Below are 72,089 nucleotides of genomic sequence, written 5' to 3'. Positions count from 1 at the left end.
GATTTTGCCAATGAGTGGATGTTCCTCTATGTAATCAAGCTAAAGTTGTGATTCCGGGTCTTGTGAAAAGATTGAGAACCATGGAAGATGAGCATTTGGTTCAGTTGCAAGAAGTTCAGGAAAAGGAAAAAAAGAAATGGATGTTTAGATTTGTGTTTCTATCTGTCATTTTGTGCATCTTTTATTTGTTGAATGGCAATAAAGGTGCATGTGTAGGTACAGATCTAAAGTAGGTGGAGTTGTAATGAATTATGGGTGGGGGAATTGAGATGTAATGAATTATGTTTCCTGCATTTTCTTTGTAATGAATTATGTATGGATTTGATGGTAAAATGCTAGGACTTGGTTGCTACATGTCTTTATTACACTATTTTTTTATGTACATAAGATAAAAGATTATAAAAAGCAACCATGACATTATAAAAGAATCTCTGAATCAAAAGATCATCCATTACAAAAGGCTGTTTAAATTGTATCTCAGAAGATGTTATACTAATAAAAAGAACATACGACCAACAGTTAGAACTAGTTCTCAATTGGTTCAAAAAACAACAGCTAAATCGTGAAATAGTAGTTATGTCTTAAACTAAAGAGGATCAATCTTGATATCTCTTGTTAGCCTTCTTCTCTCTAACACTCCTTGCCCTGAGGACCTCAGCTCATGTTGTCACAATCGTTTGCTTCTTATGCCATGTTTTTGGTGCAACACCACATGCACCAGTTGGTTGTCTAGCAGAAGTTTGTCCAAAAATTCCTCCATGGCTATCATTAACTTCATTTGTTGGCTAAGATTCACCAGGTGTAAACTCAGTTGCATTGTTAACCTCTTCAGCCCCTTGCTCAAAAAATACTCTTTCCTCTTGGACATTGTCTTCAGCATGTCCAACTCCTTCCTGCTCCAGCTGTGTTTGATAATCTCCTTCTTCAGTTGCAATGTTAACATGTCCATCCCCTTGCTCAGTTGTCTACATTTAACATGATAACATTTATTGTTCAAACATGGATTGTATTAGCATAAGCATATGGGAAGTGAATTTTTATACCTTATTCTTGCAGGTCCTTCGATTGTGTCCCCATTGCTGACAATTTCCACATTGCAAGTTTGTTTTCATTCCTTTCAAGGAGGTTGCACCAGGTGGAGCAGGTGTGTCATTTTTCTTGTTTCTTTTCATTTAAACCTACTTGTGTGGGTTGTGTGTATGCAGTTTTTGCCCAAGCTTCTTTACCCATTCATTGGTTCAATATGGTGAGAGTAGACCTAAATGTATGTTACATAATTAGACAATACTAGGATAATAATTGACATGAATCTAATGTATGAGCAATAATATCTACCTTTTTAAACATGTCAATGGTATAACACTTGTGCAACCCAGTCTCTAGACTAATTCCCCTAGAATTCATACATGCTACTGCATGAAAACATGACACTCCAATAAGCTGGTACTTCCTACAATGACATGTTTTTGCTTCCACGTCAACTACAAGTTCATAACCTCCTGAAGAGGTTTGAACTAGAAACCTTGGGCCTCCTGACCAAGTGACATGACAACCAGCAGGCTTCTTATTTGCCCTACCACAAGCATAAAATGTTAAAACAATTTACATGCTCTAAATTTAATGTGAAAATTGAACAATTAAAACACTTACTCATTTAGCTTGTCCAATGAGTTGGGAGTAAATGTCCCATCCCAAGTTTCAAACTCTAACATTCTTCTCCGAACCCTATGCATAACAGCTGAGTGTATACTTTTAAACATTGTGATGATTGCAGATTTATGATTTTGTTAATGCTTGAATTGAATACTCCGCAATGATTATTAACAAATAAATCACTTTTGGGTTCATCATATCAACATGCTCAATAAATTCTGTACAAACAGCATCAACCTCATCTTCACTACTCACAGCCATCTTTTCATCTTCACTACCACCATTTGTCTCATCATTAAACTCAATCTTATTCACATCCCACTCTTCACTTATGTAATCAGTCTCATTCACATCATCTTCTACATCAAATTTAATACCATCTTGTGTGGAGTTCCCATCATTAGAGTTGTCAGGATGTTAATCTGTGTCTCCTTCACTATGTTCATTCTCTACTCTTTACCACCCCCTTCATTCACTTCTCTTTCCCTATCTGCATTCTCTTCATTTTCCTCATCATTCACTTTATTTTCTCCATCTTGACCATTCTCCCTCTCATCATCTACAACTTCATTTTGATCATCTTCAAAGATTGATCATTTACATCTCTTCTTTTTAGGAGTAGGTTTTATCCCAACATTTTTCACCCTTTTTTCTTAAGCTCGGGAGTTTTTTCTCTGTAAATACTCCCTTCCCAACTAAAACTATCAGTACTTTCCTTTTCACAAATCACATTGTCTTCAATGTCTATAACTGGTGGACTTTAGAGTGGTGCAGCTGGTGTGGCTCTAACTGGCAAACCTTCAATACTAACAAGTTCTATAATGACAGCAAATACTTCTACATACTGAACTTCCTCATATACAAGACCAGTCATGACCAATATATCACTATCAGTTTCTAACTTTCCTAACTTATCCATGCCCTCATTCGGGGCTTTAAAATACAACTCAGCTCCTGCAGAAATACGACCAGTAGACTAGAACACCAGTGCACCAATTTCAAACATTGACATCAAATCGACATTACAAAAATCAAAGTAACCTATCTTATAATCCACAAACTTGGAGTTCAGATTCTCAAAATGACCAGCATAATATATTTTTATAGGAAAAAATGAGGGGTAATATGCAACAGACAAGAAACATGCAAACAATGATCTTTTATACAATTATAGCCAAAAGGGAGACACAATAGACCATTCTAAACATTATCATATGAAAAGCCACATTTTTGGGACCACTCGATGAGTATAAAACTATAAATCGAATCTCACTTGAAAAAATAAGGGTTCGAACATGTTACCTTTGTAGTTAGGGCACTCAACAGCTCCATATTTGTGCATTTCCTTCCTGGGTCGCATGAACCACTCCATCTCCACTCCACAATTAGGGTTTCTTTCCCAACCCATTTCGTCTTCTCTTTATAATTAGGGTACAGTTTTTGAAAAATAATTTTACTTTACTCTTTATAACTCTTCGACATCCCGTATGTATAAAATAATAGTGTTAATTGTCTATAATGCCCTTAGAAATATTATAAAAAGTTGATTTAACAGCTCCTACTTAACGGGAGTTAACGACATACACTATTATAAAAGGTGGAAATGAAGTCGGACATCGTTTTTGAAAATTTGTAACTATGGAAACTTTTTTGAAAATGAGTGTAAAGTACGGTCAAACCTATGCAATTTACTCACTATTATATAATATGCATTCTATGTCCTACCCAATTTTTTATGTATTATAAATGATACAAGCCGTACTAAAAAATTTAGTAATTTATCCGAAAAGAACTCTGGTAAACCTCTTCAAACACGTTTAGAGTCTCACATGAGAACAAAAATATAGATTACTCGTCAAAAGATCATCTCAACAAATAATTACAATTAACATTTTCAACAATAATGACAGAGTAGTAACTATTAAGTATAACAACATGTTCATTATTTGTCCTACCCGATTTATTCAATGTCATAAATATAATACATGTAATTCGAACTAAAAATTTAGCAGTAATTTATTCGGAAAAAATTCTGACAAGGCTCTTCAAACACGTTCACAATCTCACATAAGAACAAAAATAAAGATTATTCGTCAAAAGATCATCTCAGCAAATAATTACAATTAACGCTTTCAACAATAATGACAGAGTAGTAATTATTAAGTATAATAACATATTCATCATTTTTCTTACCCGATTTATTCAATGTCACAAATATAATACATGTAATTCGAACAAAAAATTTAGTAATTTATTCGAAAAGAACTCTGACAAGCCTCTTCAAACACGTTCACAGTCTCACATGAGAATAAAAAGTATTGATTGTTCATTAAAAGGTCATGTCAGCAAATAATTACAATTAATATTTTTAACAATAGTGACAGAGTAGTAACTATTAAGTAGAATAACATATTCATTATTTGTCCTACCGGATTTATTCAGTGTCACAAATATAATACATATAATTCGAACTAAAAACTTTGTAATTTATTCGAAAAGAACTCTGATAAGCCTCTTCAAACACGTTTACACTCTCACATGAGAACAAAAAGTATTGATTATTCGTCAAAAGATCATGTAAGCAAATAATTACAATAAACATTTTTAACGAGAGTGACAAAGTAGTAACTATTAAGTATAATAACATATTCATTATTTGTCCTGCTTGATTTATTCAGTGTCAAAAATATAATACATGTAATTCTAACTAAGAATTTAATAATTTATTCGAAAAGAACTCTGACAACCCTCTTCAAACTCGTTTATAGTCTCACATGAGAACAAAAAGTATAGGTTATTCGTCAAAAGATCATCTAAGCAAATAATTACAATTAATATTTTCAACAATAATGAAAAAATAGTTATTGTTAAGTATAATAACGTATTCATTATTTGTCCTACCCGATTTATTCAGTGTTACAAATATAATAAATGTAATTCGAACTAAAAATTTAGTAATTTTTTAGAAAAGAACTATGAAAAGCCTCTTCAAACACGTTCACAGTCTCACATGAGAATAGAAAGTATTGATTATTCGTCAAAAGATCATGTCAGCAAATAATTACAATTAACAGTTTTAACAATAGTGACAGAGTAGTAACTATTAAGTATAATAACATATTCATTATTTGTCCTACCCGATTTATTCAGTGTCACAAATATTATACATGTAATTCGCTAAAAAATTAGTAATTTATTTGAAAAGAACTCTGACAAGCCTCTTCAAACACGTTTACAGTCTCACATGAGAATAAAAAGTATTGATTATTCGTCAAAAGATCATATCAGGAAATAATTATAATTAACATTTTTAACAATACTGACAGAGTAGTAATTATTAAGTATAATAACATATTCATTATTTGTCCTACCTGATTTATTCAGTGTCACAAATATAATACATGTAATTCAAACTAAAAATTTAGTAATTTATTCGAAAAGAACTCTGACAAGCCTCTTCAAACACGTTTACACTCTCACATGAGAACAAAAAGTATTGATTATTGGTCAAAAGAACATGTCAGCAAATAATTATAATTAATATTTTTAACAAGAGTGAGAGAGTAGTAACTATTAAGTACAATAACATATTCATTATTTATCCTACCTGATTTATTTAGTGTCAAAAATATAATACATGTTTGTCATACTAAAAATATTAATTATTCATGAAAAGATTATATCAGCAAATAATAATAGTGATAGAATAGGAATTATTAAGTATAATAAAATATTCATTATTTGTCCTACCCGAATTATTATATTGCATTATTTGTCCTACCTGATTTATTCTGTTAAAAATACAAATTTAGCTATTTATTCGAAAGGGACTCTGACAAGCCTATTCAAATACTTTAAAGTCTCACAATTTATGACACTGTTGAGAACAAATAATTATAATTAACATTTTTAACAATAGTGACAAAGGAGTAGTTATTTTTTATAATAATACATGTAAGTCATACTAAAATATGCATTTTATTATAAAAATAAAAAAATATAATATTTTAAAACAATGATAATTTTTTATTTTTATAATGAATAACTTTAGGGTAATAACTTAAAATTCAAAAGTTATTCATTTTTTATGAAATTTGAGTTTTTACAATTTATTAGCTTAATTTTGTCAATACAACTAATTAATCAAATGATTCATTACTTTTTACCCTAGCGGCTTCTTCATCACTTATCAAGTGAAACGTTCAACAAAAAAATATTCAATGGTCAATATTCAATGTTGTACCGAAAATTGAAAAGCCATTTTCATTCTTCTCCAAAAGTAACTCCTATATATACAAGCTATAACAGAAACACACGGCATCTCATATATTAACAAAAAACTTTAATCAGTCTCATGACTTCCCAAAATAATTCACAAAGGCCAGGAAATCAAAAATCTTCAAATTTTGATGAAAGGCCTTTGTGGAATCATGTCACTGTACTTCAAAAAGCACCTGTAGGCGGAGGCAACCGAACCTGGACTAGCAATTATTGTCAAAGAAAAATTATTGGAAGCTATTCAAAGGTCAAAGATCATCCATTGAAACTCCCAAATTGTAGAGTTAGAGCTTGTCCTGACATAACTACAGAGATGCATGCTGCAATCAAACGGGGAGATGAAGCTGCGGAAATTAGAAGACAACGGGAGGTACTCCAAATGAAGCAAAAAAATGCATATGTATCTCTTCCTCGAGGATCAGATTTAGCAAACCAGAAAAAATGTAAAAATAATCCTATTGCTGAAGCTTTTAATGTTGTTGAAAGGGATGCACTCAACAAGGCCTTTGCTCGAGCTTTTTATGCAAGTGATTTATCATTTAATTTGAGTAGATGTCCCTACTTTAGAACGACTTTGCTGATGCTTTTTTATAGTAATATCCCTGGATATGTCCTTCCAAGATATGATCGATTGAGCACAATATTATTGGTGCAAGAAAAAAATCACATCTCTCAATTATTACAACCTATTAAAGACACATGGAGGAAAAAAGTTGTTTCTGTTTGCTCGGATGGTTAGACTGACCTTTAGAAAAAGCCTCTAATAAATGTCATGGTTGCTTCTTTCGGAGACGCTATATTTTTGAAATCAATAGATACAAATGGTATCCGAAAAGATGCAGAATTTATTACATCAGTTTTCTTGGATGTATTGGAGGTAATCGAGCCGCAACATGTTAAATTTTTTCTCAATTGAGTCCTGATTGAAACATGTGCTCCGATCTGATTTCAATCCTTTATACATATAATCATGGCAGGGAAAAGTCTAAGCCACGTCTTTTACGCCTGAGAGGATGCTTCCATCGACTTAAATACTTAATACAGATATAAAGCTCTAAAACACCACCACACCTAGATCACAACGAGAACCATCGATTTCTGTTAATGTATACTAACCAACAGCTCTATCCTGATGTCGTGGGAATATCTTGGATTCGTTCTCCCCTCGTTTCTCGGGGAATGAGGATTATTATCCAGTTTAGGTCATACCTTTGCATTGAGCACCTTGAAGATCTTATGTTGTCTACAGCTTTATATTATAAATGAAATATTCTATATGTACATTCTTTTATTATTATCTAATCATATAATTTTATCACAAATTTTCATTATATATTCAGTCATTTTTTTTTTGTTTTGCCATCATTGAACATGGTGGTACTAAACTGTCTTTGAGTTGGTTTGAATGAGATTTTTGGTGCTACTGGTACCAAAATAATCACTATTTTGTGGCGATTTTTGCAGTGGTCATGACGATTTCTCTAAATGACATTCATCCACCTACATGCACTTAAATCAACACCCATTGAGCTTCTTCCTTCAAATCACACAATGGCATCTTCTAGCGTCTCACCACTTTTGATCCCCGCCGATTCAACCCTGCTACCGCACAATGCTAACTCGAACAACTAATCCAAGAAATGGTTCGGATTTTTTTATAGTCTTGATTTGTTTCTCTTTTTTCCATATTTATAAAATTTACACGAGGTGCAACCCTCATTTACCCAAAAAAAATTCATTTAAATTTTTTGTGATATTTTTTCCCGAAGATTTATACAAATGTTAAAATAGTTATTATTTTACATGAAATGATAACAAGTGTAATAAATAGCATATTTATATGTGAATGCTACGATACTGTTAAAATATTTTTATTTAACAGTTTTAAAATAAATATAATATATTTTAAAAATAAATGTGGCCATTACAGTGACACACATATTGCACTCGGCCATATTCCTCATCCCTCTTTTTGCAATGCCGACCATCCCTGCCAACACCGACACCCATTTAGCCTCTTCTAATTACAGACTTTACCCAAACCGAGATACTTTTTTATTACAACTTCGACTCAAGCCACTATCGCCCAACCCTTTATCAATACAGTACGCTATTCAGTAGCCCTACTAAGCATCATCATGATTTTGAATTATCTATTAGAGCAACAACAATATAGTCCCGCTTTAATCATTAAGACACGCGAAGTGGGATTATATCAAATTGTAGAACTACAATTGCATTATAGAGCATGATTGAAAAGTGGGCAGTCCCACCGTCCCGGGACCGTCCCACTTCCCTTAATTTTATTATTTTAATGCAAATAAGAGGAACATGCATGCTTCCTGGGTGTTCTATTTTTTTTGTTTTCCACTTTATAGCTTTTAACGTTATTATAACGCTAATGTAACATATATATATTTATAATGTTAACTTAAAAGAGAGTAATAGTTTTTTCCTCTATAAATACTCAATTCTACGACCTTATTCATAATCTTTACATCCTTAAAATTATTTTAATTTTTTCTTTAGGAAAAGATCAATCCAAACAATTCCAACAATCCTCCACCTTCAAATTCTCAAAATTCAAACCCACAATTTCCATACCCATGTCCAAATTCCTATTTCTCAAACCCAAAAAATTATAATTTTACTTCTCAAAATCCGAATTCTCAATACCAATTTCCATTTTCTCAGAATTCTTAATTTCCATTTTCATGTCCTCAAAATTCCCCGTAACAATTGCCATTTCCTCCGTTTTCAAATTCACAATCTGAAACCCAACAAATAACCCCTCGATAGTCAAAATTCTCCATGTTCGCAAGTTTCGGCCTTTAATATCCTGAATTTTATTGATTAAATGATGATTGTGAAGAAAGTGAAGATATTCGAGCATATAGTGGTCAGTGGAAGTGGGTTGAAGATCAACTCTTAATAAGTGAATGGTTAAATATGTCTATTGATCTATTGGTCGGTACGGATCAAAAAGCTGAAGCATTTTGGGAGCGAATTAATCAATATTGTGAAGAAGATAATCCCGGTGTTATCAAGAGAGGAGTTGTGGCTTTGAAAAACAGTGCAGCTGGATAAACGAAGGTGCTTAAAAATTTGGAGTGTGTTATGAAAAGGCAGTCAAGCTAGTCGGGAGCGGTTCAAACTTGGTTACTATATCTGACCAAGCTCATGCATATCATTTAACTATATACAAAGAGAAGTCTAACTTTGACAAACACTCCATAGACATCCTAAGTGGAGAACTGTTAGATAATGAATCACACACAGAAGGGGGGGGGGTGAATGTGTTTCTGTGTTTTTCTACTTTTCTTAAAATGTTTTTGATGGTGAACAAAGTAAATTAAAATCTTGTAGTAAAATGTGTTGGTACTGAATTTAGACAAATAAAACAGTGAACACAAATCTTTCAAAACTCACTTAATTTTATATTAAAATTAAGAATGTTTTGCTACAAAATTTCTAGGCTTTGATAAAGAGCTTAGCTTCTTCCTTGAGAGAATACAAGATTTTTCTGATATAAATTGTTACATCTGACAAAATATCCAGTGTTTACTTTATAGCACAGTAAACACTGGTTATTACACAGCATGCAACAACATGTACTAAACCCTATTTTTGGATAATCAAATCTTTCTATTTCTGGCTTAGTGTATCTTTGCTAATCTTGCACGCCTGCGACTTTATTTTGCCAGTTAATCTTGGCCTTTGATCTTGTACTCTTCAAGCTACTTTTGTAGACTTGTCAATCCAACTTATTAGATTGTTTGTTGATTGATAATCTTGGATATTGAACTGGTCTGCACTTTGTACTTTGAGTTTTACCTCGAGATCTCTAGTTTGGTATAGAGAGAACTTGACATCTCGATAAGTATATTGGCTTATCGAGATCTCTAATCACTCTACAGTTGTTTTGACTTATCGAAGTCTCTGAGTTCTCTATAAAAGAATTTTGCTTGTCGAGATCTCTCATCTTCATGTCTTCACTTTGGCTTATCGATAACTCTGAGTTCTCTAATGACAAGTTGGCTTCTCGATAACTCAGAGTTCTCTAGTGAAGAAATGATTTGTCGATATCTCCATTCTTTACATCCTCAAATTGGCTTGTCGATATCTTTGAGTTCTCTAGTAGCTTTTCCAGACTTGTCGATAAGTCATTCTGGAGTTCTCAAATGACTTCTCTATAATACTTAATCTTTAACATGTAGAGATCTTGACTTAGAATATTTTTCCCAAAACAGATTTATTCAACTCCAAGCTTCTTCATAATTCTTCTGAGGCATGATCTTCTTCCAGATAGAATTCTTAGGCTTGATACTGTTTACAGAAAAAGACTCCAGTCTGCTGTTGTACATTTTTACAGACTTAAATGTTACAATACAAAATGCAAAACATAGATTACAATACAACTTACTTAGGGTTGTCAATTTGACTTAGTATTGTTATTGTACATGCATATCTTGCACAAAAATCTCCCCCAATTTGTGAGAAGATTGCTTATCACAAATTCATTCCTGTTAACAAGACTAACGCCAAGCTTCAATGGAAAATAAGACTAATACATAAAAATTGACACAATTACAACATTTATACATTAGGTTATTTTTTGAGTTTAAATAGTTACATGCATCAGATAAAGACGGTTTATGCTTTTGCTTCTTCTCTAATGAGGTCCTTTAGATATACAAGAATTTCAAGTTCCTCTATGATTGGTGTCCCTCTTAGAGCTTCTACAAGTTTGAGTCTGTCTTGCTTTGGGTAACCATCTAGCAAATCAGTCCTAAACTTTGAGAATGTTCCAGCTTTGACATTTAGAAATCTTCCATCCTTGAAAATTCTGCTCATTCCTTTTTCCTTGAGTTCTTCTGATCTTTTAATGTACATTTCAATCTCTTCATCATACTTCCTTATCTTCTCCTCATATTCAGCCTTATTCCTTACTCTCCTTTCCTCCCTTACTATCAACCATTCAGTAAACTTATCACTCTCTTGATTTATGTGGGTGAAAAGTTATCCATTAAGTTACAGTCAAGAAATGTGAAGGACCCATATTCATAGTAGATTTTTACTTTCCTTAATATTACAATCCAAACTCTGACTATTTCCTCAGCTAGTTGTTGAAAGTAGCCTTCATCTGAGAAGCACCAATTTAGAGGTAGAAAATCACTTTGTTTGTAACAGTTTCAGATGGCCCTTTCAGTAACTTGCACTTTTTCAGTATGCTTAGCTTTCTTAAATTTCCTCCTAAAAGACTTGTAGTTAACTTTGAGTGATGGCTTGACAGAAGGTAGGTTTGTGATTTTCGTGAGAAATGTTTGGCTTGTGGTGATTGGTATTTTCAGAAAGGTGTTAGCAGTTTGTTTGTATAGGAATTTAGAATTTGAGATAGGAGGTGGTTCAGTGTATGAGTTGGTTGCCTTTGAAGTTTGAGCTTGATTTGTTTGAATTTTTAGGGTTTGTTGTGGTTCTGAGCCATCTTGCTTTTTCTTCCTTCTTCTCTCATTCCCTTTCTTCTTTTCACCATCCTTCTTCTATTCTTGCTTCTTATCCTTGCTGCCAGTTGCTCTTAATGATTGACTTGGATTTGAGCCAGAAGGTTTATGTTCATCATGCTTCTGTTCATCATCATCCTTGCCATCTTTTAGATTATAGTCTGTTGTAGGCAACATGGTGTTTACATTTGAAGATATCTCCCCAAGATTCTGATCATTTCCTCATCTTCAGGCTTCTTGTGAATTTTAAACTTTAGATCAGTTTCAAGGGTCATAATTAGTCTCAGATTATTTCTTACACAATTCTTAGGAACTGTGAAGTGTCTGCATTTTCTGGTTTTTGGACAGATGTAAGTAATCCCCCTGCTTGGATGAAGATAGGCTTCAGGAAAAACAGTTATCTGAGCAGTTTTAAGTTCCTTTAGCAATTGAGTGTCCTATGGAATTACTCTATGCACTTTGTCAAACATCACATCCAGCTCAAATGCTCTCATTTTCTGAATATTGGTGAGAGACACTTGGAGACATCTGTCCAGACCACAGTCATTCACATTAGCTATGATTCTCTTTTCCAGGAAAATGATTAATCTCCACAACTACCACTCTTATGAAGTTGATGTTGTTGGCTAAGGCTTTCTTGTATGTGGCATAGTTGTTGTGAAGAGACATCCTTAAAACTGGCAGAAGTTCATTAAATTCCTGATCTTGAGAGGGTCCTTCTGCAGCTTTTTGGAGTCTATCTTGTCCAACATCTTTTGAGAGTTGAGCCTTAGCAGAGCCTGTGGTTGATGTACTAGTCTCCTTTGACTTACCAGCATCCTGGGATTTTTTAATCCTAGCATCTATTTCCCCCTTAGTCTTGGTGACATGCATGATTATGGGAGTTGGTAATTCTGGTCTCACTGACTCAGGAAGTGCAGGAAGTGGGATATTGAGCTTACCCATAATGGTTCCCAAAGCAATATAATTTTGCATTTGTAAGTGCTTGTGGGAGTCCACTAAGGCTTGAATGTCTGCCTGTTGACTCTGCACCAGTGTACTGAGAGCATGAACTTGAGTTGTGAGTTGGTCATTGGAGGTTTGCAGAGTTGAGACTTAACCTTGGAGAGCTTGAATCTGTAGATTTGTTGATGTAGAGACATATAGAGATGTGGAAGTAGATGTTGAAGAGCCAAAAGTTGCTTCCATAGCCTGTTTGATACCATCCATAAGTAAAGCAAAAGGCTCATATCTGGTTTGGTGAAGCTGGTCCAGCTTGATCTTTGTGTCATTTGAATTGGTGATTTGTTGTTGGACCACTTCATGAAGAGCAATGAAAGATTGTCTCAGATTTTGACATCTTTTACCACAGAAGTCAGATCAAGCCTTGTCATTTGATCAGCAAAATGTTTAAAGTTGGAGGTGATCTTGACTTGAGATGGTATGATCTCATCCATTTTCTCCTTCACCAGCTTCCTTATCTTTTCTTCATGACCAGTCATCTTTACTTCTAGAGATTTACCAAAGAGGTGAAAAGCCTTGAGCTGAGCTTTGTAAACTTCAGTGACTGCATCATAAACATCCTGTGGAGTCAAGGCCTTGGCATTGCTTCCAAGAATAGTGACATATTCATCCCTAAATCTAGCCAAGACTTGATCCATCTCCAAAACAAAATCTTTGGATAACCATGCATCTACATTCCCATATTGTTCTACATCATTTACAATTTTCTCCTTCAGTTTTTCAACTTCTTCATTGTAAGTTAGCATAATGGCTTGATAGTCCCGATTGCTCATATCTGAAGTAAGTAGATGCTGTAAGATGTTTGCTAATCCAGAAATTTGCTCAATAAGAAGATCATCCACAGATGGAGGTTGAGAGTTAGTTGTTTGCAGCCATTATGAGAGAAGGTGTGGTTATTGAGGTTGTGAGGTTGATGGTTGGTGTGAGGGATCAGAACCACCTGTGACAGAAGTCACAGTTTGACTCACAGATTTTTCTGTGTTTATGAAAGGGTGTTGTTCCTCACCAGTTATGGGAACCTCCATTTGAATTGGAGGGGATTTGACTGTGCTACTGTCATTTGCAACAGTCTTAAACCCTTGTGTGTCTTGCACCACACTGTCACTTGAATGTGATATTTTTGCCTCATCTATGACAGGATCATTGGAAATTGTACTCCCAGCTTCAGTTGTCAAAGCAATTTTAGCCAGGGTTTTGAGGGGAGTTATTCCTGGAACAGGAACCTCCAATTGAATTGGAGAGGATTTAGATAGCTCCTCCTCAGGAGTACTACCCTCAAACCTAACAGTCTATGAAGACTGATTTACACATGAAGGTGCATTTGTGATCTCCATGGGGTCTTCAGTAAAAACTGATGAATCTCTCATGTTTGTGTTGGGTCATCAAGGTCTACCCCAGCATTTAGCCTCTCACCAACTAATTGTGGTTTCTGGGTTGTGAACAAGGTTTCTTGAACCAAGTCACTTGAATGGGGCAACACTTGAGGATTTGATTCAACTGTTTCAGTATAGGAAGAAGAAATATTAGATATAAGAATTTGAAGTTTAGGACTAAGTGTTGACAACTCCCCCTGAATGGATGAGGGAGCTTCAAGGGATGTGCTCTCCTTATGCGTGCCATCCTTAATTCTTCTACCATACACTTTGATTTGTTCAAGTGCTGGCTGTGCAGACTCCTTACAAGATGCATTGGGGAGAATGCTCTTTTCAATAGAAACATCTGGTTGAGAGGATGTCTCTAGAATCTGTTTTGTCCTTATTTGTACAACTGCATCCTTTTGGGAGGATACATAGGTGGCTTGAATGGTCAACTCAGTTTTCCTAGCCTTCTTTGGTTTTCTGACCAAGGATGACTCAGTTAGTGTTTGTTCCTCACCACTCTCAGTTATGATTGGTAAAGGTGCTTGCTTTCTCTTCTTTATACTCACTTCACCCTTTTGGGAGGATGAAGTGGTTGGTTTCCTAGCTGCTACAGGTATAGAAGAAAGGGTCTCAGCATAGGAAGGTCCCTTTTGGTGTTCCTGTGTTTGTATTTCCACAAGTTCAGGAACCATTGTTGTATTAGATTGAGCATTAGTCCTCATATCAGGCATGGGGTAAGGGTAAGTCCTAAACCTCTCCATCATGAATGGAGTGATTTTGAGACTTACAGTTACCTTGTTCTTTGTAACAAGTGATCCAAATAGAATTTTGGACACTTGCTTAGAGTTTCCTATTTGTGATCTATCTACACCATTTATCAAATATATGTCATTCACTTTATAGTTCAAAGTAGACATAATAAATCAAGGAAGAAAAATTTTCTTACCTCTTGACTCTAATGGCATTGTTAGCCTGGTGCTCAATTCCTCCAGTATGTAGTGTCCTACATTGATCTGTTTGTTGTGAGCCATTGAGTAGACCTTCTTCTGGACAACACTAGAGATGTTGTCAAACCCTAACTTCCTGCAAGTGAAAGCCCTTATCACTGAATCAAAAAGAAAGGACCACTCTCTCCTCAGGTTTTTCTTGTTCATGCTTGACATGTTTGTTAGGTCCCAATATATCTGTAGAAGGGGGGGGGTTGAATACAAACTATACCGTTTAATAGAATTTAATGCGGAATAAAAATTGAAACAAAATTCAAGTTAAATAAAACTATTATTAAACTTGAAAGGTGTTACAACAACGGTATCAATTACAAGGGATTAATCTCAAATTAATTATCACAAATCTAGAATAAATTCGACATGAACTTTTTCTATTTTTGCAATAAAAAAGATCAAATGCTAGAAGCAATTTGAGATTAAGTTCTAGGGATTTTGATCCACTAGATAGTTACACAAGAACAAGAGAATGATTTCTAGTGGTTTGGATTTAACTTTAAAACTAGAAATTGATAATCTTGAAGTCAGCAGAGAGATGAAATGTTTTATTCAGCGGCTGCTGTGTTCTTGATTGGTTGAGTGTGTTGATTTAAACTGTATTGAATGTATGCTGCTTGTCTTTAAATATAATCACCAGAACTGAAATAAACCGGCAAGACAATCTGTGAATTGGCATGACTTTCGGTGAGACAATCTCCTGAACTAGCATGACAATCGGTATGACTATCTCCTGAACTAGCATGACAATCCCATAGCTGGAAGAACTTTCGGTATGACAATCCATTTGAACTAGTATGACTTTCGGTCTGACAATCTGATTATCATACCAGTTCAATTGATTGTCATGCTGAATTAATATTGAATATAAATTCAAAATCAATTCTGAAAATTCATAATATTAATTCAGAATTAATTAATCAATTAATTAAATTAATCAATAAATTAATCTTTGCAGATATAATTTATTTTCTTAATTAAACTATATGACTTAATTAATTAATAGAGAATTAATACTACTCTTCAACATCAACCATTCTTCTGAAAATCACTAACAATTATGAATCAATTCCACCACTTCAATGTTGACACTCGATGTACTGTCTGGTTCATAAGTGACTAACTTCCATGATGTTTCTTCAGATTAAATCCCTGTAATTATCTGATACCCTGACAAGATCTCTATCACCTGATTAAATCCACAATCTTGATTTATATCACTGAGGCTTGATCAATTTTTTGAACTTCTTCCAGTGAATTAATTCCTCAAGTCTGTAGATGAACATTGTTTCTGAATCCTATAACATATGTTACTTTGAGAGATCTCTTTGACAACCATATTTTCCAGATTTCAAATAGTTGTTCCTCTAGACTAAACATATCTTCAAGTAGTTTCATCTTCATTTGTACAACCACATTTCCTGTTGAGAAGCGCATATCTCTCTTGCTTCTCCCCCTATGAGAATCAACTGCTTAAAAGAGATCACCTTCGTTTACCACATCTCCCATACAATAGGATCCACAGATAAAAACCAATGGTACTCCCCTTTTGGAAAACAGCTTCTTCCCTTATGAAGAATAGTGATGAACCAAACCACTTCTTCTGATTACTAGGAAATCACCTTGTGTTTACCACCTCTCCCGTACAATAGGATCCGTAGTTACAAACAACAATGGTGTGGTGTAGTGTACATATGTAGGATCTTTTTCTTCCTCCCTGCTATTTCTCCCCCTTAGTTGAGGAATCCTCCAAATTATTACTTAAGCTTGTATCTCCCCCTTAGAGAAGGAATATATGCCGTTGTCTGAAGGAGTTCTCATATTTCACTTGGTTGGAAAAGAAATAACAAGTAGTTTCTCTTTCTTCCTCACTGTGAGTGTGTGATTCTGTTTAGTGTACCTCACATGTGTTTCACTCTTCTCTCCACTCGTGTTTACACTCATTCTCACAAGTGTATCACTCCTCTCATAGCTCCAAAATTCAGCTGTACCTGCAAGAAAAATCACCTTAGCCATCCTTAAGGAGGTCACAAGTGGTGCAATGGGAGTTCGCAAATCCCCATCCTTGTTAAACTCGTCAGATGAATCTGAGTCATAATCTACAAGTTGCTAGTTTCCCTTTTAGGGTTCCAGATTTGAATTCTGGGAAGGTAAACAATGATCCAACGAATTTAGCATAAAGATCAAAGTTCTTTTCTAATGTTTGTGAAGACATTTCCTTGTGACTCATCAGGTAATATCTGAATCATTGTCAACAAGTTGCCGATCTGCACCTATGTCAGATCCACTATCCGTAGATGCATCCAGGGGATTAAGCCTGGGGAGGTAGACACTGACCACTGACATATGGCTATTGGATCATTATCCTCTCCTAACACCTGTAAAGGAAATTGGTCCATTAAAGAACCTTGAACAATTGAATCTGACCTTAAAATGGTCGAAACTCTTATTTCTTTCAACTCATCCTTTGTGTGTGTAACCTTTCATTGTGCATCACGAATTGTTTATGTTTGAGGTGGTGACACTACATCGGATGCCTTGGCCGACAGGCAAATTTCAATAGACGCGCCCTGTTGAGAGAATGAATCTAGTAACTGCTTTTTGTGCCTTTTCAGCCATTACATCTTTTTGAGAAGATGTATGGGGGCTAGCAGTTGTCTCGGTTTAAATACTACTCATCTTTGTAGGAGACAGAGCTGCTGGGTTGACTTCAGAACCTTCCTTATGTGGTGCGCTAAGGCACTATCTCCCTCACGCTCATTCATACTTCATTTTTGGTGGTAAGAGAGTGTTGGTTGATTCTGTTTCTATGTTTGTCTTTACAGTCTGGGATAGAAGTTGTGGGTTTTCAACCTCATGACTGTCAATGAAAGAAAACCATTGGAGACTGAACATGTATCACAAAACATATGGCACTATAGAGATAAAATGTACTTAAGATCTATAATGAATGAAAATTATACATTTAATATTTTGAGAGAAATGATGTACAATAGTGATTTCAAAAGATTTTAAATGAAATAAGAAATCACTAATGTAGAAATAAGTTTGATTTTCTCCTAAAACTGTTCGAGTGCACATATCTACAACAAAATATTAACAATATATCATTGACTGATACTTGTCAAGTACTTTAGATACCAATAATTATGTTGCATACTATTTTAAATATAAAAATAAGATATCAATGAATTAAATACCAATTATCTATCAAAAAGATATCAGCATTCAATTTCATACATCATACAATTGTTAACTCCTACAACTGATACTACCTCAAACAATATTTACAATTACAGAAAATACAAATAAAAACTTATATAAATATAACAAAAATACAGAAAATATTTACAAGTTCAATGATAACATTACCAGCTTGCAAACAGCCATATCCCTAAGTTAAACCTTTGCTGTTATCTCCAAAGGTAACCAGTTGGACAGCTTTCTCAACCACATTTGATAGCAGGGCTCTATCTTCCGTCATATGTCTTGACGATCCACTGTCAAGAATCCACACTATCGGTTCCACCTGTTTACTGCCCTGCACTATAAATGGATTAGACCTTCTTCAGAACCCAAGCTTGGTTGGGTCCGACATACTTGTAGAATTGGCCTTTGTCAGGCAAAATAACATTCTTAATTTTTATGTTCTCAATTTTCTCAATGACTGGACATTTGACCTTGTAAACAGCCTTAACAAATTTCTGTTTAGGCTTAGGCACAAATGTCTCCTTTCTAGCCTTAGAAGGACTAGCAGTCTTAGACCTATCATGCTTCCTATTATTCACATGCTGACGAGGAGTAGTCTTATCACTAGAAACATGCTTACCATTAAAATAAGCATACATCAAATTAAAAGCACAAGACATACAATCAGGAACACCACATAATTTATGAGAGGGATTAACAACAGGCAAATTATGCATGGTAGACATGGCATTTTTGTTATCCAACTCATGTGTGTTTGAGTTAGTCTCAGTTGCTTTCACAACTTTGACTGGAACTTTCGACACACTTGACTTGGAAATAACCTTCTCATTAGCAAGATCTTCAGCATGTATTTCTTCTTGAAAAATAAAGGAGGTCTCATCAAATGGTTCAGCAATTGATCCTTTATAGAGGGGTTTATCAACACCCTTAAGCACATGTGGTACTTCCCTACCTTTAGCACAGACATGAGGAGGGGAGTTTATGCCTAATTCTCCAATAGCAGCATTGTAATCAAAACCTATTACAGATGTTTGATTAACATCTTGCTTACTGTAGAACTATTTAGCCTTCGAACAAGAATTGAAGTAAGCTTTAACCTTAGTCTCAAGACCGTGATCTTGTCTTTGAGAATAGTTTCGAGTTGTCTATAACAGTAACTCTATTCTCTTGAAAAAAGATACTTGTTCTTTTAACTTATCTTGATTAATGTGCACAAGTCTTAATTCATTGACCTCTTTCTCAAGGTCTTTGATCTGTTGACTTAACAGTTCATTATCACGACGAGCACAATCTAAGAAACCTCCTAGATGATAAACTAATTCAGCATCAGTAAATTTTACCTCTTTTCTTGACGATGAAGTGTTTCCATCAATAGCCATAAGAGCAAGATTCTCATCTTCTTCATCTTCACTATCAGTATCATCCCAGCTTCTTCCCTTTGCCAGATAAGCCCTTTCAGAGTTACTCTTCTGATTTGAATCATAAGAGTTCTTCCTTACTTGCTTTGGCTTCCTACATTCTGTGGCAAAGTGTCCCAATTCATTGCAGTTATAGCATCGAATGGTGCTCCGATCAACCATCCCTGTTTTGTATCCACCACTGCTGGTGTTAGAGGATGAAGATCCACCTTTCTGGAATTTGTTGTAGTTGGACTTGTACTTGAACTTGGGATTCCTCTTGAATCTGACATTGGAGAATCTCTTGACAATCTGGGCCATTGACTCATCTTTTAATTGCTCCAGCTCTTCCAAGGAGTAAAAATCATCACCTGATTGATTTGTAGTAGGAGGATCATATTCTGCTACTATCACATTTTCCTCAGCCTTGGAAGACTGTACCATTCTCTCTGACTGTTGAGATTGTTGTTGTTGTTGTTGACCTTCAGCTACTAGAGCAGTAGACGTGCTGACCACTGTACCTTTCCCGTACACTTCCTTCTGCTGAATCTGCTCCAACTCATAGGTTTTTAACACACTATAGAGCCTCTCCAAAGAAATCTCACTCAGATCTCTTGCTTCTCTTATGGCAGTGATTCTATGTTCAAGATGAGTTGGCAGTGTTAAAAGGAACTTTTTGTTGACCTCCCTGAATGAATAATATTTTCCATTTATGTTCAGGTTGTTGATCAATGCATTGTACCTCTCAAACACTTCAGTAATTTCTTCTCCTGGATTGGATTTAAAATGTTCATACTCAGAGGTTAGGATCTCTAACTTGTTCTCCCTAACTTCCTCTGTGCCTTCATTAATCACCTCAATAGTTTCCCAGATGTGTTTGGAATTTTTACAGTTCATCACATGTCTGTTCATCAAGGGATCAAGGGAATCAACTAAAATTAATTGAAGGCTGACATCCAATGAGGTTTCTTCCTTTTCAGCAAGAGTAAAATTCTCAGGCTCTTTTGCATAGGTTCTAGCTTTGGTAATTACAACATCATCTTCTATAATCTCTGGTTCAATAACCATCGGAATTTTTGGACCCTTCTTTAACAAGTTCAGATATTTGGGATTTGCAACTTGTAAAAACAAAAGCATCTTCTTCTTCCACATAATATAATTTTCTTTATCAAATAGTGGAATTTTAACGGTTCCAACTTTTTGTGAAGTCATTATGAATTCTTGAATAAATAAAAATTCAAGGAGTTGAAAAATCACAAAAGTCTAGGATCTTGATTTGTTCGTTAATCAGAAGGCTCGGATACCAATTGTTAGGTCCCAATATGTTTGTAGAAGGGGGGGGTTGAATACAAACTATACCGTTCAATAGAATTTAATGCTGAATAAAAATTGAAACAAAATTCAAGTTAAATAAAACTATTATTAAACTTGAAAGGTGTTACAACAACGGTATCGATTACAAGGGATTAATCTCAAATAAATTATCACAAATCTAGAATAAATTTGACATGAACTTTTTATATTTTTGCAATAAAAAAGATCAAATGCTAGAAGCAATTTGAGATTAAGTTCTAGGGATTTTGATCCGCTAGATATTTACAAAAGAATAATAGAATGATTTCTAGTGGTTTGGATTTAACTTTAAAACTTGAAATTGATAATCTTGAAGTCAGCAAAGAGATGAAATGTTTTGTTCCGCGGCTGCTGTGTTCTTGGTTGGTTGAGTGTGTTGATTTAAACTGTATTGAATGTCTGATGCTTGTCTTTAAATATAATCAACAGAACTGAAATAAACTGGCAAGACAATCTGTGAATTGGCATGACTTTCGGTGAGACAATCTCCTGAACTAGCATGACAATCGGTATGACTATCTCCTGAACTAGCATGACAATCCCATAGCTGGTAGAACTTTTGGTATGACAATCCATTTGATTTAGTATGACTTTCGGTATGACAATCTGATTGTCATACCAGTTCAATTGATTGTCATGCTGAATTAATATTGAATATAAATTCAAAATCAATTCTGAAAATTCATAATATTAATTCAGAATTAATTGATCAATTAATTCAATTAATAAATAAATTAATCTTTGCAGATATAATTTATTTTCTTAATTAAACTACATGACTTAATTAATTAATAGAGAATTAATAGTACTCTTCAACATCAACCATTCTTCTGAAAATCATTGACAATTATGAATCAATTCCACCACTTCAATGTTGACACTCGTTGTACTGTCTGGTTCATGAGTGACTAACTTCCGTGACATTTCTTCATGTCTTGACTTTGATAATCTTGATTTTCTTCAGATTAAATCCCTGTAATTATTTGATACCCTGACAAGATCTCTATCACTTGATTAAATCCACAATCTTGATTTATATCACTGAGGCTTGATCAATTTCTTGAATTTCTTCCAGTGAATTAATTCCTCAAGTCTGTAGATGAACATTATTTCTGAATCCTTTGACAGATGTTACTTTGAGAGATCTCTTTGACGGCAGATCCACTATTTACTTGTTACATTCTTATTTGAGTTGAGTTAAATCCTCAAATAAACAAATAGGCTTTGACATATACCTTTCAATGTTGATTTTCTCAGAATAGTTGATGAAGTCCATAAATTCATAAAGCTCATTCTGAGTTGGAGTCTCCACCATCTTGTCAGTAGGTATTCATAATGCCATATTGACATCATTCTCAAAGATCTCCACCTGTTGCTCCTTTATTGTACAGTTTATCACAATTGATGTAGCCTGGTTCTCATGCACAACTGTCCTTGTTACTGCTGTGTTCCAGAAATCCCTAACACATCCAAGTAAAGCACATGATTAGCAGTAAGAGCCCCTACAACGTAAGTTTCAGACAGGAATTTCACAAAGCTCTTGAAAGCTTCGAGAGCTTGATTTGCATCCATAAATGCAAGAAAGTTCGTTTCTTTGGGAATAAAGGGTACAATAGTGGTTGATGTCATTAAGAAGGGTATGAAGTTTAGTGGGTAAGAAAAATTTGTGAGAGAAAGCTTGGAACGAGAGAAAAATCGGTTTGGAATTGAAAAGGCTAGGTCATTTAGAGTTCTCGAAGGCGTAAGTATATGTGTATCGAGATGTCTGGGTATTTATAGTAAAAGTGAATGACTTGTCGAGAAATAGGAAATAAACGTTTGGAGTTTGTCTATCGAGAAGTCATTTTAGGAAGTGAAAAACATATCGATAATTCATTTTGTTTAATTCTTATAGAGGACTAAAAATAAACTTATCGAGATGTCAAATAAATACCCAGTTTGTCCAAAAATGGACTGAATTGTTTTCAATTTTTATTTGAATAAATCAAAATAAAATCATAATAATTTTGCCAAAAGTATTTTACCAAAATAATTTATTGAATTAAATTATTTCAGTTCTGAGTTATTTATAAGTCCAAAATGATACTTGTAGAGAACTCTGTGAGTTAACACTTATAGTGAACTCTACAATGACTTATCGATAAGTTATAATAAAACTTATCGAGAAGTAACTCGAGAAGTCAGTAAATTGACTTATCGATAACTCACTCGAGAAGTCTTAAAATGACTTGTCGATAAGTGAGTTAGACTTATCGAGAACCCAGTTCTCTATGTACTTTTGATCACTTTGATTCTCCCTTGTGTTAATTTTACATATTGAAAATGTAAATCAACAACCAGACAGTTTACTTAGAATTTGAAAAATTCTAAGCTGAATTTTGAATTTTGAAAAATAAATATACAGAGATTTCTGAAATATTTATAGTTCATATTTCAGTTAATTTCTAATTAAATCAAATTAATTTTGATTTACTAGAAATTAATCTGCTGCAACACATTAGCTGAGTTTTTGCCTTAGGATGAAGAATTTAACATCCCAATTTCGCCTACAAGTCTAGTGAAAGTTGCTTCATCCAAAATTTTAGTAAAAATGTCAACTAATTGTTTTTTTGTTGTAACAAAAATGAGCTCAATGGTACCATTTGCAGCATGTTCTCTAATAAAATGGTACCTTACATCAATGTGCTTTGTCCTAGAATGATTAACTGGATTAGCCACAATAGATATAGCACTAGTATTGTCACACATGATTGGAATTTTGTGTAACACTAGGGCATAATACATTAGCTGATTTATAATCCAAAGCACTTGAGCACAGCAACTTCCAGCAGCTATGTATTTAACTTCAGCTGTGGAAGTTGACACATATTGTTATTTCTTGCTATACCAGGATACAAATCTTTGTCCAAGAAACTGACAGCTTCCACTAGTACTCCTTCTGTCAACCATGCATCCAGCAAAATCTGCATCTGTGTATCCAACAGATTCAAAACCAGTTCACTTAGGATACCATAATCCCAAGTTTGGAGTCCCCTTCAAATATCTTAAAATTCTCTTCACAGCCATCAAATGTGATTCTTTTGGATTGGCTTGATATCTACACTTTTGCCATTTTTATCTTCATCCAACTTTGTTGCTGTAGACATAGGTGTAGATGCAGGTGAACAATCAACCATGCCAAACTTTTTCAATAAATCTTTAACATACTTAGTTTGACTGATGAAGATCCCATCACTTCTTTGACTGACTTGAAATCCAAGGAAGTAACTTAATTCCCCCATCATACTCATTTCATATTCACTCTACATAAGCTTAGAGAATCTTTGACATAGCTTCTCATTAGTAGAACCAAAAATGATATCATCCACATAAATCTGAACTAGGATCATATCACCACCATGCAGCTTGTAGAAGTGTGTCTTATCTATTGTTCCTCTAGTGAAACCATGTTTAAGTAGAAAATCTGTCAGTGTGTCATACCAAGCTCCGGGTGCCTGCTTTAGTCCATATAAAGCCTTGAGTAGTTTGTACACAAGATCTGGAAATTATGGATCTTTAAAGCCAGGAGGCTGTTGCACATAAACTTTTTCTTCCAACTCACCATTTAAGAAAGCACTCTTGACATCATTTGATACACTTTGAAGTTTGAATGTGCAGCAAATGCTAGAAAAATCCTTATTGCTTCAAGTCTTGCAACTGGAGCAAAAGTTTTATCATAATCAATTCCTTCTTCCTGTGAGTAGCCTTTTGCAACCAACCTTGCCTTGTTTCTGGTAACTATACCATTTTCATCCATCTTGTTCCTGAAAACCCATTTTGTTCCAATTACACTTATGTTCTTAGGTGCAGGAACTAACTCCCAAACTTTGTTTCTTTCAAACTGATTAAGCTCTTTTTGCATGGAAGATATCCAATCAGGATCCATAAGAGCTTCTTCAGTTTTCTTAGGCTCTACTTGAGATAAAAAACATGCATGTACACATTCATTAGCAGTTGCACTTCTAGTCCTTACACCAACATTAGGATCACCAATTATTGCATTTTGATTGTGACTCCTATCCCATTTTCTGGTGTGAGTTTGTTGACTGGTGTCTTCATCATTTTCTTCATTATTGGTATGACTAGTAGATCCTTCTTCTCTTTCTCCCCCTGAGTTTGTGCTATCAAATTCAGGTGTATGAGATGAGTATCTATTTTCATGATTTTCCTGTTCAGTAATCTCTTCATTCATCATCTGTTGTGCATTGCCTTCATCCTCTTCATCATAATCACTGTTAATGTTGAGATTTTCAAATATAAGGGCTTCAACTTCATTTTCATCAAGACATTCTAAGCCTGTAAACTTGTCATCATCAAAAGTCACATCTGTGCTCTCCATAATTTTCTTTTGATCAATTACATAGACCTTATAGGCAGTTCTCTCCAATGAATATCCCAGAAAAATTGTTTCAAAAACCTTTGAGTCAAATTTTCCCACCTATTCAGAGTTGTCTTTTAAAATGTAACACTTGCTTCCAAACACATGAAGATGCTTTACAGTAGGCTTTCTCTTAGACATGATTGAGTAAGGTGATTTTCCATGAACCTTGTTAATAAAATATCTGTTTTGAGTGTAGCAGACAGTATTTACAGCTTCTTCCCAAAAACTAGTTGGCAGATTGGCATCTTGCAGCATTTTCCTTGCAGCTTCTACTAATGTTCTATTCTTTCTCTCAACTACCCCATTTTTTTGTGGTGTTCTAGCAGCAGAGAACTCTTGAACAATGCCTTTGTTTTTGCAGAATTCACTCAATTTTGCATTTCTGAATTCAGTTCCATTATCACTTCTCAATCTCTTCACACAGTTTTGATCTTCAGCCTGTTTCTCTATCTTCTTTATGTGCTCAATTATGATGTGTGGAGTCTCATCTTTAGAATACATAAATTCTACCCATGTGTATCTTGAGTAGTCATCCACCATCACAAGTGCATATTTGTTCCTTGAAATTGATAATACATTCACTGGCCCAAACAAGTCCATGTGAATAAGTTGCAATGGTGCACTTATGGAATTCACAGTTTTTGACTTGTGACTTGATCTTTTCATTTTTCCTTTCTGACAAGCTTCATAGACTTCAATTTGAGCAAACTCTAATTTTGGCATGTCTCTCACCAGCTCTTTCTTGACTAGAGTGTTGATTGCCTTGTAGTTTAGATGTGAGAGTTTCTTATGCCATAACTTGCTTTGCTCTATGGATGCCTTGGTGTAGAAGCAACAAATTCCATCCTCATTTGTTGAGTCCAAGTCTGTAACAAACAAACTTCCTTTCCTTGCTCCTTTCAGAGCAACTTCATTGGTTTTCTTGCTGATGAAGATACATTCTTCTTTATCAAATAGAACTTTAAAACCTTTGTCTGCAAACTGGCTGACACTGAGAAGATTTACTTCAAGACCAACTACCAATGCTACATCATCAATGACAACATTTACAGAAACAATCTTACCATATCCCATTGTGAATCCTTTGCTATTGTCTCCAAAGGTTACCAAAGGGCCAGCCTTCTCCTCAAATTGTGATAGCAGGGCCTTATCACCTGTCATATGTCTGGAGCATCCACTGTCTATGATCCATATGACCTTCTTCATTTTTTCCTGCACACAATGAGTTTTAAGTGTGTTTAGCAACCCAAGCAGTGTTGGGTACTTTCTTCTTGTTAACTGATTTAACAGAAGTAGAGTTAAAAGTCTCAGAAATAATAGCATAATAGCATTCATAGATGTTTGTGCATTTTCCCTTGCAGCTGTAGATACAATACTGACTTCTTTGAGATCTACTCTCAGCTTGTGGTAACTTTTCATTACTTTTAAGTTACAGGGAATGCAATCAAACTTATCACAAAATGAATAGGGATCATTTTCCTTGGCTTCAGTATACTTGCAGGCTCCTTCAACTGGCTTGCTAACAACCTTTTTACAAAAGTGAGTTAGGTGATTCACATATCCACATTTTTCACATTTCTTCCTTGGAGCATCTGCAACATAAGAAAAATTGTTGCTTTTGTTTATCCCAATCTTCCCATTTCTATTCTTCTTCTTCTTTCTTGTATCTTCAGTTTTTGTTTCCTTGACAGGTATCTTGGATTCCTGGTTATCCATGAGCTTCTTTTCAGCTCTGGAAGTTTGAGTTGTTTCTGCATTTTTCTTTTCATTGTCTTCATCAGCAATTTCTTGCTTTATGATCAACTCTTCTTCACTGAAATCTACTTCACATGCTTTGAACATAGGTGAACCAACCTTTTTCAACATAGCTGGAACATCTTCATTTTCATTTGCTTTCCCTTTTTCACCTACAGCTTTCTTCTTATTGTTCAAGGCATCATAATCAAGATTAATAGCAATATTTGCACATGGCTTATTCTTCTCATGGTATTGTCCAACCAACTCAGATGCAACCCTGAAATATTTCAACTTGACTTCATTCTTTTCTAGCTTCTCCCTTAACACAACTTCAATCTCATTTGCACACTTGAGCTTGTTCTTTAGATATGCACTTTCTTGTTTCACAGCTTCAAGCTCTACCAGCAACAACTCAGTTTCTTGTTTCTCATTTTTTAAGTTTCTCATTTATCTTTGTCAATCTGCGAACCTCTTCATTAGCAGCAACCATACTTGTATGAATGTGAAACATTTCCGTGCTCATCTTTTCAACAGGTTCCTTATATTGACTCTCATTTAAATCAATGGTGGTAAAAGTTGGTACCTGTGTTTTTGATGAGGATGATTTTCCTTGCTCCAAGGCCATAAGTGCATAATTTCCAACTTTCTCATCTTCATCATTATCAGAATCATCCCAACTCTTTCCCTCTGTAATATAGGCTTTGCTTTGTTGTTTCTTCAGAAGAGCTTCATACTTTGCTTCCAGTTCAAGATAAACTTTGTCTTTCTTTGCTTTCTTGGGTTTCCTGCATTCTGTAGCAAACTGGCCTAACTCATCACAGTTATAACACCTTATTTTTGATCTGTCAACAGATCCAGTTTTGTAGCCATTTTTGCTATCAGATGTGTACTTTCCTTTTCCTTTCCAGCTGTTGTCTTTGTTGAATGATTGTCCTTTATCCTTGAAGAATCTTGGCTTCTTTACTCTAATGTTAGAGAACTTTCTTGCCAGATAGGCCATTAACTGATCTAGCTCATCAAGTTCATTTAGGGTGTAGAACTCATCTTCTTCCAATTCCAGTATGACTTGTTCATGTGAATCATTGTTTCTTTGCTCACTTGTTGAGACAACTGGAGTCTGGAATCTTGGCTCATCATTAGAGGTCTGGCTTTCATTGACAATTAGAGCACTTGAACCATCTATAACATGCCCTTGACCAACTCTTAATGATTTCCTTTGAATCATGAATAATTCATATATTTTTAAGATTTCATATAGAACTACCAGAGTTATTCTGCTTAAGTCTCTCCTTTCTCTGATTGCTGAAATTTTCTGTTCCAAATGATCAGGGAGTGTGAGCAAAAACTTCAAGGTCACTTCTTCAGCTTCATAATATTTATCATGCAGCTGCAAGTCATTAATCAGCTTGTTAAACCTTTCAAACACATCGGTAATACTTTCCTTTGGCTTAGCAATGAAACCCTCATATTGTGAAATCAGTATCCTTCTTTGATTTGACTTAACTTCCTCTGTTCCTTCACAAAGTATTTCAATCTTCTCCCAGATCTGTTTAGCAGTGTCACAGTTGACAATGTTATTGTACATTACATTGTCAAGTGACTCTATCAAGATTAACTGCAAGCCACTATCTAGGGAGACTTTTTCGTTCTCAGGCTCAGTGTATTCTGAAGGATCTTTAGGAGCATAATGAGATGGAATGACCATATCTCCATCTGTAGATTCCTCAACTCTTACCATAGGAGTGAAAGGCCCATTCTTGAGAATCTGAATGTATAATGGATTGGCCATCCTGATAAACAACAACATTTTCTTCTTCCATAGAGTGTAGTTAGTCTTATCAAAAGTATGGATTTTGATGCTACTGATTTTCTGTGTATTCATTATTCCAAGATCTTGAATCTGTTTACTTTCAGATTTTGCTCTAATACCACTTGTTAGATAATGAATCACATTCAGAGGGGAGGGTGAATGTGTTTATGTGTTTTTCTACTTTTCTTGAAATGTTTTTTATGGTGAACAAAGTAAGTTAAAATCTTGTAGTAAAATATGTTGGTACTGAATTTAGACAAATAAAACAGTGAACACAAATCTTTCAAAACTCACTTAATTTTATATTAAAATTAAGAATGTTTTGCTACAAAATTTCTAGGCTCTTTGTTGATAAAGAGCTTAGCTTCTTCCTCGAGAGAATACAAGATTTTTCTGATCTAAATTGTTACATCTAACAAAATATCCAGTGTTTGCTTTATAGAACAGTAAACACTGGTTATTACACAGCATGCAACAACATGTACTAAACCCTATTTTTGGATAATCAAATCTTTCTATTTCTGGCTTAGTGTATCTTTGTTAATCTTGCATGCCTGTGACTTTACTTTGCCAGTTAATCTTGGCCTTTGATCTTGTACTCTTCAAGCTGCTTTTGTAGACTTGTCAATCCAACTGATTAGATTGTTTTTGATTGATAATCTTGGATATTGAACTGGTCTGCACTTTGTACTTTGAGTTTTACCTCGAGATTTCTAGTTTGGTATATAGAGAACTTGACATTTCGATAAGTATATTGGCTTGTCGAGATCTCTAATCACTCTACAGTTGTTTTGACTTATCGAAGTCTCTGAGTTCTCTGTAAGAGAATTTCGCTTGTCGAGATCTCTCATCTTCATGTCTTCACTTTGCCTTATCGATAACTCTGAATTCTCTAATGACAAGTTGGCTTATCGATAACTCAAAGTTCTCTAGTGAAGAAATGACTTGTCGATATCTCCATTCTTCATGTCCTCAAATTGGATTGTCGATATATTTGAGTTCTCTAGTAGTTTTTCCTGACTTGTCGATAAGTCATTCTGGAATTCTCGAATGACTTCTCTATAATACTTAATCCGTGACTTGTAGAGATCTTGACTTGGAATATTTTTCCCAAAACAGATTTATTCAACTCCAAGTTTCTTCATAATTCTTCTAAGGCATGATCTTCTTGATCTTCTTCCAGATAGAATTCTTAGGCTTGATACTGTTTACAGAAAAAGACTCCAGTCTGCTCTTGTATATTTTTACAGACTTAAATGTTACAATACAAAATGCAAAACATAGATTACAATACAACTTACTTAGGGTTGGCAATTTGACTTACTCTTGTTATTGTACAGGCATGTCTTGCACAATAAGAACTCCTTCAAGTACTGAAAGTTCAAAAAAAATTAAATTAAGCAAATCCGGAAATTACTCATCATCGGGAAATAATGATACATCAACAAATGAGAATGTTGTTGAATCTCCAGTTCGACCTCAAAATACAAAAGCGGCTAAAAGGAGGGAAAAATGGAAGGCAAGAATGGTAGAAGCAGATGAAGAGTATGAAGAGTTACGAGCAGTGGGAAGAAAAAGTTTATCACCTTTACAAAAATGCACTACAACAATGCGTATGACGCTGTTGATGACTATATTCGTATCGAAAAGACTATTGCGGTTGAATGCTTAAAAAGTTTATCTCTAATGTTATCATGATATTTGAGGGGGGATACTTGTAAAAGCCGAACTCTAATGATGTCGAACATCTATTACAGATGAGCGAGGCTTGTGGCTTTCCTGGTATGATGGGTAGCATTAATTGCATGAACTGGAAATGGAAAAATTATCCAAAAGCATGTAAATGTATGTTCATGAGTGGTCAAAAGGGAGTTGCAATAATTTTATTTGAAGCGGTTGCCTCATCTGATTTATAGATATGGCACGTATTTTTTGGAGTGGCAAGATCAAATAATGACTTAAATTTTTTAGATCGGTCACCTGTGTTCGATGAAGTGCTAGAAGGTCATGCTCTAGAGGTCAACTATACTATCAATGGAAACAATTATAATATGGGCTACTACTTAACTGATGGAAAATATTTTGAATGGGCAACATTTGTCAAAACTATACCACGCGTGCAAGGTGATAAAAGGAAATTATTTTCAAAATATCAAGAAAGCCTGCGAAAAGACGTTGTAACGAGCGTTTGGTGTGCTATAGTCCGTTTCGAAATTGTACGTTGTCCAGTACGTTTTTGGGACAAAACAGATCTTGGGATAGTTATAAGGGCATGTATCATAATACATAATATGATTGTTGAAAACGAGAGGGACACATACGCCACTCAGTTTGATCACTTACGAACTTATGATGATGCAACAAATGGCTTATTGAAACCAAATTTAGGCGAAGAAATTTCAGTTCAGTATGAAACGTATATTCAGAAGACTATACAAATGCATGATAAACGAGCACATCGCCATTATATTTTTTCCATTTTGTAATCTTTTAAATTAATGCTTTCTTGTGTGGTGTTTTTCAATGTAATATTTTTTATAATATAATATATTTTAATTATGTGACATGTCTTCTATTTTACCGTAAATATAATTGTAATTATTTATTTATTTAATTAAATAAAATATAGTAAGATATTTATAATTAAAAATTATAATTTTATAAGAAGTACTATAAAAGAAAAAATAAGATAAAGTTAAAAAGGACCCATGTATTAGTAAAATTGGGCTTGTGTATTAAGGGAGTGACTACTTTTTTTTTCCAGGAGGTCACTTGATACTTAGTTGGCAAAAATGTAATCCATGTATAAGTGGGTTGGTCTTAACATTGTGGATGCTCTTAGTCCTACTAAATTTTCCAAGTATTTTATTTCAATATGAACTTTTCTATTAATCCACCATGTTTGATCGGACGGCTTGAACATTACATGTGTTATGTAAAGCGCCCTCAAAGGTTTAGCTTCACACTAATGATCTGCAGCTCAATTATTTTTAGACTGATCTATCACTGTGTACTAGTATAATCAACCGCAACTGATGTATACAAGTAATTTTAAACGCATGCTATTAAACAGATAAAAGGGATGAGCATCCGAAAGAAGTACCAACAGTAGTAGACAAGATTTACAATGATTAGTGTACTTGCTACATTTATAAATGGATGTTCTTATCATCTTTGGAACAAATAGAAACGAATGCTTGAGTTGAATGCCTATTTTCTTTTGTTTATTAGATCGTTTGATAACGAGACAATATGTGAGTATTAGTGGCCGGACACTGGGAGACACGTGTTTCCCTAAAATAAAAAATATACTTTTTTTATCGTAAAATTTTTGAAAATATATTAATATGTCCCCGTAAAATTCAAAATCATAAAAGTGTTTTTTCAATTGCTGTCCCCCTAAAAATATATTTCTGGATCCGACATGTGCAGTACACAAACTCGAACATCATTAGTCCTCAAGCTTACAATATAAGCACACACCAAGAAAGCAAAAAAACTCCTGTATACTTCAAACCCCAAGCAGCATTCTTTTAGTTACACATCATTCATCATATAATAACTAAGTCACGCTGTATCATTCATTCACAATAATGACACATTAACCTTCTGAGAGAGATCCAATGATGCACTTATCATAGATTCAAGCTTCGAGTTCTGCTTCCTCTTCGTCCTCGTAATACTCCTCAGCAGTTGCATCCTGGTATTGTTGGTATTCAGCCACAAGGTCATTCATGTTGCTCTCGGCCTCTGTGAATTCCATCTCGTCCATTCCTTCACCAGTGTACCAGTGCAGGAAAGCCTTTCGCCTGAACATAGCTGTGAATTGCTCACTAACCCGACGGAACATCTCCTGAATAGAGGTTGAGTTCCCTATAAAAGTTGATGACATTTTCAAACCCTTTGGTGGGATGTCACAGACACTAGACTTGACATTGTTTGGTATCCACTCAACAAAGTATGATGAGTTTTTGTTCTGGACATTAATCAATTGCTCATCAACCTCTTTTGTGCTCATCTTACCACGAAACATGGCTGACGCTGTTAAGTAGCGACCATGTCTTGGGTCAGCAGCACACATCATGTTCTTCGAATCCCACATCTGCTGGGTCAGTTCCGGGACAGTGAGAGCACGATATTGCTGGGAACCTCTTGATGTCAAGGGCGCAAAACCAACCATGAAGAAGTGGAGTCGCGGAAATGGAATGAGGTTAACTGCTAGTTTCCGTAGGTCAGAGTTCAGCTGACCAGGAAACCTAAGGCAACACGTGACACCACTCATGGTAGCAGAGATCAAGTGATTGAGATCACCAACTGAGACAGGGAAAAATAGTAATTATAATCCGAGAATTATATCATAAACTGCAGTAATCTTACGCTGGTGTATAGTAATTCCAGAATTTGGGTAAACATGAAGTCAGATGCGAACAAAAATGAGCCATATGTTACATTGTTGAATCCCTGTAGCCTCTTCAACAAAGAGAATTCACGTTCAATTGGCGGTGGTGCAAAATAACATATCAGGTAATTTATTTTTGTTAGCTGATACTTAATATACTGTCAAGTTTAATGTCAAAAATTCAATGTGAAATCAATAATTCTTTCTAAATAGGCATAATTTTAGGGTAATTGATAGAACAAATACAACTATGAAAATGCAAATACTGACAGAGGAAACCTTAGGTGAAACAGGGGATTAAATTATGACATATCCACGAGGCAGACAATGAGCTGAAAACAATATTTTCCCTTATTCGAGTGAGTCGTATGAGAGTACTTCTCATCGCAAAAAGGGTTGCCCTAAAAAATACATATTAAAAGTGAAATGATCAAGAGATTCTTAAAGACAAAACTCACATGTGGGAGTCGTAAGCTTGAGGGTTCGGAAACAGATGTCATACAGTGCCTCATTATCCAAGACCATGCACTGATCAGCATTCTCAACAAGCTGATGAACTGAAAGCGTCGCATTGTATGGCTCCACAACAGTGTCAGATACTTTCGGAGAAGGGAAGACTGAAAATGTCAACATCATACGATCCGGATACTCCTCCCTAATTTTAGAAATGAGAAGGGTGCCCATACCAGATCCAGTGCCACCACCCAGAGACTGACATACTTGGAATCCTGTAACAAAAAGATAAAGCGATTATCCGTGTTACACATTTTTAGTTAGAATTGTCAGCTAATCCACTTAATGTTCAAGTACAGCATCAGTAAGAGACAGAATGAATTAATCTTCAGTTAAGATATATACAGATTACAGATAATCCTAGCTGAGGATTTTTGTCCAATCATATTTTCACAATAGAATGCAACAGTTGATAATCTCGATTTACTTTCAAAAATTAAAAGTAAATCGAGATTATCGTTGAATACTAGTCCATCTTCAGTATAAGACATTAGGATATTGCCGAGTCATAGAATATCTCCAAAAAAAGGTTTTATGTAAAATAAATGCAACAGCTACAGGACAAGAATGATGAATGCAAAAAATTAGCTGTGAGGAGCATGACAACAGATAATTGACAATACATAGAAGAAGGAAAAGAAGACAATAGGAGGCAAGTGGAGAAGAATATCCAAAAGGAGAAAAAGATCAACATGAAACTAGAGAGCAGTGACCACATACTTCTAAGACAAGTAGATCAATGAAATGCAAGTTGAAGATAAAGGAAGATATAAAGGCAATTATTGGCTCTATGGAAAAATTAAAGGTGAGAGACATGATTGACACTAAGGATATGAAAACCTTTACAAAACAGAAGTATTATATATTAATAGGAAAATTTGTTTGTGTCCCTATTGTTTTGATCAGATATGCAGATAGAACAGAGCAATTTCTATGAACATTAGAATTCAAATTACCCATAAATTTCAATATACATGATAAAAACATAAGTAAAGATGAACCTAATTTCTCTATTAGGTGGTTTGCATATATTATACCAAATAACAACTACAGAAGGGAGAATAACTATATTTCCACAGAATTTTTAAGTGATTAGTCCAAAAAACCAGAAAAACAAAACAAAATCCAGCATTATTTAGTACAATAATTTTATCTTTTTTAAAAAAACTCCTATCCTAAAGCAGCTTGCCAGCATGATTAACATCTAGAAGAACCCTAACACCATAGCTGAAATGACTCAAATCAAATCATCAAATTTTACCCTCAACAGACTTCTAATTTAGATAACCACATGAAAACCTTTACCCTCAAAACAAGAAAAATATATACACATAAAAAGTCAAAGAAAAATGATCAAGAAAATTTGAAGACACCAGCAAAATTGATCAGACAAAGGATAACTAAATTATATAACTACACATATCGATGAAACTAAACGTAACCAGTATATCCCGCTCGTAAAATCACTAAAAAGCATAAAAAATTAAAGACCTTGAAGACAATCACAATTCTCAGCCTCTTTTCTAACAACATCAAGAACAGAATCAACCAACTCAGCCCCCTCGGTATAATGACCTTTAGCCCAATTATTCCCCGCACCCGACTGTCCGAAAACGAAATTATCAGGCCTAAAAATCTGTCCATAAGGCCCTGTCCTGACAGCATCCATAGTTCCAGGTTCCAAGTCCACAAGCACAGCTCTTGGAACATATCTGCCACCACTAGCTTCATTATAATAAACATTTATGCGTTCCAGCTGAAGACCATCATCTGTTCCATCGTAAAGTCCTGACTGGTTGATTGCATGTTCATCACATATGACTTCCCAGAACTTGGCACCTATTTGGTTGCCACATTGGCCTGCTTGTATGTGGAGGATTTCTCTCATTTTTTTCGGGGGGGGGGGGGGTGGGGTGGTAGGAGGAGGGTGGTGTGTTTTTGTGGAAGATTGGAATGGAGGAGAGGGAATGGAGGGAGAAGATGATCAATTCAAGGTTGACAAGAGAAGAGTGATCATCATATTTATTACTTTTCTTTGTTTGTATATATTTTATGTCTTGTGGGTCATGGCATGTGGATGATTATCTTCTTTCTGATTTTGTAAAATAATGATTTGTTTATTTTTTATTGACGGTATTCTAAAATTCCGCAATTAATCAAATTATTTGTTAAATGTCGTGTATAAAAAAAATTAATCAAAAATTGATAAATACCGATTAATTTGAATAATTTCTCTCTACTGATTAAATTTCATTCGGGTTTTTCGGTTCAAGGACAATAATATCTTATAAACTGGAAAATGTACCACAAAAGTACCTAGAGTTTTGGCATGCTTTAGTTGAATATAAAGTTTTTTTGTTATTTTTTCAATTTTTTAAAGATAATAATGATATTAAATAAAATATTAAAAAAAGTGAAAATGGTATTTGTATTTATCAAAAAAATGAAAACAAATGGTATTTGTACCTACATAGTAGCATACCACGATACAAAGAGCTAGGTCTAGGGTAATCTTTTATCTTTTATTGAAAATAAAACTTAGTTCAGATATGAAAATACATCAATTGGACAAAAAAAATTGAAGATCAGGCTGTATCAAGAAAACAAGCTGCATGCATGGTCTTCTGATGCAAGTTCTTATTTCATTGTTCATATAAATTTCAAGATTCTTGATACAACCTAAAGCCTTGTGATTATTCATCCTATAAGAATACAGAACTAGGGCAGATCATGTCATTGCCATTGAAAAAAGGAAGCCCTCTTGGTGATCTTTACCATTTAAACCGTGATCTTTTAAAAAAACCTACATCCAAGAAATCGACAAAGCACCACAGTTCGTCTGTGGCATCTAAGTATTCGACGAAATTGGAGGATATCGAACCATCTTCGAAGAAATTTGAGAAATGGGAAAGAAGAAATCTTATTGTGGCTGTTTTGAAGATTTTGTTTGTTGTTGTTGTGGCTTTGATGACTAAGAGATTGGTACTTGGTGCAACTGTGGCTGCATTTTGTTTGTTTTTTCTTGAGTATTTGGTTAAATATTTTTATCAATTGTTGAGACGTTTATTAATTTCTCGGACCAGGAAAACAAAAGTTAGTTTTACGCGAACAGAATGGGAGAAATCTGAAGGAGGTTCTGTTTCGGGTTGTTCTAGCTTGACTGTATCTAGTGAAGAAGTGCATGATCTGCCAGCTGACTCTGATTCGGATAGTAGTAAGATATCAGAATTTGAGGATACATGCTTCCTAAAAGGAACTTTAGAGAGTGATCAAGATTCTGATTGTGAAGGTTTGAGTTGCAAGAGCAAGGGTTCTCGTAGGGAAAAGGTGAAATCCAAAATGAAGAAACTTGTTCCGAAGAAAATTAGGAAGTCAATCAAGAAAAGATCTGGCTTTAAACATGAAGGAACCGATATATTGGAAGATAATAATTGCGAGGCAAAGGAATATGATACTGAATCTGAAGCTTCAGATGATTCTGGAGACAGTGTTGTTGAAGCAAATGCTGAAAGACCTCCAGATTTAAGAAGGTTAATCTCAAAATATTGGTTTTTTTGTTTCATTGCCCTTGCTGGGCTGTCTCAGGGTCGGAGTCTGGCTGTTGTGTTTACGTTGTTTTGGTGTTTGATAGTGAAATTAGTGGAATACATTATAAACCGTAGAGGGCTTCGTTAAGGAATTGTTTAGCAATAAAATATGTGATTAGATTATTTGTGCTTGATGTTCGTACAATCATTTCTTTTCTTTAAATTTATTCATGCTATGGTCTCCCAAAGCTTAAATTTATAGGAAATTAAAGTGATTAGGAATTGGATTAGAGTGTTAATATATAATAGTGTTTCTTTCACTCTAGATGTTTCACTAATTCATTCAATTTATGTGTGCAAATCTTCACTCTTATGAATATGAATCTCCTTTCTTACAGTCATTTTTAACATTGGCAATCTTTACTTCAAAATGTTGTTTGAGGTTTTATAGCTAAAGCATTCTATGTATGGAATGCAAAATCGTGCTGCAGACACTTCCCTTTATATTTGCTATTTCTTTATCATCTTCATACTGCAGATACTTCCATGCATTTATCATCTTCAAACATTTTGAATGATTGAAATGTACTTAAGATATTTAACTACTTTTAAGGCAAGAAGATGCTAATCCACTAGATGTAAAGGGCATCGTAGAACATTTTACTCGGACAATTTTACATCTATAATGAAGATGTGCCTGTAATTTATAATCAGGTTTTTAATCAAGAGATATGCCTGTCATTATATTATCATTTGTTGGCGACAACCATACAAATAACCGTTGTGACTAAATGACTTGTAGATTCTCTGGAAGTTGAAGGTATTATTAATCAAGTTGAGATGAAGAATCCATAGGAAGATTTATAGGAAAAAACAGACAGAAAACAAGAAAAGGAGGAAAAAACAGGGAAAGACAGTAATTAGCATAACAATATTAGCATGAAATGGAATGCAGAAACAAACCAGCAGTCTGTTTTGTTTTGTTTAGCGGATCTACAATATCCTGGACTAAATCAAACATCATCTGTATTCAACCTATCATTCGATTGCCTTGAATAGACCCTGACTCCAAACCAGTTAAAACAAATGAACTAGAACTGGTCAGTGAATCGAATTTTCTATGCATTTAAGCTTAGTCTCTCTATACCAAATAACATGTATTGTATTTATAGAAATGAATTCACAAAATGATCAATGCTTATGTGCCTTTGGCTTTATGTATTCAAGTGTAGCTATGCCTTTGTATGATTATTTTGTAAAGTTAGCTCTAGTGAGCAAGTACCTAATTTCACAGTACTTTTCTCTGCTGGATTTTGGAAAGAAATTCAACATGTAACCGATACAGTTCAGTAAATATATGCACACTATTCTGTAAAGAAACAAATTTTATTATCGCTAAACCAATAGAAAAAATCAATAAAGACTCATGATAGCAACTTTATATATGTCTTGAATAATTAGAATTGGGATTTAAAAGCGTTAATGGTCTTAGCATCTGTTTGAAATGCCTTCTCTAGTATATCATCGCGTATGGATGGATTTGATCCGAAAACAGCATTGGCAACTGTGATCACCCCGGGGTTTGGAGCACTTAAGAAAGCAAGTACAGTGGTATTTCCATGTGCAACATTTTGTTGGAAGTGAACAAGTCCCATAGGGAAGACAAACACATCACCCTCTCCAAGAACCTTTGTTATAAGCCTGTTTTCAGGGTTTCCAGTGACGAATCCAACACGAAGGCGGCCCTTTAAGACTGTTAATATCTCGGTGGCACGAGGGTGTATGTGAGGAGGGACTACACCATTCTGTGCATAGTTGACGCGAACATTTGACAGACCAAGTGTGTTTAGTCCAGGCAATTCAGCTACAGTAATTCTATTAACACAACTGCCAAAAGAATTAGATGTGCTGCAATCCAGATGCAGCCCTCCTACTGAGAAGTGCTCGGCTTTAACAAGTTTAGGGTCCAAACAAGCATATCCATTGACTCTAGGTGCTGCAATAGTTCAAACCACAAATAAGAACATGTATCATATACAAATAATAGATCCTTTTAGCAAAAACTAGAGAAATGGACGGAACCTGAGCTGCTGAAGTCCGCGACACAAAAATCTTGCAAGGGATTAGGCACATTAGCAGCTGCAATGGTGCACATAGTAACTAGAAACATAAGAAACAGAGTTAGGTTTTTCATTTTTAAACACGTCCAAGATGTTTTACGCAGGATGCAGTAAGATATATAGAATCTAGCCCCAGTTTCGGAACTACTTATAGCTAGCTAAAGGATTAAGCTGATGATAAATTCAGGTTAAGGAACAAGTCTTCCTGTTTTTGGACTGACAAGGTCAGTATGTAATATGTGCAAGTAATTTCGATTGGTTCGAAACTCAAGTGTCATTAAAAGTACATGTAAAAGATGTAGAATAGTTCGTGCTTTTGTATGCAAATTGCTAACTAACCTGGTTGATTCAATCTAATTAAGACTAGTTCAATAGAACTCAGCAGAGAGTTGTTAAAAGATTTCTGGAGATATTTAATTACTGCTAAACGACTGATTAATCTAATGTAAAACATTGTCTTTTAGCTACAGAACTACAGAAATACTGACCTTTGCACGCTGCAGAGATCCTAATAGTTTATATAATCTGATCCAACGATTTTGTTTTTCAAAAAATATTGTGAATCAAAATTTACTTAATTCACGAGTGTAGATATTCATCATATAGATCTTCTGTAAAAAAATTCGTAAATAAAATTATACATTGTCGAATAGAAAACTGATAGAGGGACTGAACTTTAACATAACGGGGAAGTAGCTCAATTGGTAGAGCAATCAAATCATTTGATAAACAGTCATGTTCTTCTTATGTTCGTTTCTTGCTTGAAACAAAATTCGAGGTTCAAGTACTCGCTTCTCCACGTTTTTTTTTATTAGGTCCTTCATCACATATGCCAAGGGAATATAAGTTTTGGCATGGTAGATCAAGTGTCGCTTTAAGCATGCTTAGTACTAGTGTTTAAGCCACAAAGAAACAGGGTTTGCTTTAAAATCTTCCATTAATCAACCCCACTAGAGGTAATGGAGAGGTGTGTTGTCTTCAATAATTATCCTATGTTATCAAACATGATCATAATTATGTTCGAATTAATTAACATCAATAACCATGTTCTTGACTATGCTTAGAATGACCAACATCTGAAGGGGAATCTCCGAGGCCAGAGCAATGTATAATTAACAAAATTTTGACACTAGTTAGTTGTTCATATATTTTGTAGCACATATGGGACAACTCGGTGTGTTTATTTCTACAGACAACCCTGTTCCGAAATGAAATGAGAAGGGCTTTTTCCGATCAAACATTGTTCCCTGCTATTCGCTCCGTCGTTTTCATTTTTCATTTATTTACGGTTTTTTTAGATGTTCCATTCATTTCTTTGCATTTCAGAATTTATCAAAAATAGTCAATGGGTCTCACTATTTTCTCAATATTTTTTTTCACACTACATTTACTCTACTATCTCACTTTTATACATTAAAAATCAATGAGTCTCAACACTTCACCCACTTTTCTTTCTCTTTTTCACTACTTTATACATATTTCTTAAACTCGGTGCCCAATCTTTTGATAACAAATCAAAAGGACGGGGGAGGTAATATTTTAGAGTGTGGAGTTCTTAGTGCAACTCCAACCGCTTATTTATTTGGAGTCTTAAAGTCAAATATAAAGAATATGGAGAAAAAAATTACTCCAACAATATCCTAGTGATTCCTTAAATCACTAAAATCAAGTAAGATCTTTTTCTCATTTCTTATCTTTAGTTAAACTCTCTCATTTTCTAATTTTTATTTTATAATATATATTTGAAAAAAACACTTTCTCTTTTTTTACTTTATGTAATAATATTACTTTTTAATAATTAAATATTGTATAAGGAATGAATACAGAGAATATGGTTGGAGTTTAACAATATTTTATATTCAATTTAGAAAATGAATTAAGAAACTGTTGAAGATGCTCTCGATGTCTATTTATAATGTAATTGTACCTTTTACACCATCATATTTAGCTGATATCATGTTATTTAATGCTGGGATAATTGTGATTCATATAAATCCGCGGTAGAAAGATGATAATAAACCAAATATTTGACCTAATAGTCATGACTTCCCTCTATTTTATGAGAGGTGGCGGATTCGAATCCACCCTCGAACAATAAAATGTTGGCAGAGTTGAATTGTGACCGATTTTTATACAATACTCGATCTCCAAAATTATATTTTACAAGATTCGGAGGAAAAAAATAAACAGCGGCAGCTGCCCTCCTTTTCATTCAAAACTTATAATGATCACCATAAAATCTTAAAAAAAAGGACATTGCTTTTAAGCAGCCTATGTTTGTTTTTAAGAGTGACATGTGGTGTCTTTGTTGGATCAAGAACTCACAACTACTACAGTAACTGTTGAACTTGAATCACACACTTCTCTACATTTCGATATCCTTTTAAGCAATGTAATCCCAAATACACCTTTCTTACCTTACTAGGTACAAAATACGTAGAACATAATCAGGTAAACTTGCGTTTTCTTAATTTTTGCTATTATTTTATTTCACGTGAATGCTAGGCTTTCGAAAATATTTCTAAAAGTACCTTTCTAAAAATATTAGTTGTCAGTATATTAATGATTGTTCTCTAGTTAATCTTATGAAACTCTTGTACATAAATCTTACTAATAAAATCAAGTCATGTATCATTCTAAAACCCAATCCAAAACTCGAAATTTGTTACGTACCCAATCTAAATCCAAAAAAAATCGATTATATATATACACACACAGACACATTATGAACTAATAAATAATTTTATCTCACACATTTTATAATAATAATACATGATTTATATATATCAAATAATTTAATATAATATTTATAAACGATAAATTGGATAATTGTTGATAATTAAATTTAATATATTCGATGATGCTATTAAATTACATAAGTTACTATTTTTTTCAATTAAATACATATACGATTTATCAGCTGAATCCGCGATTTCTATAACATTGCCTGTGTTTAAGAAAGCCGAGAGCTCAACAGTATCACAGCCCTACAATATGTAGAGCACTACTTTTGTAGTTTTTAACATTAAGAAAATGTGTTACTTATCATGATAAAATAAATTTATTTATTTTAATTAATTATTTTTTAAAATATTTGAATTAAACCTGAATTTGATTCGAAATTCGAAAAAATCTGACGGGCCGGACTTGAATTTTCATTTTCAATATTTGAACCCAAACTCGAGCCGAACCGAAATATAACAGATCTGATCTGAATTTTACAAAAACCAAATCGATCCTACTCGTTATAATCCCTTCCCCTAATCATTTCGGATACATAGAACACAAAATATAAATCTCCTACTATACGTGGCTTCTTGTGGATGCAAGCAATTTTTTGATCAGTTTGGGTTTATAAGAACTCTTGCGTGGCTGGACACAAACTGACAATAACATTGTTGGGGAGGCTAAATCTAAACCATGTGTTTTTTATGATGACTTTCATTAGAATAATACACAAATAGGACATCCCAGTCACCTAATTATAAAGATATTACTGTATTATTTAAGTAATTAGGATAATAGTAATGTAGATTCGGGTCAGTTTCTTTCCTTATCCAGTAAGTATAAACCTGTTTGATTGCAGTGTGCATGCATGTATCTGTATTCCTTTAAGGAATTAATTGCATAAAAAAATCATAAACATGCATATATACTTACACGGATGTTCGATTATATAAAGTGTAGTGCCTTTCAAGTATTACTGGATTGATACGTCGTATTCGGTTTCCTGTCACCGAACCATTTGGAAAAGTCTTGTGTTTTCTATTCGGTAATGTAAGGTGTTTTAATTGAGGTTTTTGATATAAATAAATGGGCTCTTTTCAATTAAAATCTATCACATGTCATTCTGTATAAAATTTTATACGCAATTTTGTAAATTAAACATTTTCGAATTTTTATTACATAAATAGCAATGTAAATTCACATTTCTTGTTCTTCTTTACGGTTCAATCAAAAAATTCACATTTCATGTTATTCTATAAAGTTCGATTGAATTATGTTTGCTTATATGCGAAACTTTCTCAACATAGTCCCAATTACGTATGTGAATAAAACAAGTACATATACACATTAATGAACAACATGGAGGATAAAATTATAATTTTTGGGCAAGATGCCTAATATTTATAACGCTTTAAACAAATGTGTAGTGAATCCGGATTTCTTCATGTATGTCTTTGAACTCTGAACAGGTTTTCATCACGATAGTATACAACAAAATCCTACAGTGTGAACTGTGAAGATTACCTATAGTGTGAACTAATAACTCATATATATATATAACTTGTTTTTTTTTGGTAATTAACTTGAAGAAAACAAGTCGTTCAAGTCTTGAGAAGTTTTGATGATGCAGTGATCTAATAAGGATTAAGAAGATACGGTAGTTCAAGTCTCTGGGTCCACGTTGAACGATGCCTACCTACGTTAAGAGGACATAAGTCAAATTTCAAGCATTCTGGATTTCAACCTGCCACCATTATGCAGCACCCATAATATATATATATATATATACTAGTATATATATATTTCTATGTGATAAACATAACATACTTATCTGATCAGTATATATGATCTACTTGGGTTTTGTATACAATCTCCTGTGTAGGTACACGTATTGTGTTTGGTTCCCTCTATATCAGCAACTAGATTCTGTGACTCTTAATTTAACACACGTATTTCATTGTTTAAACTTTGGTTAATTACAAAAGATATATTAATTTGATGAGCTGTTTCCTTGTTGCATGCAACCTAATTAGTTGTTACCCCTATCCTAGCTAGCTAGCTATCCTAGTGTTCAAGCTTTGGATGGTGATATCAAATTACAGATTTTTGTAATGTTTTTGGTTAAAGTAGGTTAGTTTGCATTGGGGACATAGATAAGATAGGTGCTTGTGTACTTGTGGTCGGTTGAAGTTTACTCATTTTGCGTTTATTGTATTCTGATTTGTGAATTGGAATGACTTGTGGCAAGATTCCATAGTACAAAGTTTTTGTGGCACTATTTCGTGGTACGCGTAGATACATTTTAACGAAACACATAATAGTGAACCAAAAATTGCTTTTGCAAGTAGAGCTTAAAATTTGTGACCGCGTCTTTTGAAATTTCCGACTGCATTTTTTCTAAACAGATCTCTAAACCTGATGTAGATCTTAGGACAAGAGATCCTGGTTATCGAAGAGATACAAAAATTTAACAGGAAAAAACTTACAGGTAAATTGGAGAGGACAATAAGTTGATCATACCAACAAACTGCATAACCATACAAAGGTCAAGAACATGTTCTTAGTGACGGGAGAGTGCGGAGCGTGAACATGTTCAAAAACTGCATGATCATGCTACTTCTATTTAATATTATATTCTAGTTAAGATTTATTTTTATATTTTTCAGGATTTATTATCTCTACATAAACAATGTTATTAACTTATTATGTAACAGAAATTAAATAATCTTTGATTGAATAAAACTCGAGTTTTATCTTATTTTTCTTTTGAATTCAAAAATTCTTTCTCATGAATTCGAGGTTTGGTTCATGGATTTAAGATTTTTCAGTATCTCTCGTTTGAGAGTCCTTACAAGTATTATTATTTACTTTTCCCCAACTTTGCGTCAAAACCAGCCCACGGGTACCTTGATTGGCCCTTAGCACAACATTCGACCATTGTGATCTCCTACTTAAATGTTTAAATATGTTGAAGTACAATCTTAGATCTTGAATGATCGTAAAGACCCAAATATCCCGGTCTCAAATTGATCATCCCTAAATTTTAATGTGCTTCATGAATGATTAAATAAAAAAATTCAAAAGTTTTTGGCACCGGTCGTTGTGACACTGGTTATTCACAGTTCGTCAGTTTTAAGCACCGAATGTGTTACAGTGCTGCCGATTGGTAATTAGCGGTACAAATATTCGTGACCTGTCTGGCCAACTTATTACTTTTTACAAGTTCTTCAAAACAATTTTGTTCATTATACATCATTACAATATTTACTTGATAAATTAGCCAAAATGTGGAACAAGTATGCGGGTATCCAATGAAAAATAGACACGTTAGAGTAACGATGACGAGATAAGTGATGGAATGGTTGAGTAAGAGTGCAATCACAGAGTGGGGATTGTGTAAAAAAATGGGAAGAAATGTTTATGATATTTAGATGGTAGCTTTGTACTCGGGTCATTCCTTTATCACTCACTATCCCTCTCTCTGCAACACAGTTTGTTTTGTAATTCGATTATGTAACACTAAAACAACACATTCTAGGTCGCAAGTTCCTTTCATAATCCCAAGCTGGACCCTACACAAATCAAACCCTTGTAGAAAAATACACATACACTCAATGTGAATAAATACAGACACATTATGTCACAAGGGTTAGCTAGAAAGGTAAGACCAGCCTTTTAAGGGTGAGTTTGTGGGGCTTCGAAGGGCTTTACATTCTTTTTACTTGCATTCAAATCAACAAGGGCTGTAAATTGTTGTTTTGTAATTGTTTGTTGTTCGGGATTATGGGAAGGCAACCTTGTTGCGATAAGCTGGGAGTGAAGAAAGGGCCGTGGACAGCTGAAGAAGATAAGAAACTCATCAATTTCATTCTTACTAATGGCCAGTGTTGTTGGCGTGCTGTTCCTAAGCTTGCTGGTTTACGACGCTGTGGTAAGAGCTGCAGGCTTCGCTGGACTAATTATCTGCGTCCCGACTTGAAGAGAGGGCTTCTTACTGATGCTGAGGAACAACTGGTGATTGATCTTCATGCTCGCCTAGGAAACAGGTGATCCCCTACTGCCTACCTAAAGTCTTACCATCATGTATGTTTGTTTTTTTATCACATTTTCATCGGGAACAAGTAATTACAGAAATTTAAATACACATTATCTTACTTATGCATCCTTGGCTCTTAAGTTGTGGTTTAAGAAATTACAGATTTCATTATAATATCTGAAAACAATTAAATTCGCAAATTTAAATACTCTCGAACTCATATACATCCTTCCCAAACCTAAACTCGTGTTATCACAAATTTGCGGGAGTTTTATTATATTATCGACGAAGAATATTATTGACTTATGAAAATTACCACTGATTAATCTTGATTAACACAACACACAAAGCAGACCATCACAATTAGTTTGGTGAGATTCATGATCAAACTAATCTATTTTATTCATCAGTCTCTTTCTTCTTCTCTAATTCTCTAAAAAAAAAAATCTTTTCCAGTTTTTGTTTATTACGTACGTGGTGGATTAATTAATAAGTATCCCTTATGAAAGTCTAGCTAATTAGTTTTAGCTAATCATCCTAAGGCATACAAAGTTCACTACTTAATAAACAATTTCTTACTAACTATTAACACGCATGGTGTGCATATATAAACCCTTAACATTCAAACTGTAGCTATAAACTATTCAAAAACAACAAATTTTATATGTTTTAGCAGTCCAAACCTTCCTGTCACCACTGCTACCTCGTGGAATTTATAATAATCCGTCACGTTTTTGTAGACTAAATATATATAAGGTCACAGTCTGGGAACTCTCTTGGTTTTTTTCAACTCAAATTTTACTATCGATGTCAAATATGCGTGGCTGCTAAAGGGTTCATTCTTTATGTCCAATTGCTAATATTGAACTATTTAATTATTAGTATTGAATTAACAATCTTGTGCTATAGCTGTCTAGATATTGAAAGTACTTTCCCCAGAAATGAACTACCAATTATTGAATTTATTTATCTGCAACCGTAGACTAATCACTATTTATCTAAATTTTGTAATTATTTTTTATAGGTGGTCCAAAATTGCTGGTAGATTGCCGGGAAGGACTGATAATGAGATTAAAAATCACTGGAATACGCACATTAAGAAGAAGCTCATTAAGATGGGGATTGATCCGGTAACTCATGAACCTCTGCATAAGGAAGAATCTAACAGCTGCCAGGTGAAGACTTTGTCACAGCCATTTCAATCACCAGCTGAAGAAAACAATGTGACTCCTATACAGAATACTAATGGCATGGCCAGTTCCGAGAACTCGTGTACACCAACTGATCAAAATTCATCTGGCGACGAGTCTAATTTACTCAGTGCTATTTGTGATCAAATTGATGACTCCTTGATTAGCTACTTGTTTGAAGAAGATACTCCTGGACTTGTTGATGCACCATGGGATTTTCCAGCTGCTGCGAAAGAAAATTTTAACACGGTGCTGCCCTCGTGGGACGAAAGTTGTCCATGGCTATTGGACTGTCAGGATTTCGGAATACAAGATTTCGGGTTTGATTGTTTCAATGACATTGAGATGAACATGTTAACCCAATTAGACGTGAAAGACAATCAAACTATCTAGACGACCAAGTCGAAAAGAAAGACTATTAGGCATCAGAGAACATGCATGTTACAAAGTATCATGTCTGGTAAATTGAATAGGTACTAGTAAATGTAAAATTAGTTACTTTATCATATGATGTTCTTATATGGTCTTGGATGGTAGAAAGCGAAACCTAGTTTTCTGACCATCCTGAATAGGATAAGATGCCGAACTCCGATAGTCATGAAATGAGAAGGATGTGCTACAGGCGTCAAGTGTTTGAAACTATTAATCGTTTGTATATAAATTCTGAAAATCAATAAAAACAAGTTACTATATTTTATTCTACTCTTTTCTTGTTGGGATATTGTATTCTACTTTAGTTGGTTTAACATACTCATAAAAAGTCCATTGCCTTGGAGTTTGACCGGATATTGAAATGTTCAAAATATGTAGTCAAAATCTGGACATGATATTTGCTTTTTTACTGTCTGGTAAATGGTAAAATTCTGTCTCAATTTTGACCTTTTCGAGGTTCAAATGTGGACAGAATTTCGAATTTTGGCATATTGAAGTTATTAGATTTATATTTTCCACGGTTTTTAGTTGTCGGGTTTTAATGATAGATCCGTTGAGAAGACCGCTTAATTGCTAACTCAGCTAGTGGACCTATTCAAAAATTTTATTAGCTAACTAACTTTAACGCCATTTTTGAAATCAATTAATCCAGACCGCATATAAGAAAACAAATAGAATGGTCTTATTAGTTAGTTGGAATGCTTCTCAAATAAGTATCTTGTTCTTCATCATCTAATTAATAAGCCTTGGTTTTTTCCTGTATCAAATCAATGACAATCAGTAGTGTATCATTAGTAAATCAGTAGATATAATTCGATTTCTTCAGTATGGAAAGTGTTGATATTACGTTCAATTTATAAAATTTGACATGGTATCAGAACGATGACAATTTTACTGGCGTTTCATATTTAATTCGATCAACTCGTTTCGCCATTATCGATAATTGCAAAATGAGTTTTACTCTATTTCATTTACTTGTTTTTCTGAGTCAATTTCACAAACAGTGAGGGACATATGATAGATATATATGTGATTAGTGTTTGTTGATCTTGAATTTAGTGTTTGTTGATATCAAATTTAGTGTTTATTGTATCTAAATTTCTTATTTATCTGATTCGATCTATGATTTTTGATTCGATTCTTGATTCTTCATTTGATCCTTTTTATAAGACTATATCCTTTTGAGATTTCTTATATCATTTGATTCTTATTGATCAAAATCATGGCTACTACTTCACAAATACAAACACAATCACAAACACAAACTTCTTCTATTGATCTTTGACCAAATCCATCATCACATTACTTTTTGCATTCTTCTGATAATCCGGGAATAAAGTTTGTTTCAATGAAATTTGATGGAAATTGCTATATAGAGATTGAAAGCGTTCTATGTTAATCAGCTTATCTGCTAAAAACAAAGTAGATTTTGTTGATGGATGTAATAACCCCAATTTTTGGAAATTTTTGAAACCCGGATGAATAGTAACTTTTGCTGACAATGCTGATTAAGAAAAATTATCAGACCACGATATATAGGAGTACTGTTATGGAAATTCTAAGATCGTATTAGTATTCCATAAAGAAAATAAGTGTATGTAAAAGCCGTCGGATTTCGAAAACGAGCACTTTTATTTTTCCCCGAGATTTCCACCAGACATTAAGGGATTTAAGAAATTAATATTAAGATGAAGGATTTTAAATTTAAGGATTATAAAGGAGAATTAATTTAGGTATTAAAAATACCAAGAAGATTTTATCAATAAAATCATTAAGGTATTTAACCAAACGATCAACGAGATTGAGTGATAACCGGACAAAGAAATGAATAACGACTCTTGTAAATACCTTTGCAAGTGGCAAAGCAAGTGGATGGTTGATCAAACAAGAAACCAAGTGATAATTAGGAAGGAATGGCTAGTTAATTATATAGTTAACTCGGGATGATCTCATCTCACCACAAATCACCAACACATGGCAAATGGTGAGATCATCTTCGACTAACTCCTTTGTTTATTATTAACCTAGCAAAATATCAAGACAACCCATCATTATCCACCACATTATTCTACCAACACAAGAAAGCAAAAGCATTTCCTCCCCCATTTCCATTGCTCTCGGCCAAAACAGAACCAACACATTAAAACTGATGTATCTCCTTCATTTCTCACTCAAATATTGTGTTCTATAGCTCGTTGGAAAGGTATTGAGATGGACTACAACTCTTGTTCACAAGTCTTGTCCAAATAAGTAATTTAAGACCCTCATTTTTACAGTTCGTTCAATCAGACTCTAAGAAACTTCAAAGCCTAACTTTGTGTTCTTGATTTCTTTGGAAAGATCAAGCTTGTAGGAGGCTCCCTAAGGCTTCCTAGCAACTTAACACCTCCCAAGGAAGGTAAAAACTTCAAAACCTAGCCTTTAATTTATTTTTTATTAAGTTTAATGGTTGGTTTTGTGAAATGAGAAGCATGTATTGTGATTATTAGTAGTTTGGTTTGATTTGGAAGTGTTTTGGTAATTGAAGCTTGATTATAGTTCATAGGTCATGATTGTGGTTGTTTGAGTTGAAAAACTTGGAGGTTATGGAATGATGTGGTATGGTTTAGGTGAATTTTGTTGTATTGATGGTTATGAGTTGGTTGGTGGTTAATTGGAGTAGTTTAAACATTGGTAATCGCGTAAACATAGTCGTTGTAATGCCCAATTTTATTCAACTGTTTGTTCTTAGTGTTAAGGAAAGAAGACTTAACAAAAAATCTGTAGCATTTCCATGTTTGGCTAGAGCGTGTCGTAAGCTTCATTTTGATATGTGGATCGCTTGGTTCCGATGTACGGTTTAGGAGAAACGACCGTTTTAAGTAACGGCGTTTCGCGAACGAATGTTTACCCCTCATTTTACTTTGAGACCTTGTTTAAGTCCCCTGAAAGACTAATTGGATTACGGAACAATTATGTAAGGTGGATTAGGAAGTTGGTAGAGTACTCGCGAAAGATTCACCTTAAAATTCGTAATGATTAATTTATTAAAATTGGTGGAGCCGAGGGTGTGCGAACGATTAACGAAAATCGTTAAGCGTATAAGCGAACGTTAGGGTCTAAGTGGATAAAGTCTAGTTTCTTAAGCGACCGTGGTTTAATTCCGGCTTATGTTGTTGTTCACAGGTTACTGGACCCACTCTAAGCTTAAGTCTACCCCGGAGCACTCAGGCAAGTTTTCTACCCGTTATACTGTTGTTGTGATGTATATATGTATATGCATTATCTTGTGATAAGTGCATGAATGTTATTAGCAAATCCCGCGATATATTGGAGCATGCTGATATGGTATATATGCATGTCTGTTTCGTAATCTTGATATCTAATTGTTGACTCAATTGCTTATAAGTTGCATAATATCTATGCTAGAGATAAGCAGTAGTTGCGTATACTCTTACTATAGGGGACCCAAAGGTGAACATATTTCTAAACCGGGAGTCGATATTCCCGAGTATAATATATATATATAGATATAGTTTTCAAAACTATTAATCGAATAAGGTTTATTCGATAGCTTTATTTTATTTAATGAATATTATTTTGAATATTCATTCGAGGACTTAAGACTCCGTTTATTTTATTTAATGAATATTATTTTGAATATTCATTCGAGGACTCATGACTCTGCTTATTTATTACATAATATTCTTTATTTTATTAAAAAATAATGTTTCGATAATTAAACTTATTTTCGATTATTCAAATAAAGATCATACTTTCGTATAAGTATATCTTTGGTTATTTGTTATTCATTTCAAGTATGAGTTTTAAAACTCCTACCTCGATTATTTTTATAAGGATCACCCTTATGGGAATATTATTTAAATAATAATATTCAGATATTTTCTAATATATCGGGACTGATTTATTTCATTAAATCAACATTACTCCAAACATTCTTAAAAATGTTTTCGAGTCTTCAAAATGATTTTTAAAGGTTAGAGCGGATCCCAAAACTCTTTTTCAAATTTAAGATCTTCCTTTTTGAAGGGGACTTGAATACTCGCTCAAAAATCTAAGGGATCCGGCTCTGTGGTGTATTTTATATTCGCAACGAGGTTGCTGTTTTGATAAATGAATTGATTACTTACCCAACGTTCGGGAAGTAATTCCATCTATTTGAGTCGGCATAAGCAACATGGGCTCAGTGGGCGTCCATGAAAGTGTAAGTGGCTCAGTGGGAGTCCATCAATGCGTAAGTGGCTGAGTGGCAGTCCAGCATAGGTCCTAATGCGGCCAGGGTGATGACCAGTGGGGAATTTATCCATCTACTAGTAGAAAAGGTTACTTATTGGTATCTTTGTCTGATCAGCAAGATATCAGGTTTATGCCAAGGTTTTCTTCTTTCCAAATTCATTGGATATTATAACTCTGTTTATATTTTTCATAATAGAGGTTTCCGAGGAAAGTATGAGATATATATATAGGTATATATATATATCAGGACTTAATGAAGTATCTCGTAACTTCATTTCTTTTGAATGATATTTCAAAGATTGAATCTATTCAAATCTTATCTTGTAGTCTCATCTATGTGATGAACTTTTGAACTGGTTATACCTTGAACAGTGGTAGTTCAAGTAGTATTCGGAAAAGATATAAATATATTGGAGTATCTTGTAACTTCATCTTTTCAACTTATATCTAGTAAATGATTATCTTATGCATGACAAAGATTTTCAGAAAAACGTTGAGACAAGGTTAGATATATGAGATCACCTTGTAACGATATTTTATATAGTTATACACTGGAATTCTGTGTGTATTATGCATGAAAGAGGACTTCCAAGATTTGGTAAGTATATATGTATATATATACTGAATATTTTGCGACTTTGTCGCATTAAGATTTCAAACTTGGTTCATTTCTTCTTGACCAAGACTTTCATGAGTACTATGAGAATGCTCATATATTGTAAATTATTATACATATTATTTCGGTGGGCTTGTTGCTCACCCTTGCTTTCTTCTTTCATCATAAAACAACAGATAGACAAGATGGGCAGGACTAAGCTCCCAATTCGTGAGCGGATAGGAAACGTTCCGCAGTTTCCCGTAGGCGTTGATGCCGTTGTGGCTGAGGTAGGAGCTACCAATAGGCTAGGCTTTCAACTTTTGATGTACCAGACTTATGTATATTATGAATTGTAATAATGGCAAAGAATATGTAAATTTATTCAGAAACCCTTTTGAGGTATAATGACTTATAATTGTGAAATAAAATGACTTGTGTTATTTTTGGTATTCATCTCTGAGACTATAACTTGTGGTGTGTGTGTGTATATTGTGGGGTCACAGTACTCAGTAGTTGGTTGACTGTTAAGATTAAGTATTGATAAGGGAAATGGAACTCGTGACAACCCGAATCCCCGACCCCGAATTTGGGGGTGTTACAGAAATGGTATCAGAGCTAAGCGTTATAAACCTCAGAGATGATGTGACGTTAAAATAATAAGTTCACTAAGATAATAAGAACTCTTGCCAAGTTCATAGTCGGACTACCTAACGTAGTACTGACAGTTAAAACCCTTATAGGAACCCTTATAAATATCGTGATAGAAGCGTAGTTCGTTATCGTATATGGTAGCGGGACTCCGAACCCTGAGGTTGAGGAGCAACATCGCGATGATGTTTTACTACATATTGGGGATCAAATTGTGGATCCGATAGAGCGTCCTAACAAGGGACTGGATGATGTTCATATTGAGGATGTAGTGGTTGAGGATGTTGTCTTAGAAGGGATTGTTGCTGAGGAGGATCCCGTGGGGGATCCTGACAAGAATGAATAAAGGACCACTGAGGAATTGATAACCATGGTTAGGGAAACTACTAGAGGTAGGATTGGTCGGTCACTACCAGAGGTTCGTTCAAGTTCGTAAAGATAGTAGCCCCTTTAACGCGGCTTACTCATAAGACTGAGAAGTTCGAATGGACAGAGAAATGCAAGAACAGCTTTCAAGAACTGAAGCAAAGGTTGGTGACGGCTCCTATGTTGGCGTTACCGGATGGAAAATGAGATTTTGTGATTTGTATTGACGCTTCGCATAAGGAATTAGAGTGCTTCTTATACAGCACAACAAGGTAATCACGTACACGTCAAGATAATTAAGGGAATATGAAAATACGATATCCTACCCATGAGCTTGGGGTCGTGGCAATAGTTTTGCCCTAAAGATTGGAGGCACTACTTGTATGGAGAGAAGTGCGAGATTTACACAAGCCATAAGTGCTCTAGTACATTTTAACGCAGAAAGTGCTCAACATGCGCCAAAGGAGGTGGTTAGAGCTAATCAAGGATTACGATTATGAGATTCTTTATCATCCAGGGAAAGCCAAAATGGTGGCTAATGCCCTTAGTAGAAAGGAGAGACTCAAGATGATAATGTCTTTGGGAGAGTTGATAAGAGATTTCGAGAAAATGGAAATAAAAGTAAAGGTAATCGGAGCCAGAACTGAAAAGCTGTTTGAGTTTGTAATACAACCCGAATTATTGAAAAAGATCATATTGTGCTAAGAAAAAGTAATGAATGAAGGCAGAGAGTCAATGACTGGAGAAAAGATCCATATCAAGAATGAAAGAACCCATAACATAATGAAATGGAAAACAAGGATTTTAACGTATAAGATAACCCTGATTATGGGGGAAGGATGAAACATTTTATATCGAGAAAACAGAAGTCGAGCAAGATTGGGAAACCAGTACGGTACTCCTATGGGGCAATTCATGGAGCTGCCTAAACAGAACTTATACTTTTACCCCCCAACCACCACCCTGAGGAAATAGTGTAGTGGGAAATTCTTTCAGGACCTTTAAGTCGCTAAGCTCTCAGTGTTCCAAGGAACAAGTTGACCCAATCGAGGCAAGAGCCTGGCTAAAGGAAATATAAGAATCATATGAGATTCTAAATGATTGACGAAGCAAAACAGACTATTTTTTTTCACTTACCTTCCTAAGAGAGAGGCCACCCGTTGGTGAAAGGCCAAGAAAGACACGGGGCCAGAGGTTATAATAAACTGATTAAAGTTCAGTCAATTGTTTTCAGGAAAGTACTTTCCAAGATTATAGAGATAGTGTAAAAGCTTTGGAGCCAGAACCAAGGCGGACGAGTATGATGAATTATGAATCTAAGTGGTAAAAGTTGGCAAGATTCGTCCTGAGGACACGAATCCCAGAACGTGATGTTTGAAGTCAATGATTAATGGGTTCATAAAATGATTGTAATAAAAAAAATGAAACTGAAGTGGAAAGGAATATAAAGGCAATAGAGTTTGAGGAATGATAAGGGAGTTGGGTATGAGGAAACCCTAAAGACTCGTAGCAATAGAAATAGAAAAGTATGCAATCATCAGGATGAGCGTGATTCACCATGAGTTAAAGTTGATGGTTGAAGGCATAAGAGATACATATATTTTATCCCCTTTAAGTTGGGAGGATTCGAGGAAACCTTGAGATAGTTCGATGGATAAATAATGAGACGCAGATAGACTGAGGAGACAGGAAAGTAAGAAATTAGGAAATTGGATGAAGGAAGTGACCTTCAAGAATGTGAAGTGTAAGTAACGCATGTGAATTGATACCCAAAAAGGGGGACCCCAAATAAAAAGATATCCCAACATTGAGATGACTGTTGAGATAAATAAAAGAGGTAAATGAGTAGTTAGAACTAAAAAGTTCACGTTGAACACGACCAATATCTTTTAGAACATCCCTGTTATCATTACTGAATCAGGCAAGAAAAGCGGATAACTGTTGTTATCTTTTGGAGGCCATATTAATTGACTTCATTTTGAATACAGATATTATTGTGAAATTAGGCATATACTATCGAGGTGGGAATGATTGAATAAGATACCCTTATCAGGGACATATGACTTGATTTATCCATGTAATGATGCAAGTACCTTTTTAAAGGTGGAATTAAGGATATAACCTCAATAGCTTGAGATGAACCATGGGGGGATGCATAAAGGATGGCATTTCACTCTTAATAGGGACATTATGAGTTTGGGTAGTACGGAATGAAGGACTAAGGCAACAACAACCTTTAAAGATCAGTGGAGAAAGTTTTCAGAACTATATAGACAATGATTCTGGTATTAGTAAATGGTATCTTGATATGCCCTGTACCTAGGGTGTACCTGATGAAGGATTTAAGGATAACCTTAGAGGTTTTACAAGGAGAAAGGTAATATTCAAAGTTCTCAAGAATAGAAATTTTAATAAAGGAAATATGACGTAATTATAATAATGCCAGGTGGGGCACGTGTTGGACCATAAGGAAGTATAGATCGACCCAATGAGGGTCGAGATTGGTGAAAACGAGAAGGACCCAAGGTAAGAGACGTCCTAAGTATGATCGAGAGTCAGTCGTGACAATGTTCACATCTAAAGACTAAGGCAATGACTTATGGAAAAATGGTGATTCTTTTTTCTCACCAGGACTTAAGAAAAGCATTTTCACATAAGCAGTGATTGAAATGAGGTGGAAAATTTAGTTGGAGGTGGTTAAAATGACATTGATTGTAAGGAAATTTTACTATCAGGAAAGGCCAAAGAGGTGGCCGACACTCTAAGTGTGAGAGAGCAATTATAGGCGCTCGTGCCAGAGGAATATAGTGACGATGGTTAAAGCCGTGAAGGTTGTATTATGGTTTGAAAGATTGACATTCCTTCTGATGATTGTGCGATACTCAACCGTAATAGTAGTTTAGTAAAGATTTAATTCATGTAATCGCCGTGAGCGGGCTATCTATCTTAGCCTATCTTGAGATAAGCAAGGACCATGTTACGAAAGGACTAAATGGACCTTTGAGCTTCTTGTCTCCCAATAAAGACATATGGTTAATAATGGTATTAACCTGATATCGTTGATTTCATTGAAACTCTTCTGCAATTTTATCTGTTTCATGTCATATGTACATCAAGTTCAGGAGTGTTCTTCATGAATCATGAACGGTGATCATGTTGACTCCTTAGAAGAATTTGATACGATAGCTATGGACTTTGTATGGTTAGATATTAAGATTTCATGGAAAACGAATGACTATGGTAGGTCCGTGGTGGACTATAGTAATGCAGCAATGATTCTGCGAGTAATGAGCCGATTACAACTGTGAGAGTTGTATTGGAATGGTGTTGAGATTGAGTACAACTAATCAAGTCGTGGTGATGTATAAGTTATTAATGATAGACCGACTAAGCCGAACATTTACCTATGATATATTTATTCCTTCTTATCGATAAAGAGTAGTATTATTCATACGAAGAAGGTTGTGGTATAGAAATGGATTCTAGTAACGATGAGGTCTAGAATGAAATCCCATATTCGATTTTCGTTCTCGAGGGAGTTTCAAGGGTGATTATGTATAAGCTAGAGCAAGAGCATGGGTCCATAGAATGATGGACGGAATAACAAAAATATTTAAGCAGGTGAAATGTGATGCTATAATACTTGATGTTGATATATATACGTATACGTTTTGTTCTCCTATGACAAACCTCTATAGTTCAGAGGTACATTCCAAGCCAGATATTTTATGGCAGTATTTTTTTCATATATACAATTCTCTTCAGTTCGTTCTTTTCTCTTCTTTTCATTTCATGTAAGATGAGAAGAACAACCCTTCCAGAAGGGGAGGTATGGCCGAATGACTATCTATCTGTGTGATAGAAGCCTAGTAGGATACCATATGTTGTTTAATTGCTTGTCAAGTACTAAAGGCTGGCCACCTTCTGTACTAACTATGCAATAGAATAAGTGTTCATGATCATAATGATCTCTCAATAAATTCTTTTACTTCTATACGAAGGACCAAGCTTTCGAAGATGGAGGCAACAAGAGATGAAGTGGTACCAAGTACGATGGTATTCCGTATCTAACGCGTTCGTGATACTAAAGTTGACGCGATTATTAAAAGATTATAAAACTCTAGCGAGTAAAGGTATATCTAGAATAGTATTCTGTACGGAAGATAGTACCGATTACGAACTGGAAAAGAATGGGTATTGAGAAGCAAAAGCTATAATGCTAGAAGCTATGATGAGAGTCTGTGAAATAGACTTGAAAGAATTTGGAATGATCACTTAACGCGGATTGAGTTTTCTTACGATAATAGATCATATGTCATTATCGAGATGTCACCTTATGAGATCCTTGAGGGAACACAATGTCGATCTCCCTTATGTTAGGATGAAGTTGCAGAGCGCTAGATGCTCGGACCAGCAGTGGTCCAAAGGACCAGGGATATAATAGATCTAATCAGAGGGCGGCTGGTAGTAGCCCAAGATAGACATAAGAAGTATGTTAATTTGACACGAAAGGACAAAGAGTAGGAAGTAGGGGATCTAGTGCAGTTATAGGTATTCCCTTAGAAAGGATGGATGATGTTCGGAAAGAAAGGAAAGCTAAGCCCTCGAATTGTTGGACCCTGTAAGGTATTAAGACGTATTAGGAAGTTAGCATATGAGATAGCCCTACCCCCGAACCTGTAGCAAGTTCATAACGTGTTCCATGTATCAATGTTAAGGAAGTGTAATTCGGATGCCAGACAAATAGGGGCGTATGAGCGCATAGACATGCAACCAGACGTAACCTATATGGAGCAACCAGGAAGGGTTATAGATCGAAAAAGGACAAGTGCTTAGGAGAAGGGTTATCAAACTAGTCAGAGTTTGGTGATAGAACCATAATGTGGAAAATTGACTTGAGAGTTAGAAGGCACAATGCTAGAAAAGCATCCCCAACTGTTTTCTATCTGATTCCGGGACGGAATCCTTTTAAGGAGGGGAGACTGTAATAACCCCAATTTTTGGAAATTTTTGAAACCCGGATGAATAGTAACTTTTGCTGACAATGCTGATTAAGAAAAATTATCAGACCACGATATATAGGAGTACTGTTATGGAAATTCTAAGATCGTATTAGTATTCCATAAAGAAAATAAGTGTATGTAAAAGCCGTCGGATTTCGAAAATGAGCACTTTTATTTTTCCCCGAGATTTCCACCAGACATTAAGGGATTTAAGAAATTAATATTAAGATGAAGGATTTTAAATTTAAGGATTATAAAGGAGAATTAATTTAGGTATTAAAAATACCAAGAAGATTTTATCAATAAAACCATTAAGGTATTTAACCAAATGATCAACGAGATTGAGTGATAACCGGACAAAGAAATGAATAACGACTCTTGTAAATACCTTTGCAAGTGGCAAGGCAAGTGGATGGTTGATCAAACAAGAAACCAAGTGATAGTTAGGAAGGAATGACTAGTTAATTATATAGTTAACTAGGGATGATCTCATCTCACCACAAATCACCAACACATAGCAAATGGTGAGATCATCTTCCACTAACTCCTTTGTTTATTATTAACCTAGCAAAATATCAAGACAACCCATCATTATCCATGACATTATTCCACCAACACAAGAAATCAAAAGTATTTCCTCCCTCATTTCCATTGCTCTTGGCCAAAACAGAACCAGCATATTAAAACTGCTGTATCTCCTTCATTTCTCACTCAAATATCATGTTATATAGCTCGTTGGAAAGGTATTGAGATGGCCTACAACTCTTGTTCACAAGTCTTGTCCAAATAAGCAAGGTAAGACCCTCATTTTTACAGTTCTTTCAATCAGACTCTTAGAAACTTCAAAGCCTAACTTTGTGTTCTTGATTTCTTTGGAAAGATCAAGCTTGTAGAAGGCTCCCTAAGGCTTCCTAGCAACTTAACACCTCCCAAGGAAGGTATAAACTTCAAAACCTAGCCTTTAAATAATTTTTTATTAAGTTTAATGGTTGGTTTTGTGAAATGAGAAGCATGGATTGTGATTATTAGTAGTTTGGTTTGATTTGGAAGTGTTTTGGTAATTGAAGCTTGATTATAGTTCATAGGTCTTGATTGTGGTTGTTTGAGTTGAAAAACTTGGAGGTTATGGACTGATGTGGTATGTTTTAGGTGAAGTTTTGTTGTATTGATGGTTATGAGTTGGTTGGTGGTTAATTGGAGTAGTTTAAACATTGGTAATCGCGTAAATATAGCCGTCGTAATGCCCATTTTTATTCAACTGCTTGTTCTTAATGTTCAGTAAATAAAACTTAACAAAAAATCTGTAACATTTCCATGTTTAGCTAGAGCGTATCGTAAGCTTCGTTTTGATATGTGGATCGCTTGGTTCCGATTTACGGTTTAGGAGAAACGACCGTTTTAAGTAACGGCGTTTCGCGAACGAATGTTTACCCCTCGCTTTACTTTGAGACCTTGTTTAAGTCCCCTAAAAGACTAATTGGATTACGGAAAAATTATGTAAGGTGGATTAGGAAGTTGGTAGAGTACTCGCGAAATATTCGCCTTAAAATTCGTAATGATTAATTTATTAAAATTGGTGGAGCCGAGGGTGTGCGAACGATTAACGCAAATCGTTAAGCGTATAAGCGAACGTTAGGGTCTAAGGGGATAAAGTCTAGTTTCTTAAGCGACCGTGGTTTAATTCCGGCTTATGTTATTGTTCAGAGGTTACTGGACCCACTCTAAGCTTTAAGTCTACCCCGGAGCACTTAGGCAAGTTTTCTACCCGTTATACTGTTGTTGTGATGTATATATGTATATGCATTATCTTGTGATAAGTGCATGAATGTTATTAGCAAATCCTGCGATATATTGGAGCATGCTGATATGGTATATATGCATGTCTGTTTCGTAATCTTGATATCTAATTGTTGACTCAATTGCTTATAAGTTGCATAATACCTATGCTAGAGATAAGCAGTAGTTGCGTATACCCTTAGTATAGGGGGCCCAAAGGTGAACATATTTCTAAACCGGGAGTCGATGTTCCCGAGTATAATATATATATATATATATATATATATATATTTATATATATATATATAGATATAGTTTTCAAAACTATTAATCGAATAAGGTTTATTCGATAGTTTTATTTTATTGAATGAATATTATTTTGAATATTCATTCGAGGACTCATGAATCTGCTTATTTATTATATAATATTCTTTATTTTATTAAAGAATAATGTTTCAATAATTAAACTTATTTTCGATTATTCAAATAAAGATCATACTTTCGTATAAGTATATCTTTGGTTATTTGTTATTCATTTCAAATATGAGTTTTAAAACTCCTACCTCGATTATTTTTATAAGGATCACCCTTATGAGAATATTATTTAAATAATAATATTCAGATATTTTCTAATATATCGGGACTGATTTATTTCATTAAATCAGCATTACTCCAAACATTCTTAAAAATGTTTTCGAGTCTTCAAAATGATTTTTAAAGGTTAGAGCGGATCCCAAAACTCTTTTTCAAATTTAGGATCTTCCTTTTTGAAGGGGACTTGAATACTCGCTCAAAAATCTAAGGGATCCGGCTCTGTGGTGTATTTTATATTCGCAACGAGGTTGCTATTTTGATAAATGAATTGATTACTTACCCAACGTTCGGGAAGTAATTCCATCTATTTGAGTCGGCATAAGCAACATGGGCTCAGTGGGCATCCATGAAAGTGTAGTGGCTCAGTGGGAGTCCATCAATGCGTAAGTGGTTGAATGGCTGTCCAGCATAGGTCCTAATGCGGCCAGGGTGATGACCAATGGGGAATTCGTCCATCTACTAGTAGAAAAGGTTACTTATTGGTATCTTTGCCAGATCAGCAAGATATCAGGTTTATGCCAAGGTTTTCTTCTTTCCAAATTCATTGGATATTATAACTCTGTTTATATTTTTCATAATAGAGGTTTCCGAGGAAAGTATGAGATATATATATAGGTATATATATATATCAGGACTTAATGAAGTATCTCGTAACTTCATTTCTTTTGAATGATATTTCAAAGATTGAATCTATTCAAATCTTATCTTGTAGTCTCATCTATGTGATGAACTTTTGAACTGGTTATACCTTGAACGGTGGTAGTTCAAGTAGTATTCGGAAAAGATATAAGTATATTGGAGTATCTTGTAACTTCATCTTTTCAACTTATATCTAGTAAATGATTATCTTATGCATGACAAAGATTTTCAGAAAAACGTTAAGACAAGGTTAGATATATGAGATCACCTTGTAACGATATTTTATATAGTTATACACTGGAACTCTGTGTGAATTATGCATGGAAGAGGACTTCCAAGATTTGGGAAGTATATATGTATATATATACTGAATATTTTGCGACTTTGTCGCATTAAGATTTCAAACTTGGTTCATTTCTTCTTGACCAAGACTTTCATGAGTACTATGAGAATGCTCATATATTGTAAATTATTATACATATTATTTAGGTGGGCTTGTTGCTCACCCTTGCTTTCTTCTTTCATCACACAACAACAGATATATAAGATGAGCAGGACCAAGCTCCCAATTTGTGAGCGGATAGGAAACGTTCCGCAGTTTCCTGTAGGCGTTGATGCCGTTGTGGCTGAGGTAGGAGCTACCAATAGGCTAGGCTTTCAACATTTGATGTACCAGACTTATGTATATTATGAATTGTAATAATGGCAAAGAATATGTAAATTTATTCAGAAACCCTTTTGAGGTGTAATGACTTATAATTGTGGAATAAAATGACTTGTGTTATTTTTGGTATTCATCTCTGAGACTATAACTTGTGGTGTGTGTGTGTATATTCTGGGGTCACAGTACTCAGTAGTTGGTTGACTGTTAAGATTAAGTATTGATAAGGGAAATGGAACTCGTGACAACCCGAATCCCCGACCCCGGATTTGGGGGTGTTACAATGGAAGTATTGAGAAACCTCAGACTACACATACTGATTTTAAGGCATGGATGTATAATAGTATGTTAATTTATTGGTTACTTGGAGTTCTAGATCAAGATATTGCATGAAGTGTTTTGTATTTCTCAACTGCTAGATAAATTTGGATGAATTTAGAGGAACAATATGGTCGATCTTCTGGAACTTTATTGTTTTCACTATAACAATCTCTTCATGATTTGAAGCAGTCTCATGATAATATCTTTAATTTCTTTACTAAAATCAAAATGCTATGGGATCAGTTGGATTCTGTTGATCCAATACCTATTTGCAATTGTGTAAACTATTCTTGCACTGTTAGATATATTTGATAATGTCATGGCTAATGTGATTTATGTTTAGTTTTCAGATCTTACTTAAACAGGATAAATTAGTACTTACTGGAAGTCAGGACTTAAGGATATCAGTACTTATATTATGAGGAGATAATCATCAGAAGATGGATATCAGAACTTAAGTACTGAAGGACGTTCAGATAAGGAAGACAACTAGTTAAAGGAAAGAAGATCGAGACAAACATAAGAAGAGATATGCATGAAGAAGGAATTCTATAAAGAATAGAATACTTGGAAGAAAAGATATCTAATTGATATATTTTAGGAAGCAGAATTATATTCCATATCAATTAGCGATTTTCTTGTAACTGTGTAGTATATAAACACAGAGATAGGGTTTACACTATAAGTGTTATCACAATCGAGAAGATTATTCTTTTGTAACCCTAGCAGCTCTCGTGATATTTGTTCATCACTGAGAGAGAACAGTTCCATACTGTAACAGAGTTTATTGTTTCAATAAAGTTTTTTTCCTGTTACTTGAGTTATTAAAGTTCGATTTGATTGTGCTATACACTGTATTCAACCCCCTCTACAGTGTGTGTGTGTGTGTGACCTAACAAGTGGTATCAGAGCCTATCTGTTAACACACAAACAGTTTAAGATCCAAACACAATCATGTCTGAAGCAGAAACTCCAACTAAGCCCACCAAAGCTGAAGAACCTCCAAAAACACAAATTTAAAGTCGATATGAGACTATTAGAGTTCCCATATTGAGACCATCTGAATATGCCATATGGAAGGTGAGGATGACAATGTTTCTGGAAGCTACAGATCCAGAATATCTTGATAGAATCATGGAAGGGCCTCACAAACCAACCAAGCTCGCAGTTGTAGTTACAGGTGAAGCAGCAAAGTCTGTACCAAAAGAGAGGAGTGATTACACTGCTGAAGATATCGCATCAATTGCTAAGGATGCTAAGGTACGACACTTACTGCATAGTGCTATTGATAATGTAATGTCAAACAGGTAATAAACTACAAGACTGTAAAGGAGATATGGGATGTCTTGGAAACAAGATGTCAGGGAACGGATATGATTAAGAAGAATAGGAAGACAATACTCACTCAAGAGTATGAACACTTTGACTCAAAGGCTAATGAGTCATTGACTGATTTATATGATAGATTTGTCAAACTCTTGAATGATTTGTCACTGGTTAATAAGGAGTATGATCTTGAAGATTGAAACCTTAAATTCCTGTTAGCTCTTCCTGAATGTTGGGATTTGAAGGCAACAACAATAAGAGACAACTATAATCTTGATGAAACAACTCTTGATGAAATTTATGGAATGCTCAAGACTCATGAAATTGAGATGGAACAAAGAAGCAAGAGGAAAGGAGGAAAGTCAAGGACAGTTGCTCTTAAGGCTGAAGAAGAATCCCCCAATGCAGCTACCTCAAGGAAAGACAAGGGTAAAGCTCTCTTCACAAAGTCTGATACCGAGTCATCAAGTTCTGAAAGTGATGATGACTCAGAATCTGAAAGCTTGCCTGAGACGAATGCTGATGAAGAGATGATGAAGCTGTGTGCTCTTATGGTGAAAGGAATCACAAAGATTGCATACAGGAAGTTCAGGAAGGGAAAGAAGTTTTCCAGGAAAGGCACAAGTTCTGATAAGAAGAATTTCAGAAAATCTGAGGGCAGAGGAGGAAAGTCTGACAGAGGAGATTATACAAATGTCAAATGCTACAACTGTGGTGAGAAAGACCACATATCTCCTGATTGCAAGAAAGTGAAGAGTGACAAAGGCAAGGCTCTTGTCACAAAGAAGAAAAGCTGGACAAACACCTCAGATTCTGAAAGTGAGGAGAATTATGCCTTAATGGCAAATATTGATAAGGCAAGTGCTGAAAGCAGTTCTGAAGCTGCTGAATTAAAGGTACCTCAAACTACTTATGCCTTTCATACTGATGATATTAATGAGTTGAGAAGATATCTTAAAACCATGTTTATTAGTTATAGAGATCAAACTTTAACATGTGAAAGATTAACTTCTGAAAATCTTGCTTGCAAAAAGAGGAATGATTATTTAGAAAAAGAGTTAGTCATGTTCCATTAAACTCAGAAAGATAGAGATGATGCTTTCTATGTTAGGGATGAAGTGCTTAAAATGAATGAATCTCTAAAAGCTGAGTTAGAAAAGGAAAGAGAGATTATCAGGACTTGGACTAACTCTGGCAGAATAACTCAGAATTTGTTAAGTAGTGAAAACTGGAAAGAGGGCTTAGGTTATGGAAATGATAAGAATGATAAAGGAACTGTAGATATTAAGCCTGTAGTTGTTAAACAAAAGCCAAAGTTAAAACCTGTTAAGTTTGTAGTTGTAAAATCTGATAATGAGAAATCATAAGTTAAAAAGGAATTAACTTCTGACAAACTAAAACAGGAAAAGATAACTGAAGTAAACGTAGGCTTAATGACTAAGAAGTAGCTTAAGCATAAGCTGAAAGATGTTAAGAATGCAAACATGGTAAAATCACCTAGGAAAAATAGGAATGGAAAGGAAGGTATGAATAAAGGCAATGATTATAAGCCTGTTCCTGAAGCTCCTAGGAAAACGTGTCATAACTGTGGAAGTTCTAACCATCCGGCTTCTTTTTGCAGGAAGAATGTTAACATAAACTCCTTACCTTCAAAGTCAGGAGTTAAGAGTCAGTCTGTTAGATATAAGCCACAAAATCCTTGTTTTCATTGTGGTAGTTTATGGCATTCCATTTATACTTGTAAGGAATATCATAGTTTGTACTATGATTATTATCAAATAAAACCTTCTTTAAAGAAAGTTACCATTGTTCCTTCTAGTGTAAGTTCTGATTCAAAGTCTGATATTGTAAATTTTGATAAGAAAAATGTTAACATAAACTCTGATGCTAAATCCGCTGCATATGTTAACAGAATTAATAAGGCCAAAGGATCCAAGCATGTCTGGGTCCTTAAAACTAATAATTAATGGTCTTTGTGATTGCAGGGCAACAGGAAAAACATCCTAGTTCTGGACAGTGGATGCTCAGGACATATGACTGGAAATAAAGCCCTGCTATCAGACTTTGTGGAGAAGGCTGGCCCAAGTGTTTTTTATGGAGATGGCAACATTGGAAAAACATTGGGATATGGTAATATCAATCTTGGGAATGTCATCATTAAAGAAGTAGCTCTGGTCTCAGGACTTAAACACAATCTGCTGAGTGTCAGTCAAATCTGTGACAGAGGTTATCATGTGGATTTCTTTGAAGAACACTGTGAAGTTGTAAGTAAATCTACAGGTAAAGTTGTTCTGAAAGGATACAGGCATGGTAACATTTATGAAGCCAAGCTTTCAACAAGTACTGATGGTTCTGCAATCTGTCTGATGAGTAGAGCATCAATTGAAGAAAGCTGGAATTGGCACAAGAAACTCTCTCATTTAAATTTCAACATTATAAATGAACTAGTCAAGAAAGATCTTGTGAGAGGATTGCCAAAGTCAGTATTTGCTCCTGATGGCCTTTGTAATTCTTGTCAGAAGGCTAAACAAAGGAAATCCTCATTCAAGAGCAAGACTGAATCATCAATTCTTGAGCCTTATCACCTTCTATATGTTGATCTATTTGGTCCAGTAAATGTCATGTCTATTGCAAAGAAGAAATATGCTATGGTCATAGTGGATGAGTTCACCAGATACACATGGGTGTATTTCTTGCACACAATAAGTGAAACTGCATCTCTCTTGATTGATCATATCAAGCGACTGGATAAATTGGTCAAAGACTCAGTGAAGATAATAAGAAGTGATAATGGTACTGAGTTCAAGAATTTGATAATGGAAGAGTTCTGCAAAAACCATGGAATCAAACAGGAATTCTCTGCTCCTGGAACTCCACAGCAAAATGGAGTTGTTGAAAGGAAGAATAGAACTCTCATTGAAGCTGCACGTACAATGCTTGATGAAGCAAAGCTTCCAACCTATTTCTGGGCTGAGGCTGTACAGACTGCTTATTTTACTCAGAATGCAACACTCATTAACAAGCAAGGAAAGACACCGTATGAGATGGTGAAGAAAAAGAAGCCAAATCTGAAGTATTTTCATGTATTTGGATGCAAGTGTTTTGTTCTTAAGACTCATCCTGAACAGTTATCCAAATTTGATCTAAAAGCAGATGAAGGAATCTTTGTTGGATACCCACTTTCCACAAAAACCTTCAGAGTCTATAACTTGAGAACAAAAGTGGTCATGGAATCTATCAATGTCTCTTTTGATGATAAGAAGATTACTGGACTTGAAGATTTTATTGATCATGATCAGCTGAGATTTGAAAATGAAGACTCAAATTCTGATACTGAAAATCCTGACAATCTAAATCCTGATACTGCAAACTCTGATGGATTAAACTCTGATGTTATTGAAACTGTGGTGACTACGCCAAAGGAAGATGCACCTATGCAGGGGGAGCATACTCAAGATCTAACCACATCTCAAGAAGCATCAGAACATACATCTGGCTTTTCAAGTTCTGATTCGTCAAGTTCTGATAAGTCAAGTTCTGATAGTTCTGAAAATCTAAATTCTGAAGAATCCAACTCAGAGAGCATAGTTTCAGGGGGAGTATCATAAAATGTTAATGAAGACATCATGGATCATGGGGGAGCATCCAGTTCTAGAGAAAACCTTCCATCTGCAAGGAAGTGGACTAAATCACATACACCTGATTTGATAATTGGAAATCCTGATGCAGGTGTCAGAACTAGAACAACTACTTCAAGTGAATGTCTTTACAATTCTTTTCTTTCTCAGACTGAGCCAAAGAAAGTGGAAGAAGCTCTTCAAGATGCTGATTGGGTGCAAGCAATGCAGGAAGAGTTAAATGAATTTGAAAGAAACAAAGTCTGGACCCTAGTGCCAAGACCAAAGAACAGATCTGTTGTTGGTACAAAATGGGTATTCAGAAACAAAACTGATAGTGATGGAATAATTACAAGGAATAAGGCAAGGCTGGTTGCAAAAGGATATTCTCAACAGGAGGGAATTGATTATGATAAAACATTTGCACCAGTTGCTAGATTGGAAGCCATAAGGATATTTTTGGCTTATGCTGCTCACAAAAAGTTTACTGTCTTTCAAATGGATGTGAAAAGTGCTTTTCTCAATGGAGAATTGGAGGAAGAAGTATATGTTGAATAATCTCCAGGCTTTGTAGATTCTAAATATTCCAGATTTTGTCTACAGGCTTGATAAAGCACTTTATGGACTTAAGCAAGCTCCAAGAGCATGGTATAAGACTTTAGCTCAGTTTCTTCTGGAAAATGGATTTAACAGAGAAACAATAGACAAAACACTGTTCTACCTCAACCTTGGAAAGGACTTACTTCTGGTCCAGATTTATGCTGATGATATCATTTTTGGTTCTACAAATGACAGACTTTGCAAGAAGTTTGCCAAACTGATGCAGTCAAGGTATCAAATGAGTATGATGGGGGAACTTAACTATTTTCTGGGCCTTCAAGTCAAGCAGAATGAAGAAAGCACTTTTATTTGTCAAACTAAATACACCAGAAATTTGCTGAAGAAATTTGGAATGCAAGATTGTTCAAGTGCATACACTCCCATGGCCACTGCAACAAAACTGGACAAGGATACTGGTAAATCAGTAGATATTACTGATTACAGAGGTATGATTGGCTCTCTACTCTATCTAACTGCTAGTAGACCTGATATCATGTATGCTATCTGTCTTTGTGCAAGATTTCAAGCAGATCCAAGAGAACCTCACTTAACAGCTGTGAAAAGAATTTTCAAGTATCTTAAAGGAACAGCTGATCTGGGATTGTGGTATCCCAGAGAATCAGATTTTAAACTAATAGGTTACTCAGATGCAGATTTTGCAGGTTGCAAAATTGACAGGAAAACACAAGTGGAAGCTGCCAATTTCTTGGAGGCAGATTGGTTTCTTGGTTTAGCAAGGAACAAAAGTCAATTTCCACATCAACTGCAGCAGCAGAGTACATTGCTGTAGGAAGCTGTTGTGCACAGATTCTTTGGATGAAGAATCAGTTACTGGATTATGGGTTAACATATTTTAAAATCCCTATTTGCTGTGATAATCAAAGTGCTATTGCTATGACAGGTAATCCAGTTCAACACTCAATGACAAAGCACATCAGCATCAGGTACCACTTCATAAGGGAACATGTGGATGAAGGTACAGTGGAATTGCACTTTGTTCCAACAGATCAACAACTAGCAGATATCTTCACAAAACCACTGTGTGAAGCTACTTTTACAAGATTGGTAAATGAACTTGGAATGGTTTCAGGTTCTTTCTCTAAATCTGCTTAGTTTTGTTCTGATGCATCAGACTTTATGATCAGTATTTATAGAAATTACTCTCTTTGTGTATTCTGTGCTTAATTGAAAATTGCTTAAGTACTGACTGTTGTCTGATGTGACTTTCTAAACTCTGATAGTGATATGACTGTTTATGTAACTATTCAATCCTATGAGGATACCTGTGCTAGATGCTGACCTAGTAGTCTTCAATACACTAGAGATCCCATGTTAGAAGTAATTATTTCTGTGGAAATCTATTGACACAAGCAAATTCTGATATTGAGCTTAGTTGAGTTTACTTTGTCTATCTTATTACTAAGTTAAAAACTAGAATGATGCCTCTCTTCTGTTAAGTTCTGATGCTAGTAAATCTGTTGAATGTACTAAGTGTTGATAAACCTCACTTATCAAAAGAAACAAGGAATAAAAATCAGGTACTCCTTTGAGATCTAGAGTAAAAATGTGGAAGGGACGACCCAAGTGCATTGCTGGTATTAAGTAATATGCATCAGAAAAGCAAATAAATATTTTTCTTGGTGACTTTTCACACTCTATGATTACTGGAGAAATACTCTAATAATAGCATAAATTCTGATAAGCAGTCGTGACTCACTTACACTGAGAAGCCACTGTAAAATGGAATTTAAAAAGATGCACAAAATTAGCACAAAACAGTTGAGGTGGACTCAAGCATGAACTCATTCAATAGTCGGCTTCAGAATAATGACAGATTTTTAGTAAAGTTTTAGTTATGCCTTATTTTTAAGATGTACTGAAGTGAATCAGACTTTACTCTTTGTCTGATATTTAGCTTAATGCACACACTAACACTCCATATGAATGATGCAAATTACTGTGGTGATCTATGTTATTTTAGATGAACAGTTTATGTGTCAGATTGCATAAATTATGAGGACAAGTTCTGTTGAACGTTCTGATGATTAAGTTCTGAAGAATCGATATCAGAATTTGTGTGAAGAATTACAAAGATAGGCATTCATTTTTCGAGTTAAGAGATCATGTTCTGATGACTGTTAAGTTCTGATATAAGTCTAAGTTCTGATATTAAATTCTGATCCTTTACTTGACTTATTTATGGATAAAATCTAAAAATAGTCTCATTTTAAATCAGAATATGTTTGGGCGGAATATTAACAGTCAATATAATTAGGGATAGTGGTACACGTACATGCACAGTAATTTTTACTTATTTCTTATGCGCATTAAACCCTGTTTTACTTTTCCAATGACTGTTTTTCTTCTTCCAAGTCTAGGGAGATGAGGTAGAATTATTTCTACCTATTAGCATTAAATTTCCTTGTGTCTCCTGGCATTCTCTTGCCTATATAAACCAACACTTCATCCTCAGCACCTACTGTGAAGCCTTCATCTTCCAAGCCCTCAAACACCACTGAAGAGAAGGAGGATTGTTTTGAGAAATGAGACTGATAGTGAGGAACAGGTTTCTCCATCAGAACCTGTTGTTAAAGAAGCTGAGAAAGTTACTTCTCAGAAGGATTCTGGAATTGGGGGATCTAAGCTTCTTAAAAGGCTTAGAAGAATGACTTCTGCTGAACCTCCCAAGGAATCCCCACCTTCAAAGAGATACAAGAAATAGAGAGCTCCAGTTTCAGATGATGAGGAAGCAGCAGCTAAGGAAGGAGATCAGGAATCTCTGATCTCACAAGAACCAGAATTTGCTGAAGCCACTGCTTCTCCATTGACTCCAACTCATGAAGCTGCTACAGAAAAGGCCAACACACCATCTCTGTCTCCTGTACATAAGGCTGTATCTCCTGTTGATCCAGGCACAAGTGTTGAAATTGATATTCAGAACTTGGTTGTGCCTGAGGTACTTTACTTAGAAGCTCCAACAACAATTAATCCATCAACAACACCTGTTACTGATGCTACTCAAACTCCAGAATTGTCTACTACACCTTCTCTGCATCTAGATGTTGATGATCAGAATAAAAGTGAGCATCAGGACATGGATGTTGATCAGAACTTGGAACCAGATCAGCACTTAGAGGATGATGCTGAAGCTTCAATTGCTTCTCATACTGTTGTTTTATCAGAAGATGCTGATTCTGTAAGTTCTGATGCTGTAAATGCTGATGATACTGGTGATGCTGCTCCAAATGCAGATGCTGATGAAGCAGGTCCTTCAGGACATGCACCTCAGCAAACTGTTCACAAAAGTGAACTAGTTAAGAAGTTTGTTACAAGAGAAGCACCAGTGCCTTGGAGTGAAACTCCTGCAGGACAGGAGTGGACTAAGGAATGGAACTCAGTTACCTGTGTTCCATCTGCAAAGAATCTTGCTGAGCACTTGACAAAAGCTGATGAGATGTTAATTACTGATGATTTTAAAACACAGCTTCGAGTCACTGCATTGAGTACTAAACATATGCAAGGTCTCCATTCAACTACTCATACAGAGTTATATAAAATTCAGGAAGAATTAATCAAGCAAAAACAAGTTCAGAAAATTGACAAGAATTTTTTTTCCAACCTACCTTTGACAGAGTTGCTTATATTGAGAAGACCCAAGAGAAGCAACAGTCTCAGATTGATGCTATTTTGAAAAATCAAGCTTCTCAGCAATCTCAACTTCATGAAATCCAAGCCTCAGTGGAATTGCTTGTCTCTCTTCTCTTACCTGCTGATGCCAAAAAGGGGGAGAAAGTAATTAAGTCCAAATGCAAAACTGATAAGACACTGAAGGGGGAGGATGATGAAAAAGATGACCAGGGAAACTTTGGAATGGGTGGAGGCCATAGTCAAGGTAGAGGTTTCTCATCAAGAAAAGCTGAAATCACAAGTCACAGGACAAGTTCTGATGCTGGAAAAAGAATTACTTCTGCTACTGGTAAAAGGATAAGTTCTGATGAACTTTTGGATCTTGATGAAGAAATGTCAAGACAGTTATT

The 72,089-nt window shown here is 34.9% G+C and overlaps 4 protein-coding genes across 4 annotated transcripts; 2 read left to right on the top strand and 2 right to left on the bottom strand.

Moving 5' to 3' along the window:
- Positions 1 to 30,319: 30,319 nt before the first annotated feature.
- LOC141686367 (uncharacterized) lies at positions 30,320 to 31,209 on the top strand. Its single transcript, XM_074491405.1, has 3 exons — positions 30,320 to 30,382; positions 30,481 to 30,568; positions 30,695 to 31,209. The coding sequence occupies exons 1-3, from the start codon at positions 30,320 to 30,322 to the stop codon at positions 31,207 to 31,209; spliced, it is 666 nt and encodes a 221-aa protein (XP_074347506.1).
- An 882-nt stretch (positions 31,210 to 32,091) lies between these two features.
- On the bottom strand, positions 32,092 to 35,626 carry LOC141683278 (tubulin beta-7 chain-like). Its single transcript, XM_074487974.1, has 3 exons — positions 35,127 to 35,626; positions 33,581 to 33,850; positions 32,092 to 33,037 (listed from the first exon to the last, which is right to left on the bottom strand). Exons 1-3 carry the CDS (start codon positions 35,521 to 35,523, stop codon positions 32,367 to 32,369), a joined length of 1,338 nt encoding a protein of 445 aa, XP_074344075.1. The 5' UTR covers positions 35,524 to 35,626; the 3' UTR covers positions 32,092 to 32,366.
- Positions 35,627 to 38,574: 2,948 nt separating this feature from the next.
- Positions 38,575 to 39,376, bottom strand: LOC141687523 (putative germin-like protein 2-1). The gene is made up of 2 exons (XM_074492829.1): positions 39,245 to 39,376; positions 38,575 to 39,158 (listed from the first exon to the last, which is right to left on the bottom strand). The coding sequence occupies exons 1-2, from the start codon at positions 39,354 to 39,356 to the stop codon at positions 38,620 to 38,622; spliced, it is 651 nt and encodes a 216-aa protein (XP_074348930.1). The 5' UTR covers positions 39,357 to 39,376; the 3' UTR covers positions 38,575 to 38,619.
- A 6,243-nt stretch (positions 39,377 to 45,619) lies between these two features.
- Positions 45,620 to 47,937, top strand: LOC141682752 (MYB-like transcription factor ODO1). Its single transcript, XM_074487449.1, has 2 exons — positions 45,620 to 46,055; positions 47,070 to 47,937. The coding sequence occupies exons 1-2, from the start codon at positions 45,793 to 45,795 to the stop codon at positions 47,626 to 47,628; spliced, it is 822 nt and encodes a 273-aa protein (XP_074343550.1). The 5' UTR covers positions 45,620 to 45,792; the 3' UTR covers positions 47,629 to 47,937.
- The last annotated feature ends 24,152 nt before the right edge of the window (positions 47,938 to 72,089 follow it).

Source organism: Apium graveolens, chromosome 9 (assembly GCF_009905375.1).
Source record: "Apium graveolens cultivar Ventura chromosome 9, ASM990537v1, whole genome shotgun sequence".
NCBI classification, from domain to species: domain Eukaryota; kingdom Viridiplantae; phylum Streptophyta; class Magnoliopsida; order Apiales; family Apiaceae; genus Apium; species Apium graveolens.
The sequence above is the reverse complement of the archived record's forward strand: the minus strand, read 5'-3'. Positions and strand labels throughout refer to the sequence as shown.

What these genes read in the sequence shown, in the direction of transcription:
- LOC141686367 (XM_074491405.1), top strand. Translation starts at nt 30,320, where the DNA reads ATGCACTACAACAATGCGTATGACGCTGTTGATGACTATATTCGTATC. An exon ending in GTATCGAAAAGACTATTGCG is followed by an intron (nt 30,383 to 30,480) that starts GTTGAATGCTTA and finishes CATCTATTACAG; the next exon opens with ATGAGCGAGGCTTGTGGCTT. An exon ending in TTATCCAAAAGCATGTAAAT is followed by an intron (nt 30,569 to 30,694) that starts GTATGTTCATGA and finishes TAAATTTTTTAG; the next exon opens with ATCGGTCACCTGTGTTCGAT.
- LOC141682752 (XM_074487449.1), top strand. Translation starts at nt 45,793, where the DNA reads ATGGGAAGGCAACCTTGTTGCGATAAGCTGGGAGTGAAGAAAGGGCCG. An exon ending in CATGCTCGCCTAGGAAACAG is followed by an intron (nt 46,056 to 47,069) that starts GTGATCCCCTAC and finishes TATTTTTTATAG; the next exon opens with GTGGTCCAAAATTGCTGGTA.
- LOC141683278 (XM_074487974.1), bottom strand. Translation starts at nt 35,523, where the DNA reads ATGAGAGAAATCCTCCACATACAAGCAGGCCAATGTGGCAACCAAATA. An exon ending in GAATTGTGATTGTCTTCAAG is followed by an intron (nt 33,851 to 35,126) that starts GTCTTTAATTTT and finishes TTTTTGTTACAG; the next exon opens with GATTCCAAGTATGTCAGTCT. An exon ending in CAAGCTTACGACTCCCACAT is followed by an intron (nt 33,038 to 33,580) that starts GTGAGTTTTGTC and finishes TCCCTGTCTCAG; the next exon opens with TTGGTGATCTCAATCACTTG.
- LOC141687523 (XM_074492829.1), bottom strand. Translation starts at nt 39,356, where the DNA reads ATGAAAAACCTAACTCTGTTTCTTATGTTTCTAGTTACTATGTGCACC. An exon ending in CGCGGACTTCAGCAGCTCAG is followed by an intron (nt 39,159 to 39,244) that starts GTTCCGTCCATT and finishes GAACTATTGCAG; the next exon opens with CACCTAGAGTCAATGGATAT.